The sequence below is a fragment of the Lactuca saligna genome, chromosome 2 (assembly GCF_052625555.1).
Source record: "Lactuca saligna cultivar CGN05327 chromosome 2, ASM5262555v1, whole genome shotgun sequence".
Classification (NCBI taxonomy): Eukaryota; Viridiplantae; Streptophyta; class Magnoliopsida; order Asterales; family Asteraceae; genus Lactuca; species Lactuca saligna.
The window spans coordinates 162,387,126-162,459,214 of NC_136418.1; the positions used below are offsets into that span (position 1 = coordinate 162,387,126).

Genomic DNA, 72,089 nt, shown 5'->3' on the forward strand with positions numbered 1-72,089 from the left:
CAAAAAAGAAAAAAAGAACTTAAAATCACATGCTACCTTCAACAATGATGTTTTATCCGCTTCAATCACTGAAATGCCCAAAACTAAAAGAATTCGAATTCTTAATCTAAATAATGCTAACAAATCCTACCATATTAGTACGTAATATATGAGGGCCATGGACGAAGCTTGTATAGGGCGAACCCTCTTTATATATATACTAGTTATTTTTTTAGGCCCGTGCTAAGCACGGTCCATGGAGGGTAATATGAGTATTTCCTTCACCGTTGTTTAAATTGTAAGTAGATTACTATTATGTGTAAAGAATTTTAAAAACATTTATATTATCTATTATCAGCAAAGAACAAAAATATTACTATTATTTGTAAACAGATGAAAGTACCAACCGGATAGTAAGATGATTTTCCTAATGTGATTTACAAATCGAAGCATCATAACCGATAAGAATAACCCTTTAGCAACAACTTTCCTCAATCTGTTACCCTGCTTGCAAATTTTGTCCTACTCAAGAATCTCAATGTCTGCTAAAAATTTTCTGAACACCACTCGTGCTACACAATCACAACCAATCTTCCTACTTCGACCTAACTTCAATCTAAACCACCGGAAAAATACCAACATGATAAAGTATTGTGTTATGGAATGTATAATTAATAATACTTACATTTCTTAAATTAACTTTAGCTATGAAGGAGCATTGCTCCAATACATTATTGCGAAAGTAACAAATCAGTTTGGTAAAATGTTTGACCAATCACTCACTTAGGATGAACATGAATTACCTCCTGAGTATCACTTGATATCTTTTCTGATTCCCATATTAGATAAAACAGAGCGTACAATGCTATTATTGGGTATATCTCATAAAGTAACGAGTACGTACGGCGTTGTAATAAAAAATAAATACAGGTACATCTCGAAGACTTGTGAAATCAGGCACTTAATGCTTATGCACGATCTTTCTAATTCTACTTGAGACACCAAGGGGCTACAATGTAATAGAATAATGCCTACAATTGACAAGCTTTGTTCGTTTGTTGTGGTTAAGTTACACAATTCTATGGGAAAATGAAAGTTTAACATGAAATATATACAACATTAAAGAAAGAAACACATAATTAATCTAATAAAAAGCTATAGAGGAAAACACAACCTGATCCAGTCAAAGGTTGTCCAAAACAAGTCTGATATGATCTGATCAAAGGCAACATGCCAAATTTATAGTGATTCTGGAATGCTAGAAACACCCGGTTGATTTGATCGGGTCTATTTGTTATGATATTTTTTAAAGTAAACAACGAACGAAATGTATAACAATTATAAAAAACAAGAACTTAAAAATGCATAGAATTACTAAAATATTTTTGAAAATGATAGAATTATAAAAATGAAAAGGAATGAATTATTAGTCCAATTCTGGTCCGATCGAAAAAAAAAAAAATCTGATTTAGTCAAAGCCCGACCAAATGTGTGAAGAGATTTAGGTCATATGGAAAAACACGGTTTCATTTGGTTTGGTGAGGATCTGTTTATTCTATTTTTTTAACTGGACATTATTAATTATATATACTGCATAGTTTGTAGATATTATTAATTCACTGTAATTTAGGACTTCTAAAAATCATAAAATACTAAGTATCAAAAATTCATCAATCAAAAACTTATAAAAAACAAACAAAAAGAGTCTAGAAAGGCCCAAAATAGCTTGCTTTTAATTTGCAAAAATATGGCACCTAGTCTTTAAATAAAGTCATAAGCATATGCAACTTAATAGAAAGAAATAGTCCAGACAACACAATCTGGATGCGTCCATTCACATTCATATTACTTAATCAACACTACGTCTACAAGTAAATGACAAAGACAAAGTAATGCCTTTGCGACTTCATTTCTTATGGAGTATAACAAGCATGACAGAATAAATTTTTTCATAAAAATTCATACTTTATATTAAGAGATTTTATATTAAGAATTTTTATTGATTCATAATATTTTCTTAACAAAAACTGTCAAATCCATGGGACTGCCACTATCTTCGTATCCATTGTATCTTTTTGGTTTCAAACACAAATTACAATCTAAGCTCCTACTTGTAAAATCAAGGACTAACAACCAAGAAATCAACAAGTTACCTACAAAAAACATGCACAGTTTCCTGAATCAAAGGATGAACCCAAGAAGAGAAAACTGCAAGAATCACAAACATAAATAAAAAGGGTTTCAATCTTTCAAATCCCAAAACAGAAACGGTCATAAAATTCCGAGTTTAAATTACATACCTTTGATGGACGACATGAGAGACTTCGACTTGACACAGGTTTTGGATGTTAAGGTTATTTCAATTTTTTTTTAGTTTGATAGAAAACTAATGTTTTGCAATCCCACCATTGAAAAATACATGCAGTTTGGAAAAATTATGGTCAATTCTAGTTTGGGACACAGATCCAAGAACGACAACAACCTTCATGAAGATTAGGTATTTGGATTTTGAAAAGGGCAGAACCAAACGATTGAATTTCTTCATGATTAATAGTTAATGGCATGATAATATGTGAGAGAATGTTGATTATGACTGATGGAAGATGAAAGGAAGATTTAGGCCATAAAACTGTTAGATGAAACATGAAATGGGCAAGAAAATCCTTCGATTGGATTACCTCTAAAGTAATTAAACACAAAATCAAATTAGGGTTCGTGATGATGTACATGTGGGGAAGAAAGCATGGCGGAAGATCGATTTGAGTTTTGTTCTGTATTTCCGATTTCAAAATTCTGGTTGTGAAGTAAGTTGTTGGTCGCCTAATTAAGGGATCTATGTCGGTGGGAAATATAATCGACTTCTTCTTGGAGAGGAGCCAAACGGGTTTGGAGGATGGAGATTTGGAGGATGAATGGGTTTATGGAATTTCCTTTAGAGGTGCAATGGATGCGACGATTAGGAAAGATTGAATCAACATTTTTTTGTAGAATGTGTCGTTCAGCAATGAGTTACGTGGCAGAAATTGAACCCTGTGAATTTGTTTTAAAAGCCATCAGAATAAAAGGGATTTTATATATAATAATAATGATATATATATATATATATATATATATATATATATATATATATATATATATATATATAGAGAGAGAGAGAGAGAGAGAGAGAGAGTCAAGATCAAATAAGAAGGAAATTTTTGGTAGGAAGGTAAGAAGTTTTTTTTCTACATATTTTTTTGACGAACAAAATAAATGAATCACTAGATGATTCATTTCTAAGATGATTCACAAGAAAAAATTCTTAAAAAAACATCTTTATGATTCATTTATACAATGATTTTGTTGTTATTCACTAAAATTATCATAAAAATGAATTTTTTCTTAATTTACTTAAAAATGAATCATAAAGATGTTTTTTTGAGAATTTTTTCTTGTGAATCATCTTAGAAATGAATCATCTAGTTATTCATTTATTTTGTTCGTCAAAAAAATATGTAGAAAAAAAACTTCTTACCTTCCTACCAAAAAAATTTTCTTACCGGATCTATATCCTATATATATATATATATATATATATATATATATATATATATATATATATATATATATATATATATATATATATATATATATATAGGTTCAGGTTCATTTGAGACCATTCTAATTTTGTGAGACCGTGAAACCAAATCTAAAATTAATTTTAAAATGCAAAATAAATGGAAAAATCCAAAAATTCTTTTTTAAAATATTATTTTCGGAACTTGAATTAACTAAAAAAAAATCCCATTTTTTTTTAAATACGTGAAATATTCTGAATAGAATATTACACTGACATATTCTAAAAAATAATTTTAAAATGCAAAATAAATGGAAAAATCTAAAAATTCTTTTTTTAAATATTATTTTCGGAACTTGAATTAACTAAAAAAATAAAAAAATAAAAAAAAAATCCTATTTTTTTTGAAAAATACGTGAAATATTCTAAATAGAATATTACACTGTACATATTCTAAAAATAATTTTAAAATGAAAAATAATGGAAAAATCAAAAAAGTCTTTTTTTAAATATTATTTTCGGAACTTAAATTAACTAAAAAAATAAAAATAAATAAAAAAATGCGTCTCACGGTCTCACAAAATTAGACCGTCTCACATGAACCTATATATATATATATATATATATATATATATATATATATATATATATATATATATATATATATATATATATATATATAGGATCAAATATAAATCATAAATATTGAATTACGACTATTAGATTAAAATGAATGTAGAGTTATGATGTTAACGTACATGTTAAAAACATGGGCTAGCGTTACTCGATAATTACATACAAATAATTATAAATGCATTTATAACAATTTATTATGAGAGATAAATTAACGTATCTATATTTTAGGCAACAAAGAGACATTAACTAAAAAAAATCAAAATTGAAAAATAACATTTATATTCTTTCATATTTTACGTCAAAAGACATGATACAAGTTTAATTATATCATTATTTTAAAAATATCAACATACTTAAATTATTCTATAACTTAAATTATTCTATAAGAATAGAAAAAATATCATTATTAAAAAATAACAATTAAACCGTAACATTCGTAAAAACAACAAATGTTCTTATATTATTTTGTGAGAATAGGAAAAATATAACTTTTAAAGAATAACTAACATTCTTAAAAATGTGAAACATTCTTATATTATTATGTGAGAATAGAAAAATAAAATTTTTAAAGAATAATATAAACATTCTTATATTATTATATGAGAATAAAAAAGATATCATTCTTAAAGAATAATAATTAGAAAAATTACAGACGATCTTACTCACGTCCTCACTCACTTTACTTAGCATCTCCTTTTACCACCCACCAACAATTATTGATGTCTTCATTGTTTTTTTTCTCTAGTTTATCAACACAAAAAAGAATTTAATATAATATATTTATAATAACTACATATCTTGAATTTTAGTAGAGTGTGGATCAATTTCAGCCTCAAATTGTTTTTTCCATCATTGAGGTTAGTCAGGCTATGGATGAACAAACAAAGACGAAAGAGAATGAAAAATCTGGTTATATAATTCCATAAAATGGGTTTTACTTTGAAATTTAAATTAAATTCCATAAATATCAGTATTTAATTTAGATAATGTTTAATTTAGTTACCAAAATTAGTATAATATCCATATATAAAAGGATTGGTCTACATTTAGTCATACGTTCACACAATAATTAACTGTTATATAAGATCCTAACTCTCTCTCTCTCTCTCTCTATATATATATATATATATATATATATATATATATATATATATAGAGAGAGAGAGAGAGAGAGAGAGAGAGATAGAGAGAGAGAGAGCAAAGTTCATTTGAGAACTCATAGTTTTCCGAAAACTGAAAGTGGAACGTTAGATGAAAAAAACAGATGACCAAGATCATTTGTGGTATTTTTGTAAATAAATAGAAACTTATTGGGGCGGGGGTATCTTAACTTAAAAGGAAAAGGGTATTATAGGAAACAAAAAAATAAAATAATATTATCCTAAATCACAAATCTGGAGAAAAATATCTCATTCTCTCTCCCTCTCCCTCTTACTCTTTCTCTCATGGTTTAGCCTCCAACGACCAATGTATCTCTATCGATGACCACCGCCTACAATGGCCTTCGAGATCGTGATTCATGACCACCGCCTACAACGGCCTTTAAGATAGTGATTCATGAAATATCCTCCATCGTTCCTTCCTTCCTCTCGTGGTCGCCTCGTCTACTGATTGTGTCGCATCATCACTCAAGCTCTTCATTATCCACAATCGATCCAACTTTTATCTCCGATAATCATCAATTGACATGATATCTAAAATCCTCCAACGATCGAAGCTTCTATATCACAACCCTTCCAACTTGTGTTGACAATGACCATGCACACAATAACGACTTCTCATGCTTTGCCAAGCGTGAAACTCTTAAAGTTGACAACCTCCACATTCAACCATAATTCTTCGGTGTAAGTTTTATATATGAATATCCTTATATACAAGCATGGATGCCACTCAATTGTGTGTATGTTGTGCATTTTATGTTATTACTTTCGCCTGATCAATTATGAAATGTTGTACTTCCTTTGAATCCTGATCGGTAATAAACTGAAATCAGATTAGTAAGGAAATTGAATCCTAAGTCTATTGGAGATCTACGAATTAATTCTCATATAACCTGTATATGTTTTATCTCTTACAGTTTTAGGTTGTTAGTATTTAAATTATTCTGAAATTTAGTCATGCCTTTATTAATCTAAGTTAGGCATCACTAATGTGTAAACAAGCTGTGGTTGGGTCATTAACTTCCTTGGCATTTCTATTTTGAAAACATTTTAGCTATTTTAAAAGTTCACACACTTGATGAAATTGCCTCATGTTTGTAATAATTAAACTAAAACATCCACCTACTTGATCTACTTGTAGTGTGTGTTTCCATAGAAAACATCAAGTTCCTTTCTGCAGCCATACATGCAAAGCATCTGGGAACTCCCATTCAACTGTCAACAACCTCTAGAAATTAAAATTGGATGACCTCATTAAGAACAAAGGTTTAGCTGAAAATAGCTTCTGTTTTGTAGGGTTATGCACACATCCTTTGAGTGAAATTGAATCTTATTCACATTTGGAGGAGGAAAAACTTTGAGTATTGCTTTTGAATCTTGGAGGCCCAAAGACACTTGTTGATGTTCAACCCTTTCTCTATAACCTCTTTGTAGATCTGGTATGTGTATTTGTACAAATAATTCCTTTTTGAAAGTCTAAAGAAAGATTCAATGCTAATTTAGTTCCAATATTTTTCATCATGCTAACAATTTTAGTGTTTGTGACAGGATATTATCCGTCTACCAAGGTTGTTCTGTTTCCTACAATGACCTTTAGCACAAATAATTTCTATATTAAGAGCAAGAAAAAGTAAAGACGATTATGCTATTCTTAAGACATGATATTGTTGATGTTTGAGTTTTCTAATTGACTTTCATCTGATTTTTATATTTCATTTCATTTCAGTATATATTTATGATTATAGTTGTTTTTTGTAGGCTGCTACTCTAAATTCAGAACTTGAAGCTAAGAAATTAGCTGCAAAGGTCTACATTGCAATGCGTTACTTGCATCCTTTCACTGAAGAAGTTGCCCAACAGGTAGTTAACTTATTATCATTTAATCATCATTTTTCATTGTAATTACTCATTTGAAGACACATTTCCCATTTTGTAACCAAACCACAATTGATTTTCCTTTATTCTTTACAATTTTGGAGAATAATTGGTTTACCATCAACAAGGCATTTCAATTCCAACACAAAGTAATAATAATAATAATAATAATAATAATAATAATAATAATAATAATAATAATAAATTAAAGATTACCATAAAGTGGTCATCAATTGAGATTGTTAATAATGAGGTTTTTTTTATCCATGACATATTAAGAGGAATAGGATCACGAGGCTTGTGGTGTTGCCTCTTTACCCTCAATTTTCTATTTCAACAACTAGGTTAAGTATACATGTACTTCAAAACATCTTTAGGTAAATCATAAATGCTTGATTTCATTTTCTGTCAGATTCTTGATTTTGAAACTAATTAATTTGAGTCACGTCACAATCACATGCAGGGAAGACAAAGTTTTGTCTAGCTTCATGTTGCTATTATCCAGTCTTGGTATCAACGATATGGTTATATCAAGTTAATGGCTGACTTTGATTGAAGAAAAGTTGCAAAGTTTTAATAAACCTCAAGAGGTAAGCTTCTTTGTTGATTGTTTTTAAATATTAAATACCCTAAAATCTCAAAGTAGAAGTGTAATAAAAAAAGTGTGAACCAAGAAATAGCAACCAATAGGTGAAATTTCTTTGAATGAAGAGAAAAGTGAAGAACCAAGTCAATATGCTATACTAGAAGACGATGAGAAGTTGGAACTGAAAGAACTACAAGCAACATCAAATCCATTAACATGTTATGCTCATTGTGCAACCAATAGGTTACATAATTGCTCCCTTTGCAAAGGTCAGGTTCATTTACTGGATACTTATTTCATTTTTTATTCTTGATTCACAATTAAATCACATATGATTCACAAGTAAATAACATGTGATTCACAAGTAAATCACATGCGATTCACATATGAATCACAAGTGAATCATACATGAATCACATTTGATTCACATATGAATCACATTTGATTCACATGTAAATTACATGCGATTCACAAATGAATCACATGTAATTCACGTGTGAAACACAAGTGAATCATATATGAATTGCATGTGATTCACATGTAAATCATATGTAATTCATATATGTATTTTTGTGAGTGTTTTTGCATCAATCAATTTCTTTTTAATTTTCTTGCAGATTTGAAAGAAATTATGGTGAATAATGAAGAACTGAAAAATGATAATTTGAAAAAAAAATATGGAAATATTGACACGAAGACATGAAAACGGTTTGAAATTTGTAGCATTTTTTTATTTTTTATATTTTATTTTGTATAGAATAAAAAACTTATTGTATTATGATTTATAGATTAGTAAATAAAATTAGCTTTCTTGTGATTTCATTACAAACATTATAGTATAAGAAATATGCATAGATGCATTTGAAAAAATATGCATATATGCACCTAAAATGTTGATTTTTTTGGTTAAAAAGTTATAGCTTTTTTTTTTTAATATTCTAGTTTTTTTATTTAACTTTACTGATTTTAAAAGGTTGGAGTTATATATATATATATATATATATATATATATATATATATATATATATATATATATATATATATATATATATATATATATATATATATGAGGTGAGTTCAATTGAGAAAATAAAAAAGGTTGAGAATTGGGGAATCATTCTCAGCCACTTATTTAATATAAGCATAAAAGACACGGTGTCAAACTTGTAAATATCGTAATAACCTTCAATATCAAATACGTAACTATAGAGAATTCGATAACTGTTCGTTCATCATCAAAAATTTTCCTCCAACCTTCAATAATCATCAGATTTCTTCAACTAAATCGGAATTTCTTCGCTGTTCATGAAATTGGAATCGGAGTTCTGGACTCGCAATCACAGTAGACATTGAGGGACTTAGAATCGGTACTCACAAGTTCCCAATCGGATTTTCGGAAATCAAAATCAAATTAAGAAATCGATCAGAGATAGGATGTCGCATCTGAAGTCGAAATCGGAAGTATGTGATGATTTGGAATTGATAACTTGATGTTTTTAACATTTTTAAAATAGTTAACTTGTTTGCACTCCAACTGTTTGATAAAATACATAAACTAAATTACCACGTTATATTCACATATGAATATGTTTTCTCACCTGAATCAGTATATGATTATTAAAAACACAAAACAAATATGCAAGTCTGTATGTTATTCATATGTGAATAACATATAAAAATTATATATATTTGTCAAGTGAATATACCTTGTAATATTCACAAGTGAATATACCTTGTAATATTCACATCTAATATTCACAAGTGAATATACTCTGTAATATTCACATGTGATATAACATGTAATACTATGTAATATTCACATATGAAATATCATTTAATACTCATAAGTGAATATACTATCTAATATTCACAAGTGAATATACTATGTTAATATTCACAAGTGAATTCATCGTCCAATATTAAAATATAAGTATACTATCTTTATTATATGGTATATTCATATATGAATGATACTTAAATTGTAAAAAAAAAAAAAAAAAAAAAAAAAAAAAAAAAAAAAACAATCATACTTTTTATTCATAAGTGAATAACGAATGTACTGTAATAAAATCTGATGCATTGTTATTCATTTATGAATAACGATAGCTGAAAATATAAAAAAAATAAATTTTTTTATTTTATCTTAAAACTATATCAATATAGATGCTTATTTGTAGAGAATAAAAAATCATGAATTTTGGTATATTTAAAATCATTTTTTGATAAAAATAGTTTATAAAAATTAAAAAAAAACGAAAAAAACTATGTTTTTTTATATATTAAGGTAATGATTAGCATGGTTTAAGGAAATATGTATGTTGGAAAACACATTTGCATTCGTTTCCCATTTTTGTGGCAAAAATAAATAATTAGTTGAGAATGATTCTCTCATTCTCAATCTTTTTTTTTTCTCAATTGAACTATATATATATATATATATATATATATATATATATATATATATATATATATATATATATATATATATATATATATATATTCTATTTTCAGCCCTCAAATCATAACTCCTAATAAACCAACGCTATATTCCTTCTCTTTATTTCTCACATGTTAGTCTCACTTAGTCTTCACACATTTCACATTGTTGTTCGTAATTATGTCCAATAAACTTCTTACATGCAACACGCATGGTTTTGTCACTTTGGATAATTACCCAAAAAAGAAAAGTTGTAATAGCACGTCAAATAGAGTTTCACTCGACTTTTTCTAGTTTTAGATTCGCTTTTATCAAAATGGAAAAAGTTGTAGCAAGCTTGTGTAAGTTCTTTTTCAACTTTCCTTGTTTAGAAATATTTAAACTAAAACGAAAAGTGTAAATCATTTTGAAAAAAGTTATACAGCAAATCTGTATAAGTTCTTTTTAACTTTCCTTGTTTAGAAATATTTTAACTAAAACAAAAAGTGTAAATCATTTTTGTTAAAGTATGGTTTGATTTTCCTAGTATAAATTATCTCTAAGTCACTTCTTATAATACTAAGCCCGATCAGAGAGGGTTTAGAGAGGGTAAAATGAACAGTTGCATAGGGTTCAATTTATTTTATTATATTTTTATTTAAAAATACAAAATTTTAATAAAGATAAATGTTATTTTTTTCTTGTTCGTCCTGAACCTTTAAGAATACTTCATTTTTCAGGACTGACCCTGAGCCCGACTGTAGCATATTTCATAAACCATATTTGTCACTGGAGTATAATGTTATTTCTCTCTATAAAAAAAAAAAAAAAAAAAAAAAAAAAAAAAAAAAAAAAAAAAAAACTAGGTGTAAGATCCATGTATTAAATGAATTTATTTTAAAGGAAAAAAAATATGAAATTTAAACATTTGTGAAGTTTGAATTTATAAAATATATATATATTGAATTATTAAAGTTAAATTGTTTGTTTTTTTATTCTTTTAAATTAAACAAATAATTTAGATAAATAAACAAAGAAAATTAATGAAATTTTAATTTAGAAATTTTGAAATCAGAAGGAAGTCAATTAATGAAATTGATATGCATTTATTATTACATTTATTGCAATTATTACATTTAAATATCATGTGGAAATTAATAAAAGGAAAAAAAAAAAAACACAAAATGTCATTTGGAAAAAAAAATTTATTGAAAATAATTACAAAATTATATGTGACCAAATCAATAATAGTATCACATGTGGAAAAAGTTCTTTATTTATTAGGGAGAATATTTTTGTAAAATTAATCTCGCATAATCAATAAATGCGTTAAATAACAAGAATATCAAGTTTATATTAATTAACTGGCGATTAAATAAGATCTATAGATACTACATAGGTATAAACCACCAAAATTAATATCTCCGAGAAAAATAATCCTTTTATTTATATCATTGATTATTATATTTTATTTATATAAGACTAATATATGCAATAGTATAATTTCAAATTTCATTTGGTTTATTGTATTTATATGTTTTGATGGAATTTTATTTACCGGTATATCAGATTTATTCGAATTAAAAAAAAAATCATAATAAAGGTAAAAATCACAATATCTTTTTTTAAAAGAGAAAATCTTAATAAAAGTAAAAAATCAATATATATATATATATATATATATATATATATATATATATATATATATATATATATATATATATATATATATATATATTTACTATCTTATAAAACAAATCCCACTATTTCTAAAAATAGATTGAATAAAATAATAATATTTTTCTAAGACGTCCAAATTATTAAGCTAATTGTACAACTAATCACTAATAAAATAATATTAAAATTTAAACAAACTCCTATAAATCTTCTCTTCCAAAGTTTTGACCAAATATTTTTTCATCCAAATAAATACTCAACACCCTATAATTTGGTCATTTCATGAATTTTCTTTATTTTTTATATGACATGTTTCCTAAAACAAACTAATGATTGAATTGAAAATAATCATTCTCCATTGAAAAGAAATTAATTGTCGGAACAAACTATTTGTCGTCCGCCGCTTTGCGCGGGTAAACGGCTAGTATATATATATATATATATATAGTCAAGATCAAATAAGAAGGAAATTTTTTGTAGGAAGGTAAGAAGTTTTTTTTCTACATATTTTTTTCGCGAACAAACAAAATGAATCATTAGATGATTCACAAGAAAAAATTCTCAAAAAAACATCTCGATGATTCATTTATACAATGATTTTGTCGTTATTCACTAAAATTGTCATAAAAAATAATTTTTTCTTAATTTATTTAAAAATGAATCATAAAGATGTTTTTTTTGGGAATTTTTTCTTGTGAATCATGTTACAAATGAATCATGTAGTGATTCATTTATTTTGTTCGTCAAAAAAATATTTAGAAAAAAAAACTTCTTACCTTTCTACTAAAAAAAATTTCTTACCGGATATATATATATATATATATATATATATATATATATATATATATATATATATATATATATATATATATATATATATAACTCAAAAACATAAATAAAAATATTATCTTCCATCTCAAAATAACTATAGATGTATAGATCGTGTTCGATAAAGAATATAATATTTTGATAGAATGAAGGAAATACTTTTTGTAAAAATTCACAATGTTTTTGTCTATTTTGCTTTACAAATGATTCCATGTGAATCACTTCTCGATCGTACAATTCCTGGACGACGATCCTTATTTTTGTGAAAGGAATGTAGCTCCTTATTAAGCTTTATCATAGATTTATATAAACTTTAAACCGGAAGACAAAACCATCTCCAATCTATTCAAATTTCCAAACTTTAATAAATTGTCATATAATAATATTTTGGGTAAATTACATGGATGGTCCCTGTGGTTTGGGGTAACCTGCGCGCCTAGTCCCTGAGCAAGATTTTTAACTCGGATGATCCCTAATGGTAAAATTCATAACCATCCTGGTCCCTCACTTAACATCCCGTCTAGTTGCTCCGTTAAAACACCCCACGTGCAAGGCACGCAGGGGTATTTTTGTCTTTTCATGTCACCCAGTCTTCTTTACACATGGTTTATTTGTCTTCTTCCCCCATTTCTTTCTCAATCGCAGTCTTCTCCTCCCACCTTTCTTCTCACAGCCGATCAAACATGGTGAAATGCAATTGTGGTGCGATAGGCGTTATACGTACTTCAACTACGAAAAGAAACCCAGGTAGGGCATTTTATGCTTGCCCATTAGAGGTACGATGCTGGAATTGTTTTGGGGGATTTTCTATTGTAACCCTAGTATGTGTATGTGCTAATCGAAGTTATTCACAGTACAGGGACCAAGGTCTGGCTTTATTAAGTGGGTAGATGAAGAAAAGCATGGTCATGAGGCGGAAATAAAAAATGAGGGGCTTGAAATCCAAATTCAAGAACTTGAGGTCCAAAATCGGAATCTGAAGGCATTGTTAATAATCAGTTGGTTTTTGTTTTTTGGGATAGTTGTTTACAAGTTGTAGTGTTAGTTTTAAGATCAACTGAAGTAGTTGCAGTTGTTTACAATGCCTTGTAATGAATCTTATTTGTATCAAGGGTACCCTTTTATCAATGAAAATGATATTTTGTTGAACTTGATTGTATTTTACAATTTGTGATGTATCTTGGGACATTGGTTAAACTACATTGCTAAAAGAAATCAAAAGATTACATTGACAAAATGTAGCACCTGGTTTCCGGTATGTGAATTTTATTTGAGCATTGCCCTATTTTAGCCTTGGACTCGGCGAGTCATAAGGTCCGACTCGCCGAGTAGGGACGAGACTCAGGACACGTTTAAGTGGGCGACTCGGCGAGTCCATATCCTGGACTCGGCGAGTCACCGCTGCTGGATGAAACCCTAAGTTTCAAGGGTTTGCACCCTATTTAAACCCTCATTCCGCCCCAACTCGTCCCCATTCACCCCCAGAACTCCCCCAACATCGTTTTCCCTTATTTCCTTGAGAGATTGAAGTGTTCTTGGTGTGTTCTTGAAGGTTTTGAGGAGAAAGAGGAGTAGATCAAGAAGAGGAGAAGGAGATCAGCCATCTTTGTGTCATTTCAACATTTTCCTTGAGGTATATCTCGTTTTTCCCCTGTTTCTATGCTTAAGATTCCATTTGAGACACTCTTGAGCAATTCTTCAAGCTTGTTTGTGCTTAATGTTTCGTAATAAGTGGATTAACCTTTAGATCTAGGCAAGATTGAGCTCCAGGAGCTCAGATCTGTTAGCTTTATGGCCCCATGTGGCTTGTTCATCCTAGATCTACCCTTTTGAGGCATTTTGCACCCTAAAATCCACATTAGTGAATATCCACACGTAAAGTTGGAAACTTTACGTGTGATTTGTGTCCTAGAAGTCCAGATCTATGAATGGCATGGACTGAAATCGAGTAAATCGGTGTATTTGGTGGATGCATGGCGGCGACTCGGCGAGTCGTATTGGCGACTCGACGAGTCTGGTCGCGAGTCACCGATTTGGTCCCTTCATGATGTATCGAGTTGAGCCGTGAGTCACAGGGGGTGACTCGGTGAGTTGGGAGCTGAACTCACCCATGTTAGGACTCGGCGAGTCAATGCCCTGACTCGGCGAGTCCAAGGCAATCTTCATAGATCAAGAATAGACTCGGCGAGTTGTTCATACAACTCGGCGAGTCTTAGCATAAAGTGTTCTTCGGATGAAGATGAACTCGACGAGTTGTTCATACAACTCGGCGAGTAGGATGAAGGAGTTGAATGACAGTTAGAAGATGAACTCGTCGAGTCATAGCCCAACTCGATGAGTAGAACCAGGGACCCAGGACAATAGTTTGCTAGGGACTCGGCGAGTGGAGATCCACTCGGCGAGTCGGGTCAACTGAAAGTTGACTCTAGCATTGGCTTAGAGCTAGACCGGGGGTAAAATGGTCATTTTACCTAAAGGACAGTTAGCAGTGTTTGATTGAGTATGTTGTGGGAATTACAGCCGGAGGACTCCCGGAGCAGCAGCAGTCAGTTAGTTCCCGATCAGTTCAGCAGCTACTTTGAGGTGAGTTACCTTCCAGTAGCGGTGGGTCTAAGGCCACAATGCCGGCCCACCAGTAGGAGACGTGAGATGATTGTCTTTGTGAAATCATCTAGGTTTGCTATTACCTGTTATGTTATATGCTATCATGATACGTGATATGCAATAGTAGTAGAATTCGGTTGTTAGGACCGCTGGGTAGTCAGACACCCCAGAATTATCTGACTGTATGTGATGGTATGCTTGTATGTCGGTCTGTTATGTTATGCGATAGAGGTAGCGGGAGGGGACCAGTCCCCGAGGATCGGTTGTTAGGACCGATGGGTAGTCAGCACCCCAGAATGGCTTGACATGGGTAGTCAGCACCCCAGAATGGCTCGACACGGGTAAGACGGCACCCCAGAATGGCCGCATGGGTAGGTCGGCACCCCAGAATGGCCGTACCGGGTAGTCAGGCACCCCATAATAGCCTGGCAGTACGTATGTTATGTGTTTGTGTGGTATGTGGTACGTTGGGGGAACTCGCTAAGCTTTGTGCTTACATTTACAGTTTTGTTTTCAGGTACCTCTGCACCGAAGGGGAAGGAGCCGGCGCGGTAGCGGTCGAAACAAGGATTTCGGAGATATAAAGAATGCCGAAATCCGAGTTATAACGAGGAAGTTATGACCTGTCGAAGTTTCGCGACAGAACCGGCACCGCTGATTAACGTAAAAAGTGAGATTTACGTTAGAGCGATATTTAGCCTTAGTGATCTAAACGAGAATCGAAGATCTCGTTGTTAGTATCAAAGCGATAAAAAGTTAGGCGAGAACGGACGTCAAACGAAGAAGTTATGAATTTATAACGAAATTTTCTGTCCCGGCCTATTAAAAATAAATAATAAAAATAAATTCAAAATTAGCCGATGGAGTCTAAACGAAAGTTGTAGATCGTAGTCTCACATTTCCGTGGATATAAAGAACGTCGAAAACGGAGTTCGTATGAAGAAGATATGAATTTCCGAAGTTTATTAATTAATTTATAATTATTTTTAATTCAAATTCGGAAGCATTATCCGAAGGCGAGTCACAGATCTTATCCGACTTACGCACCGCGTAAGTGAGTACGCCCCGCGTACTCCGAAAGTGTCGACATCGCAGCAAGTGGCTTCGGATGACGCAAGCGCTTACGTTTCTGAGGCAGTACGCCCCGCGTACTGGCGTACGCCCCGCGTACGAGAGGCTTCCAGCCTCCTATAAAAGGCATGCGAGGGCAGTCGGCCAATTTGCTAATTCTCTCTCGTTTTTGCGCCGAAGCTCTGCGTTTTTACCCCCGAAGCCATCCCGAAGCCCCGGTAATATTCCCGAGTCCCGAAGCGAGTCCCGAGATCCCGAAGATCCCGAGAAGTGCGGTTTCCGAGCCGAAGCTCTGCCCGCGAGAAGTTCGATTTTCGTAGAGATCTTCCAGATCTGCGGAGGATTACTACTTCTGCAAGCCGTAGTGCTGCCCGATCATCTTTTGATCAAGTGAGTGTGTAGTTATTTTCATTCCAACGCAATATTATGAAGTATTTCATATAAAATACGTGTTAGGTGTATATATTTGGTTGTTATACGTGTGAGTGTTTATTCACTCTCTTCTATCTTATAGATCTGATGTATTCTCTATGAAATACGTGTTATGTGTGTATGCCTCATCTGTTATGTGGAATATGTATTGCTTAAAGCATGTTATACAGGTTTTTAAACTATGTATAAAAACGTATATTTTTATCTACTAATATGTTGGGTAGAACATGGGTAGATAATTGGTGTGTAATAAACAGATGAGAGGCCTCGGTGTTATTGGTGTTATTCTAGTCATTCAGCAGAGTATGGATGACGACCACGGACTATTCTAGACTGTCCTGTGGAACACTAGCAGGCTCATTACCTGTAGGTGTTGTGAACGACGTGTTCACCGGTGTACTCTATCCCCCACATGGTTGCCTTTAGGACACTTATTGTTGAGGAAGCCCATCTGCAGTGATGTCCGTCCCGATGAAAAATCCTGAAATAGGTTCCTTATAATAGACGTTATTTTTAGGAACGTAAGGTGAGGATAACGGGAATGGGTAATCGGGTTTATTGTTGATTGTTGAAATTAAATATAATTATTGTGGGTTGAAAACCCTATATGCTCACCAGGCTCCCAAGCCTGACCCACTCAGTTGATTTATTTTACAGGAAGTGGCGCAAGAGCTTAAGATGGGCAAACATCAAGTTGTTTTTGTTTACAAGTCTGTATATGTATATATTTGTTGAACGACTTGTAATGCTATCGTTTATGCTTTATGATCTGTATCGGAACATGACATCCCGTCTTTTGATTATGAAATGAAATCATATTTCTTTATGAAATGTTTTGATAAATATCTATTTTATCATGTTTTGTTTTTGGGAACAAATTCCGCATCTCTTTTAAAATTAAAAGGATTTACTCTGAAAATTATTTTAAAAAGCATAAATGAAATCGGTCTTTTCTGGCCGAGATTTTGGGGATGTCACAGTTGGTATCAGAGCATTAGTTTAAGCGAACTAGGAATTTGTAGGATTTCTAAACTTAAACTTAGCATTCTAAGTGGAGATTGCGAGGTGTGTGTCTGTTGGATCTTAGACACAAGCACTAGTTTATTTTAGGAAAGTTGCCTAAAATGCTTTTATGTGCTAAATGTTATATGTTGCCATATATGATATTATTTGTTCAGATCTATGGTTTGTTGCCAACCGGATCTGAAGGTTTATGTGTTTAGGATTCTAAGCGTATGTATACGATATTAGAACTAGCATGTAATCGTTTGGAGTAATAAGGTGAAATTATTCGGTGTATAGATCAAAATGGTGAGAACAAGAAGCGGAGTTGGAAATGCTAATGAAAACAGGAATCAACCGCCTATAATCGAACAAGTACCTGTCGTAGCTGCTGCACCTGAGCCGATAACAATGACTGGTGTACAAATGATGATTCAAATGATGTTCGATCGTCAAATGGAAGAAACAAGACGCCTGCTTAGGCAGAATCGTGAAGAACCGTCAATTCAAGCGGAAGAGCCCGAGGAGAATGGAGGGTAGTCTGAAGGAGAAAACTTTAGTGGGATCATTGGTCAAGACGAACAACCAGTGGTTAGACGCAATAACCAGTATGGAGGAAATGATGGTCGTGGGTGCAAGTATAAGGATTTCATGGCATCCAAACCACCATGCCTATCCGGAAGCCCGACGCCGATACAAGTTATGGATTGGGTCTCTGAAATGGAGACTATGTTTGAAAGTTGCGAATGCAGCAACAGGCAGAAGACCGCTCTTGCGATCCCTCTGCTAAAATCTGGCGTGTTGAGTTGGTGGAAGCTGTTAGCTGACTCTATGCCCAAGGGAGAAGCAAGCAAAATGTCTTGGGAAGACTTTCTGGAACAACTAAAACTGCAATACTGCTCCGAGCAGGACCTTCTGGAAATCAGTAATGAGTTTCAGAATTTGAAGAAAGGGAAATTGAGCGTTACTGAATACGCTACAAGTTTCACGGAAAAGATGAAGTTTATCCCATATTTGGTGCCTACAGAACTCTATAAGGTCAACAAGTTTGCCCTTGGACTACCAGTGGACTATGGTCCAATGGTTAAGCAAGCAACCACATTGAAAGCCGCCATCTGGGCTGCTAGAAATGTTGAGACCCAGATCAGGGAAAAAGGTCTAGAAAGGTCAGAGGTTGGTGAGAAAAGGAAAATCGATGGATTTTCAGGGTCCAGCAAGAAAAGTAAATTCTCGAAGTCTAGTTCGAGAGGAAGTGGAGGAAAGGTAGGCGAAATGGTGCGACAAGTGCAAGAAGAAGCATCATGGGAAGTGCGGCGGGGAAACCACATGCTACAAATGTGGAAAGCCAGGGCATTATGCCAACGAATGCACCTTCACCAAGAATGTTTGTTATGGTTGCGGTGAGGAGGGGCACATCTCAAGGGATTGTCCGAAGAAGAAGGAGGCAGCAAGACCCAACATTCCGCCAAAGCCAAAGGCGAGAGCATTGCAGATGACACTGGAAGCTGCTAAAGATGAAGCTGATGTCGCTTCAGGTACCTTTCTCGTTAACAAATTGCCTGCCCAAATTTTATTTGATTCTGGAGCCAACTACTCCTTTATATCGCATGAATTTGGTAGAAAACTAGCTTTGCCTATTGTGAGACTAGATAATGCTTTATTAGTCGAAGTTGCCAGTGGCAAGATTGTACCTGTTAGCCATCGTATGAAAAACATTTTAATTGATTTGAATGGGAATAAGTTCCACGAGGAATTATTACCTATAGAACTTAATGGTTTCGACATCGTTTTGGGAATGGATTGGCTTAGTGCCAATGATGCCGAAATTTTATGCAAGAAGAAAATAGTGAAAGTGAATTCGCCTGGAAAGGAATCGTTTATGGTGTATGGAGATAAACGCAGAGTAAATTCTGGAATCATTTCCCTAATGAAAGCCAGAAAGTGTTTGACCAAGGGATGTACATCATATTTAGCATTCGTGATCGATGCTAAGAAGGAAAAGAAGGTGATGCAAAATATTCCCGTTGTGTGTGATTATCCGGAAGTATTTCCCGAAGATCTTCCTGGATTACCGCCCGATCGACAAGTAGAATTTCGTATTAACTTGTTGCCCGGAACAACGCCAATTGCAAAAGCACCTTATCGATTAGCACCAACGGAGATGAAGGAGCTAATGATGCAACTTCAGGAGTTATTGGACAAAGGTTTCATTAGACCTAGTTCATCACCCTGGGGAGCTCCGGTGTTATTCGTAAAGAAGAAAGATGGAAGCATGAGGATGTGCATTGATTACCGAGAGCTGAATAAGGCAACAATAAAGAATAGATATCCGTTGCCGAGGATTGATGACCTATTCGATCAGCTACAAGGTTCAAGTTATTTCTCAAAGATCGACTTGAGGTCAGGATATCATCAGCTAAAAGTAAGAGAGCAGGATATAGAGAAGACTGCATTCAGAACCCGATATGGACACTATGAGTTTTTGGTTATGTCGTTTGGACTAACCAATGCTCCCGCAGCATTCATGGATTTAATGAACAGGGTTTGTAATCCGTTCCTTGATAAATCTGTGATAGTGTTCATTGATGACATTCTGATTTATTCAAAAAGCCAAGAGGAGCATGGAAGACACTTACGAGAAGTTTTGGAAGTCTTGAAAAAGGAGAAGTTGTATGCGAAGTTCTCCAAATGTGATTTTTGGATTCGAGAAGTCCAATTCTTGGGTCACGTGGTCAACCAAGAAGGTATAATGGTTGATCCAGCAAAGATTGAAGCTGTAATGAAGTGGGAACAACCGAAAAGTCCCACGGAGATTCGAAGCTTTTTAGGATTAGCTGGATATTACCGAAGGTTTATCCAAGGCTTTTCTTCGATTGCTAGTCCATTAACAGCTTTGACCCACAAAGGAGCTACTTATGCTTGGAATGATAAGCATAAAGAAGCATTCGAGAAGCTAAAGAAGAAACTATGCGAGGCACCGATACTTTCTCTACCCGATGGAGTTGAAGACTTCGCTATTTATAGCGATGCGTCTGGTGTTGGATTGGGTTGTGTTTTGACCCAAAGAGATAAGGTGATCGCATATGCATCTCGACAGCTGAAAGAGCATGAAAAGAACTACCCGACTCATGATTTGGAGTTGGCAGCGGTAGTTTTCGCTCTGAAAATATGGAGGCATTACCTCTATGGCACGAAGTGCAAACTTTTCACTGATCATAAGAGTCTCCAATATCTCTTTAGTCAGAAAGAATTGAATATGAGGCAACGACGCTGGCTGGAACTACTTAAAGACTACGACTGTGAGATACTTTACCACCCCGGTAAGGCCAATGTTGTTGCTGATGCTCTCAGTCGGAAAGTCAATCTTGAAAAGAGAAGGCCAAGAGCGTTGAGAATTGAAGTTGTCTCAACCATTTTGGAAAGTATAAAGAAAGCTCAAGAGGAAGCTTCGGAGAAGAATGACCGAAAGGAGGAACGTTTGGGCAAAACGTTGGTGTTCGGTGTAAACAGTCACGGACTAAAGGTGTTCCAAGATCGGATTTGGATACCTAAGACAGGAGGAGTCAGAGATCTTCTGATGGAAGAAGCTCACAAGACCATGTACTCAATTCATCCCGGTAGCACTAAAATGTATAGGGACCTGAAACCCTATTATTGGTGGCCGACGATGAAGCTCGACATTGCGAAGTATGTGGCCGAGTGTGTGACTTGTGCAAGAGTCAAGACACAACATCAGAAACCGTACGAGAGTTTAGAACCATTGCCTGTGCCTATGTGTAAGTGGGAAGACATTACTATGGATTTTGTCACTAAACTGCCCAGAACAAAGAATGGTCACGACATGATTTGGGTGGTCGTCGATCGATTCACTAAGAGTGCGCATTTCATAGCAGCCAATGAGAAATGGTCTATGGAAAAGCTTGCGAATTCTTACGTGTAGGAAATTGTGAGACTTCACGGTGTTCCGTTAACGATTGCGTCGGATCGTGATAGCCGTTTCACCTCACGATTTTGGAAAAGTCTACAAGAGGAATTGGGTACCAAGTTGTGTTTAAGTACAGCTTACCATCCGCAGACTGATGGTCAGAGCGAACGGACGATACAAACACTTGAAGATATGTTGAGAGCGTGTACCTTGGAATTCCTAGGTAATTGGGATGAACATTTACCTTTGGTAGAATTTTCCTATAATAATAGTTTTCACTCGAGCATAAAGATGGCACCTTATCAAGCCTTGTATGGACAGAAGTGTCGTACGCCGTCTTGTTGGCTTGAGGCTGGGGAAAAGCAGTTTATGGGGCCGGAGATAGTCCATCAAACTGCTGAAAAGTTGAAAATAATTAGGGAGAGAATGTTAGCAGCTCAGGATCGTCAAAAGAGTTATGCTGACAAAAAGCGAAGACCGATGACTTTTGAAGTTGGAGATTCGGTTTTGCTTAAAGTCTCGCCGTGGAAGGGACTTATAAGATTTGGAAAAAGGGGAAAGTTAAGTCCAAGGTTTATTGGACCGTTTAAAGTTCTTCAGAGGATTGGGAACCAAGCTTACAAGCTCGAACTACCAGAAGAACTGAATGGAATTCATAACACTTTCCATGTATGTTATTTGAGGAAGTTCACGGGAGAAGTTCCCGATATAATTCCACTTTCAGAGTTGAGGATCGATGAGAACAAAAGGTTGATTGAGGAACCGGAGGCAATCGTTGACCGAAAGACTAAGAAATTGCGACGTAAGATGGTGGAGTTAGTGCTTGTCCGATGGAAACACACGAATGGGCCAAATCTCACCTGGGAGACGGAGAGTGACATGATGAGTCGCTATCCACATTTGTTTGCTGGTGTGTGATTCCGGGGACGGAATCATTCTAAGGTGGAGAGAATTGTAACGCCCGTGTTTCTGGGCTTGCCATTTTTAGCAATGTAACAGTCTAGGTTAACCTTTGTAACTCAACTTGAAATAATAAGAATGTATTATTTGTGAATTATTTGAATTATGTGATTTATGTGTGTATTTTCTTAATTTTTATAATTTAATGAATTAAGAATAAAATAAGCGTCAAAATTTAAAGTGTGAGATACGCCCGATATCTTTGCATAAAGTTGTAGTGGTCGAAACAAGGATTTCGGAGATATAAAGAATGCCGAAATCCGAGTTATAACGAGGAAGTTATGACCTGTCGAAGTTTCGCGACAGAACCAGCACCGCTGATTAACGTAAAAAGTGAGATTTACGTTAGAGCGATATTTAGCCTTAGTGATCTAAACGAGAATCGAAGATCTCGTTGTTAGTATCAAAGCGATAAAAAGTTAGGCGAGAACGGACGTCAAACGAAGAAGTTATGAATTTATAACGAAATTTTCTGTCCCGGCCTATTAAAAATAAATAATAAAAATAAATTCAAAATTAGCCGACGGAGTCTAAACGAAAGTTGTAGATCGTAGTCTCACATTTCCGTGGATATAAAGAACGTCGAAAACGGAGTTCGTATGAAGAAGATATGAATTTCCGAAGTTTATTAATTAATTTATAATTATTTTTAATTCAAATTCGGAAGCATTATCCGAAGGCGAGTCACAGATCTTATCCGACTTACGCGCCGCGTAAGTGAGTACGCCCCGCGTACTCCGAAAGTGTCGACATCGCAGCAAGTGGCTTCGGATGACGCAAGCGCTTACGTTTCTGAGGCAGTACGCCCCGCGTACTGGCGTACGCCCCGCGTACGAGAGGCTTCCAGCCTCCTATAAAAGGCATGTGAGGGCAGTCGGCCAATTTGCTAATTCTCTCTCGTTTTTGCGCCGAAGCTCTGTGTTTTTACCCCCGAAGCCATCCCGAATCCCCGGTAATATTCCCGAGTCCCGAAGCGAGTCCCGAGATCCCGAAGATCCCGAGAAGTGCGGTTTCCGAGCCGAAGCTCTGCCCGCGAGAAGTTCGATTTTCGTAGAGATCTTCCAGATCTGCGGAGGATTACTACTTCTGCAAGTCGTAGTGCTGCCCGATCATCTTTTGATCAAGTGAGTGTGTAGTTATTTTCATTCCAACGCAATATTATGAAGTATTTCATATAAAATACGTGTTAGGTGTATATATTTGGTTGTTATACGTGTGAGTGTATATTCACTCTCTTCTATCTTATAGATCTGATGTATTCTCTATGAAATACGTGTTATGTGTGTATGCCTCATCTGTTATGTGGAATATGTATTGCTTAAAGCATGTTATACAGGTTTTTAAACTATGTATAAAAACGTATATTTTTATCTACTAATATGTTGGGTTGAACATGGGTAGATAATTGGTGTGTAATAAACAGATGAGAGGCCTCGGTGTTATTGGTGTTATTCTAGTCATTCAGCAGAGTATGGATGACGACCACGGACTATTCTAGACTGTCCTGTGGAACACTAGCAGGCTCATTACCTGTAGGTGTTGTGAACGACGTGTTCACCGGTGTACTCTATCCCCCACATGGTTGCCTTTAGGACACTTATTGTTGAGGAAGCCCCTCTGCAGTGATGTCCGTCCCGATGAAAAATCCTGAAATAGGTTCCTTATAATAGACGTTATTTTTAGGAACGTAAGGTGAGGATAACGGGAATGGGTAATCGGGTTTATTGTTGATTGTTGAAATTAAATATAATTATTGTGGGTTGAAAACCCTATATGCTCACCAGGCTCCCAAGCCTGACCCACTCAGTTGATTTATTTTACAGGAAGTGGCGCAAGAGCTTAAGATGGGCAAACATCAAGTTGTTTTTGTTTACAAGTCTGTATATGTATATATTTGTTGAACGACTTGTAATGCTATCGTTTATGCTTTATGATCTGTATCGGAACATGACATCCCGTCTTTTGATTATGAAATGAAATCATATTTCTTTATGAAATGTTTTGATAAATATCTATTTTATCATGTTTTGTTTTTGGGAACAAATTCCGCATCTCTTTTAAAATTAAAAGGATTTACTCTGAAAATTATTTTAAAAAGCATAAATGAAATCGGTCTTTTCTGACCGAGATTTTGGGGATGTCACAGGTCGTTACACAAAAGCAGATGACCAAAATAAAAGCAAAACATATGACCAAAATAAAAGCAATGCCAAAAGCAGATGACCAAAATAAGCAAAACAGATGACCAAAATAAAAGCAATCAAAAGATTACATTGTTTGTCAAAGGCAAAGTACATTGCTAAAACTGGATACTATAATTACACCATTGTTTTTCAAAAGCAATTAACATAACCATCACAACACATAAATTAGTTCAAAAGAAGACAATGTTTGTAAACATCAACCAAAACAATACATAAGCACCTAAAAGCCACATTTATGGGACACCTTTCCCTTTTTTGCTAACACTTGCCCTCACTTTTGCACTTCCATCCTTCACTTTTGCACTTCCAGCACCACTAACATTCCTTGAAGTTTGTGATCCACCAGCCTTCACTTTTTCACTTCCAACCTTCACTTTTTCACTACCAGCATCACCAACAATCTTTAAAGTTTGTGATCCACCAACATTCCTTGAACTTTGAGAACCACCAGCCTTCTGTCCCTTGCAAGTCCTTGCATTATGCCCACTTTTGTTACACTTAGAACATGTCACTGATTTTTGTGCTCTTGACAATTGGTTACCTTTCACCAAATCCTCAACCTCCATGGCAGATCTCCTTCTCTTTTTCTTTGGTCTTCCAATGGGCACATGGTGTTTTGGAGGGAGTAAGGTTGTAGGGCATGTAGACTTCTCCCACATGTTCCTTCCATTGATTGGGTGAATTGTAAAAGAATATATATTCTTCCATGTTTCTAACCAATACGTTCGATGGACCCAATGTTCAGGTATCTTATCAATTTCTTTGTTCTTCAACATCTCCCACATACATGCTATTGCATGTGCACATGGTATCCCTATTAGTTCCCACCTTCTACATGAACATGTTTGTTGGCCCATATCTACCACAAACTGTTCCAAAAGATTTTTACTGACTTGATATTTCCCATTCCCACAAAAAACAGACCTTAATTGTGAAGCCTCTTTCTTTAGTTTTTCAACCCATATGGTAGCTGTAGGAGTCAAGGGACCTACAGCTTTATCAATTTCCTTTTGCACAGTTACAATTTTCTTCACTAAGTACTCTCTAATGTACTCCAAACATGTAATGATTGGTACATCACGACCTTCAACAATCTTGCTATTTAGAGATTCACACATATTGTTAAGCATAGCATATGTATGAGCTCTACCTAATAAATCATTAAAATATGTATGAGCTATTTAGAGTTTCACACATATTGCACAACTACAAACTAATGATCTAACATTAAAATCTACCTGTAAAGTGTGAACGAGACCAATGTTGAGGAGGAATGTTTTTAAGCCACTCATACGCATCATTATTAAGTTTTCTAAGTTCCTCCATTGATCGTTGAAACTGTTGAATAGTAGATGCTTTTGCACAATCCCATAGCAAGTCTTTGAATTGCTTTGCCCTCCAATTAGCTTTCATGTTTTCATGGATATGACGAAGACAATAACGATGCTCAGCGCATGGAAACAACTTTGCTATAGCAGGTAACACTCCCTATATAATGGAAAATTGTATTAAAAGTATATCATATATAATGTATTAATTTGATATTCGAATTAATACCTTTTGTCTGTCTGTCATAAACGTAAAATTTGAGTTTGTTCCTAAACCCAAATCATCCCCTAGACAAGTTAGAAACCAAGTCCATGAGTTGGTACTCTCAGATTCCACAACAGCATAAGCCAGTGGATATGTTCCATTATTACCATCAATTCCCTACATAAGTAAAAAATTTACAATTAAAGCACCATCAAAAACCTAAAATACAACTTTTTATAATATAAATGTAGTTCATATGAAAAAAGGTTACCACAGCTGAAAGTATTTGTCCTGGGTATGGACCCTTCATAAAAGCACCATCGAGACCAAGAAAGTCTCTTCTTCCAGCAGCAAATCCCTTTTTTAAAGGACCAAGACAGATGTATATACGCTTGAAAGTTCTACTTTCTGAATTTGGATTTGGTTCACTCTCTACATCAATCTTTACAGTCGTGTCTGGGTTATGTTTTTGAAGTTCTTGAACATAGTCTCTCAATAGAGCATACTGACCAACATAATCCCCTCGCACCTGCTTGAGAGCTTCAGTTCTAGCCCTAAACACTTTCATCTTGGAAAGTCCCACTTGGTAATCACGTTGCAGTTGTTCTTGTAAAGCACGAATTGGAATAGTTGGGTTAGATTCCACCTGAGTTGTAATCTTTTTGGCAAGAAACTTATAAGTACACGCTTTAACATTCCGAGTTTGGAGACAACGATGTTCTTTGTTGTAAGACTTGACCATCCAGTTTATATCATGTTTCCATTTACTAGCGTAGAGGCTCCACGGGCACTTCTCTTCATCTTCATTGTTGACTTCTTGTTGACCTTCCCCACTTTTGTCTAAGTTTCCCAGTTTTGGTATTGTCCCCCTACACACAACTCTTACCCTATTCTTGTCATTTTTTTCAAAACCAAGTTCCCTTCTTGTCTCAATAGCATGGACTTTAACTCTTTCTTTAAACTCTTGGGCTGTATTAAAGGTTTGAAGGATATAAAATGGTTCAGCAACATTTGCTTCATCATTCTCATGAGCTCGTTGGATAGCTTTGATGGTCTTCTTTCGTTGACCAACTGGACCTTCATCCGAAGATGATCCTGACAAAAGTACCTCGTTATTTAGTACTTCATTAAGCTCTCCAACTTCATTCTCTTCTTGTACCACATTGTCATTCATACCTCCAACCCACTCTGCATCCATATCAATGTTATCATTGAAATCATTCATGTCAACTTCTACATCATCTAAGATGTTGTCATTGTCAACATAAAAGTCTATATCATCGGACTCACTAGATTTATAACCACTATCATCGTCAAAGTTGTCCCCACTTCCAAATTCTTCTTCGTTTATGTCCTCAAACATGTCCCCACTTTCAAATTCAGACCATGGATCTTCTCCACCCTTGTTACCATCCCTAAATTCAACTTCATTCGTGTGCTCAAATTTGTCCCCAATTTCAACTTCAACGCATGGATTTCCTTTCTTGTTATTATCCCCATTATCAGTTATGTCCATATTGTCATCTCCAGTGACGTCCATTACATTAGCCTCTTTAGAAGCATCCCCAACAACATTTGTCTCCCCAGTATCATACCAATCTAAGAAAAACCTACGAGAACATGATGGAGGTTCAATAATTTCCTTTATTTGAACTTTTGCTTGATTTGGGGACATTGTGTACGTATGTAATTGGGTTTTTCCATGCTCAATATAGACTTCAATCAACTTATGCTTGGAAATGAAGGTACCCAGATGTCTCACATCCTGATCACTACCCAAAGCAAATAACCCGAAATCTAAATCTGAAAAAGGTCGTTTAAAGTGATAGTACAAAGGTATACCTTCATCAACATAGCCTAACTGTTCCATCATTTCATCAATGTCATGCACTGAGAAAGTATCCATGTCGAGTAAGTCTATATACGTTTGTTTTCCTTTGATGTACTTTCTTCCAGGAAATTTGGTGAACTCTCCACCATGGTATAACCTAATGGAAAAGATTGTCGGATGCCCCCCTGTGAAATAGCCCACTTCAGATAAGGTTTCAACAAAATCCAAGTTATAGAAGATTGAGAGTGAGAGAATACTTACAGTAACGACGTCCAACATCGATTTCCTCCATATTTGCACGTATACGCCACAACACCATTGCGTTTTAGAGGAGAAGATATCACGATTAGGGTTTTCTTATCGGAATGTTGAAATTTTTCTGGGTTTTCTGAATGAAAAGATGGAGTACAGAGCAAAATGATCGCCTCTTCGTATACAACATGGCGGTAACACTAGAATATTAAAAAGACAAAAATACCCCTGCGTGCAAGTGGGGTGTTTTAACACTAGAATATTAAAAAGACAAAAATACCCCTGCGTGCCTTGCACGTGGGGTGTTTTAACTGAGCAACTAGACGGGATGTTAAGTGAGGGACCAGGATGGTTATGAATTTTACCATTAGGGATCATCCGAGTTAAAAATCTTGCTCAGGGACTAGACGCGCAGGTTACCCCAAACCACAGGGACCATCCGTGTAATTTACCCTAATATTTTATTATTAATTTAACTTTGTTTTATAACCTCCAGATCATTAATTCTAGTAGAATTTAATGAATCATAATTTTTGAACAGTTATCATTTACTTATAATATTTATTATTAAATAAATTTCAAATATTACATAATGAAAAACTAAATTATAAATTATTACATAAATATAATACACAATAATTTAAATAGTATTATACCTAAAAGTTCAATAGTCTAAAGATACAAACAAAATACATTGAATACGCGATCTTTCTTTTTTCCGGTTAATTCTGTGATTGGAGCAGGTTATTCTGGGACATTATTACATTAACCATCGGTTCTTTCCTATATACTAAAAGCCACGACAACCGCCCAATTGAACCCTAATCTGGAAATTGACTCTTGGCCACAGATGGTGACGTGTCAAGATTAAACCATTAACCTGCAGGCGTTGCGTGGTCCGTGGAGGTCCATGCATGTTCTGCTGCACCGGACATCGGTCCTATTCTGACTTCTGAGGAATTTTTCTTGTTTTTATGCTCAACAAAACCCTTCAACTTTTCAGGACTTACGAAAAGGCGCTTCAACAAATATATTTCTTCAAAAAACTACCTTTTATCTTCATTACAATATTTCAAAACAATCCATATAGCCATGTAAAATGTTCCTACTTCCTAGCATACATACGCTCAAAAAAAATTCACTTTTATTTTTTTTAAACAATAAATAAATAATAAATACATGTATATTCTATTCTACTAATAAATTGTCAACCCAAAAGCAATAGCTGATAGACACTTCTGATCAAAACTACATTAATTTGAAATTCGGTTATATTTTTAATTCCTATAAATACACTTTTTTATTTTCTTTATCTTGTTGTTAGAACTTAGTAACGGCATATTTAATGTTTTTGTACTTCATTTAATGACCAAATTTCAATTAAACCAATAAAATATGTGTTAACATGAAAAAAGAGCAGGAAATGAACTGATGACATAAATATGTTGGGTTACATGAAATTAGATAGACACTCTGAAATTTCTTATAAATTTTAAAAATGATGAAGTTGTTGCTAGTTTATATAATTATTGTAGTCTTCATTTCAAAAAAAAAATTGTAGTCTTCGTTAGATGCATTTCATCTCCATTAAAGTATGTTACTATAATTTACGAATAAGTTCTAAACTAAAATTTGCTTATAAAATATCGATAAAAGTGATAATTTGACAATTTTCTCCCTGTAAGATACATTTTACTTATTTCATTGTTGATATGGACGCCTAATCATTAAATAAACTGATAAGACAAATATGATGAGTTATATAATGTTATGTTTACTATAGAACTTGATACATATCTCATCAACTCATTTAATGACTAGACGTCCGGATCAACATGAAACTGGTAAAATATATGCTACTAAGAAAAAAAATAGCGGAAAAAGACTGATGAGATTGATATGTTGTGTTACATAAAATTACATAGACAATCAAAAATTTCTTATAACCCTAAAAAATGACGAAGTTGTTATTAGTTTATATAATTATTATAGTATTTGTTTGATGCATTTCATATTCCAAAAACTATACAATGCAATAGGATATCAAGTTTTACGGTAGACGTTACATTATATAATCCAAGATACTATCTCATCAGCTCATTTATGATTAAACTTCCAAGTTATTAATGAAACAGATAAAATCTATGTTATAAGATGAAAATGAAAAAATCATCACTTTTACCAGTAATTCATGTTTTTCATAAACAAAATTTAGTTTGGAACTTATTCGTGGATTAAGGAAAATTAATGATATGTTAATGGAGATTTTCCCAATTCATTTAATGATTAGACGTCCACGTCAGCAATGAAACTGGTAAGCCGGAAAAAAAAAATGTCAAATTGCCACTTTCACCAGTTATTTATATTTTTTTGTAAACAAATTTTAGTTTGAAACTAATTTGTAAATTAATATAAAAATATAAGACTTTAATAAATATATCCTAATTTTTAATCTCATTAGACTATAATATATCTCCCTTATCTCTCATACTAAAAGTAAGGTGTTGTTTGTTTTTTTGAAGCGAAAATTAATGAAGTCTGCAGACCACCTTTGCAATCCTCTGTAGCAGAAGAGGTGGAACAAACGGCTGCAGCCTATAATAAGAAGCATGATTGTTTTTTAACATCTGCAGTAAACTAAAATTTAAATAAACTAATTTTATAAACTGAAAATAATTCTCAACATTGAAATTTAATAGTTCTAGTCTTAAAACTTTGAAATAATAATAACAAGAACATGTAAAAAACAAAATATAAAACTTTTTAAAAAAACATTAAAAAAATGTAAAAGAAGCTAACAGTTTTATTCTAGAAAAAAAAACTTATTTAAAAAAAAAACATTAAAAAAGAAAATAATAAAAAAAAATTAAAAAAGCATTGCAAACGTTGTCTACAAAGTTAGTAAAAAATTGCACACGTTAAAAAAATATAACTGAAATTGAAAATATTATTAATAAAACGGTAAAAAAATTAAAAAAAACAAATTAAAAAAATCATGGAAATTATAAAAATAAATTGTATCACATCCGTAAATAAAAATTTAAGAAAATCAAAGTTTTTTAACAAAAATTTTAAAAAAAAAGTTATACAAAAATTCTTAAAAAAACACTTAGAAAAAATGAAAGTTGAATAGGTTAGAAGAGGCAAATCAAGTGCTGCGCCACGCAGCACACGCGCAGAGGTTTTGTAGTCTGAAGTCTTCCAAAAAACAAACTGCTGCGAGAGGGAAAGTGTTACGCGTGTGCTGCGCCGCGCAGCAATAAGTGGTTTTGAAGAGGTTTTTATAGAAAAACAAACACCACTTAACTCTACGCAATTAACCATTACCTTAGTTAAGAAGGAGCGAGTCATTTTCTTCTAACTCACTCAGCTTACTATCACATCATCTCCACATCGGAGTCTCTCTCTCCTTTATTTTTCATATTTTCCAACTCAAAACACATGAAAACTTTATCTTTTCCAACTCATTCAACCTAGTAAATTAATATATATATATATATATATATATATATATATATATATATATATATATATATATATATATATATATATAACAACAAAAATACAAGTCTTAAAAAAATATGGTACAATATAAAAAGAAAAAGAGAAGGGGGATAAAACGGATTAGTGAAACCATATAAACAAACCACGGCTCTTAACCCATTGAGGGGGAAGTGGTGTCTTAGAGATACCAAGGATATCTCTATTTCGTTTGGCCATGATTCCGTCCCTTTTTAATGGTTGCCACAATTTCTTTAGGATTTTAGTTATATTTTTATAAATAAAATTGATTTCTTCTTTATATGAGTTTTCAACATCTTTCTACCAATGAAAATATAATGTTAATAACATAATTATTATTTATTGAAACGTTATAATAACAATCATACACACCCATTAACACAAACAATAAATAAATAGTTGATGTTAATAAATTCATCAATCTAATTTTTAGTTATCAAAAATGAAATCTATGTTAAGCATGTTAAATCTAAACAAATAATAAAGTGCATATGAAAGTAGGATTGAATTTATAGGTACAAGTTAATTTTATTATTATTATTATTATTATTATTATTATTATTATTATTATTATTATTATTATTATTATTTTGTATATGACACATATTAGTCAAAACAGAAAAATAAAATGAAGTTTAATTATTAAAATAAAACTAAAAATAAAGTTTATTGTAAATAAAAGTGCATAAAAGTAAACTTAAGAAAAAATCAATAACAAAAAATGTTGCAGTTATGATTCTTCATGATTCTTCTAATTATGTAAATAATCAAGATACTATTATTTAATAAATGTTATATCTAAGTTGGTACTAAAAAGTGTTAACAAGCTCTAACAATTATTTTTTATCAAGTTATTTAACCAAAACAATCTTTTTAATTTAAACATATTTGTTTATTAACTTGATCAAATAAACTCTTAATCAAATCAATTACATTATGACTTGTGTAAAATTCTCAGCAATATTCATAATTCTCAAAAGCTCGGTAGCATAAAAATATTTGATTTTCATTTTATACCAGAATTAAATCCTAACATAAAACCAACATAATATTTGTTACTTATTAAAACAATTACAGATTTTAACAACTAATTAACTAGATTGACTTAATACTAAGTCATGTGATTGGTCTCAATCAAACTAAAATCAAACATTGATGAAACATAAAACTGAAACCATTAGATAGAAACACGAATTGAAAACCAAATCTAATGTTTAATCACATAAAAAGTCCAAGACTTTGTAGAACAGAAAACTGTGGTATTTACCTAAACATGACTATAAAAACCAAAATTTTAAATTTTAAAGACTAAAAACTAAAACTTACTCAACTAAATATATTGTTTGCATCATGTTCTTGAGCTCTTCATAAAGTGCCAGAAAGCGTAAAAATCATCGGGAAATTATGAAAGTTGTCTAGAACATGTATGGCTTGATCTGGAAGACATGAGGGGCATTTAGGGGCAGCATGCAACATCAAATTAGGATTCAGAGTTTTAAATGATCGCATAATTAGAAAACACTATCATGTAAATACAAAATATTTGTCTGGATAACAACGGAGGACACATGATTTCATAGTAGGGTGGCACGTGAAATTTCAGTAGCAGCACAATAATATCAACAAATCAAAAAATTTTGCATTGCGTACGGAAAAACCAGGCATTGCAGGAGCCACTATGGGCACCATAGTAAATCCGCTACTGTTGGATCATATGTAATGAAGTATAATGTTATTCCGGACAACAGGAAAGTTACACAATCATGTAACTTGGAAAACAAGATCGTGTAATGTGCAATATGATCATGTAATGCAGTCGAGGCTCTCCATTTTAAGGCTCAAAAAAATTAAAGGGTTTGCAATCATATAAGTCATTATACGATCATGTAACTTGCATGTGGATTTTTCGGCATCAAAATTTGGGTCCAAAATGTTTTGGGAAGGTTACACGATCATGCTTGGTAAAAAAACATGATCGTGTAATTGTAAAAACATTCAACTTAGACTTAATTTCTTCGGTTTTAGTTGCTTCATTCCCGCTTCCAGCTTCCTCGGGTGTATCAGCTCCAGTTAACCTCCGAATAGGTTCCAAGTTGCATCCAAATGCATCTACAATACTACTCCAATTCAAATTACCTAAAATAGACATCAAGATGAGAGAAATACGAGCATTTTGGTGAAAAAAAATAAGTTGTCCGATAATTACACTAAAACAAACACAAATACATAAAATATGATGCAAAATGACACTAAAAACTAAGAGAAATGATGCATAAAATGACATCAAACGATCTACTTTCATGAAGAAAAAAATCTTCATCATTACTATCTCTATGAAAACTAAACAGTTAAGAATAGTTACAATATTAACAAGTAAGAAAAAACAACAAAAAATCAGACATCTCTTATTGCCTTTTTCTTCTCCCAACTCATGTTTTTGTCTATGAAAGTTTATGTAAAATTAATACTCTCTTTTAACCATTTTACCCAATGGTGTGAAAGTTAAATTCTATATGTGAAAAGTTGTATATGATTAATAAGTTGATTTAAAGCCATATATATACTTGAACAAAGTGGTAAATGGACTTACATTTACAATCCATGTGTGAGTGAGCAAATTCTTATTGAAAAAATATTAACAAATGGAGGTAATAAATGTTATTGTATTAGTTGTATGTGTATTTGTATTATTGTTTATAGTCTAGCCCATATGTTCGGTCCTTTTCTGATTATTCATGCACCTTGTATATATTATGGGTATCTAATGAAAGATGGGAATCATGGGAAAATATAGACGATCACATGGTATCAGAGCTTCCTGTTTTCTATGATCGTTCTAAAAACCCTAGTCGACAGCTCCATTCTTTTCGATCATCTTCTCTCTTATCATTTTTCTTCTCCTTTTCTTCTATTTGATATTTCAGTCTCCATCCCGATACCCACATAATGTTGGAATCATATCAGACAAATAACCGTAAAACATGTTGTCTCATATGTGTTATATCTGGAACAGATAAACTATGACATACGGCAAGAACTTTTTGAGATTCATTGTATCAGATATGGTGTTGATCACCATCTCAAACCCCCCACTTAATCACCTCGAGTTGATAAGGACAAAGAAAAGGATTTTTCCGAATCTGCTGATGCCATGTTTAAATGGTTGCGTACAGACTCAGGTGTTCAATCATCGTTATACGATACGCCTCCACCCCTCTTCTCAACATGATATTCAAGAAACAAACTACTGCTTTTGAAGTTTGTGAGAACCTTGGGAAAGTTTTGTTGGGTTTTGAGCATAACATCATTCCTATGGTGTACATGCAACCCTAATTGCTTTGGATCTAGGTTTTTTCTAATTTGAACATACAACTATGAATACCAAAGCAATAACCCTATGACTAGCATACATATATCAAAAATTACATATGATTAAGGTTAGAAACTTTACCTCTCTTGTTATGTAGCAATAACAAGTTTAATCCTTCTTGATCTTGACTTCGGAAAGCCTAGTACCCCAAGTGTTGCACCTCTAATGGATTCACAAACACCCAATGCAAGGAGGATGACTTTAGAGAGAAGGATTTCGGCTTGGGTTTCTTTCTTGAATACTTAGGCCGAGAATCCTCTTGTTTGGGGTCCTACATATAGTTGTGGCTACTAGGGTTTTCAGGTGGTAACCCTAATACCTAACTTAGGCAACAAGCAGTCTATGAACTCCTTCCTTAGAGCCCATGGACAAAAATGTGACATCCCCAATTTCTCGGCCAGAAAATACCGATTTGTTTATGCTTTGTTTTATAAATCAGAGTATTCATTTAAAGAAAAAGGTTGTGGAATTTGTTCCCAAAACAAGATATGATAAAAACTTATCAAAACATTTCTCAAAAAGAATGTATTTTCATTAAATAATAAAACCTCAGGATGTCTTGTTCCGATACAGACACATAAGCATAAACAGAACATACATTCATTTACTCTGGTGATTTACATCTCCTTTAATCTCTCAGTGCAAAGCAGCTTCGTATCGATACATGTGATACAAATAAACTGAGTAGGTTAGGCTTGGGAGTCTGGAGAGCATATAGGGTTTTCAACCCACAATAATACATTTGTTATATTCAATTATCAAACAATCAAACCAAATACTCATTCCCATTATCTCCTTTATTTCTTAAGGATTTACTCTAAGAATCAACTATCCTTTATCCATTTATTCCTAAGTATTGACCTAAGGAATTGACACAAAGTCCACCACTGCCAAGGTCCACAAATTACGACTGGTAAACACTTAGTTCAACATACTTAACAAACACCTAGTTGTAATACTCCTAGTGAACAACTAATTCAAAACATCTGGTGAATACTTAGTTCTAAAACACTTAGTGAGCACACTCAGTTCAACAACACCAAATGAACACATCTAGTTCAAAAATACTTAATGAACACATTGAGTTCAAACATTAAGTGAGCACATAGAATTCTAAAATACCTAATGAACACATTGAGTCCAAAAATACCAAGTGAACACATAGAGTTCTAAAATACCTAATGAACACATTGAGTCCAAAAATACCAAGTGAACACATAGAGTTCTAAAATACCTAATGAACACATTGAATCCAAAAATACCAAGTGAACACATAAAGTTCGAAAATACCTAATGAACACATTGAGTTCAAACACCAAGTGAACACATAGAGTTCTAAAATACCTAATGAACACATTGAGTCCAAAAATACCAAGTGAACACATAGAGTTCTAAAATACCTAATGAACTCATTGAGTTCAAACACTAAGTGAACACATAGAGTTCAAAAATACCCTATGAACACATAGAGTTCAAACACTAAGTGAACACATAGAGTTCAAAAATACTTATTATTTCGTCTCACATCAACTATTTCATCTACCCATGTTCTACCCAACCTATTTGTAGATGCAAACACATATACAGTTTAAATCTTTTAAAACATGTATAAAACATGATTTCAACATCCATCTCAAGTAAACAAACAATGTATAAACACCTAACACGTACTTCATAGCAAATACTTCATATCTATGCGGTAGAAGAAAGTGAATATACATTCACACATATAACAACAAAATATACACATAACACGTATTTCGTATAAAATACTTTGTATTTATGCGTTAGAAGAAAGTTACCACACACTCACTTGATCAGAAGATGATCGGACAACACTACGACTTGTAGAAGTATTATTCTTCAGTGAAACCGGGATCACTTCACACCTAGTTTCTCGCGGGCAGAGCTTCGGCTCGGAAACTCTTTTCTTCTCGGATTTCCATGAAATAAGGATTTCCATGAAAATATGTTTAAATTATGAATATTTAGTGTCTTTTATATTAAAATATGATTTTTGGAGAAAATCTCGCGTTAAAATCACGAAAAACGGGCTCAAAATGTGAAAAATATTGAAAATGGGCCAAAAATGTCAAAAATCCGAAGTTCTGGCCGGAGGTTCGGTCCTCTGATGCTTGGAACCGAGAGGAGAACAGAAAGACCGAGAGAGGGAAGGGAACCAAGAGTAGAGAAGGAAGGACCGAGAGAGGAAGCAGGGACCGAGAGGAGACAGAAGACCGAGAGGAGAAGAGATGACTGAGAGGAGAAAAGAACCGAGAGTAAGGGAAGGAAGACCGAGACTCGGTCTCTGTTCTTGGCGGGTTCGGCTCTCAGGTTCGGTTCCAGGTCTCGGTTCTTAGGTTTCAGGTACAGGTCTCGGTTTCGGCTGGGCAGCGAGGTTCGGTCTCGACTGCTGGTCTCGGTTCTTTGCTGCTTTCGGTCCAAGGAGTTCGGCCCTAAGAGGCTTCGGCTCCTTGAGAGGGGTTTCGGCTCCTTAAGTCCGTTTTTCTCGTTTTTACCCCGTTTTAAGCCGTTTTTTACCCGGTTAAGGGTCGGGATGGCCCAAAAGACTATAAAAATTTTAAGGAACTTTTGAGAGAGGTTTGAGAGAGATTTGGGAGAGATTTCACATTCTTGGAGAGATTTCTCATACAAAGAGAGATTTGGGAGAGATTTCACATTTTTGGAAAGATTTCTCATACAAAGAGAATTTTGGGAGAGATTTCACATACTTAGAGAGATTTGGGAGAGATTTCACATTCTTGGAGAGATTTCTCATATAAAGAGAGATTTGGGAGAGATTTCACATTCTTGGAGAGATTTCTCATACAAAGAGAGCTTTGGGAGAGATTTCACATTCTTGGAGAGATTTCTCATACAAAGAGAGTTTTGGGAGAGATTTCACATACTTAGAGAGATTTGGGAGAGATTTCACATTCTTGGAGAGATTTCTCATACAAAGAGAGATTTGGGAGAGATTTCACATTCTTGGAGAGATTTCACATTATTAGAGAGATTTGGGAGAGATTTGACATACGTAGAGAGATTTGGGAGAGATTATAAATAGAGAGAGATAGAATGAATACAGTTGAGAGAGGTTTCGTGTGTGGCATTTGTGAGTGTCCGGCTTCGCCACGCAAGGTCCGTAAACCCTGTTAAGCCTTGTCTAAGGATCTTACACACTCCCGATGAGTATGCAACATTGTTTTATCGGTTTGGCTCGCCACGTACCACAGTTTTAGGTTAAGGAGATCTAGATGTTTGCACTTTTTGATTTATGATATCTCATTAGAATAGCGAGTTGTTTAGTATTACATAACGTATACTCTAGTACCCACGGGCAATTTGAGTCGAATGGTTTGATTTGTTGACTTCAGTTGACTTTGACTTGACCGGAAATTGACGGTTGTAACATTTATATGTACGAAATCTTTGTAACATATAATACAACTTAGTTAAGATTAATCCTTCTAAATAATCTTCCATCAAAAGTCATTTTTGATGCTTATCGTCTCTAAATTGACTAGCCCGGATCTACGGGCGTTACAAAAAACTTATAGGCTTCCCCATAAATTCCGTCCACTCCACTCTATGGAGTCCATCAGCCTAATTATGCAATTATCAATGATTTGCATAATAGTCCCCTAATTATGTAATCAGTCTCTTTTGATCATCAAATTAAATCCAAATTAATTTCTGATCAATACTAATTAAATAATTTCCAAATAATATATTAATCTTGTAATATATTAATAAATCATTTTGAGTACCAATTTATTATACACATAATAAATCCTACTCTCACTCCTCTTGTCATCCTATCAAGTTGCATGAGTGAAGGCAACCCAAAAGGACCATGTTTATAATCAAATCAAATACATAACAAAAATAGCTATGGGCTTAGACACCCAATCCAACAGTCTCCCACTTGGATAAGTCTAATAACTATTATTGCAAGTACGACTTCATAATCTGATTAGCAATCAAAGCTTCCAAAAGTCGTTGTCGAACTTTGATCTTATCAGCAATGCATCCTTTAGATAAGGGATCATATATTCCTCCATTCTCAATATATCATATAAACTGAGACATGGATTATAATCATTCTCTCTGTTCATGTGTTGTTTCCGATTTCTGGTTTATGATGACTGACAACAGACTACAACTGAACACATCAACTTAGTCTAGGCTTGGCCAAGCGCTTTGGGTGTCATCACTAAATCATCGAGGGGCCTACATATATCGCTTTTATCCCACTTTGAATAAAAGGAACAGATAAACTTCGACTCATATGCTTGCAATATTTACTCATCAAATCACACACAACAATACGTTTTATAACATCAAGTTATTGATGCGTTTACGCATTATAGATGTGCAACCGACTCACAAACAACAACTCATATCTCTTTGTTTCAATAATATAAGTTATTATCGTCTCACAATCACTCGTGATAAAATCCATGAAGTGATTTATGTGAGCTTGGGTTTAATCCAATATTCAAATCTTATTTCATGAGCACTCATAAACATTGCAGCAAACTTTTGCTATGTCTAAACGCTTTAGACAATCTATTAATCAATTCATTACAGTCTTGCCTCAATACTTACTTCCAACGTATGATCACCTGTGGATGTTTGAATAATCTTATTATTCGTGAAGTCAAAACATGCGAAGTGAAACACAAAAATAATCGAATCCAATATGGCCTCACCACTTTGATTATAAATAAAACACATTTTAGGTAATCACCATATTTATTACACATTATTCATTGTAGAATGTTTCGAGTAATCAACTTAATACTTGAAGAAACCCTAATATCCTTCCTCCATTATTGATGCCCTTTGTGTGTTCTTAAAATTCTTTTGAAGGAAGAAGGAAGAAGAAGAGACCAAGATTTAGAAAGAAATTTTGCATTCTCATTCTAGCACTCTTTCGGACCTTTGTAAGTGTCTAAGACTCGATTTTTATTATGATAGATTTCTAGATCTTGATTTTTCTCCCTTAATCTTCATATTATAATTAGTTGGAGTGGTAAGATCTCATAATTTTGGAACTTTATGAATCTTTGGATCATTTGGTTTGATTATAGTTTTGGATCTGAAGTATAGTTGAGTTTTTGAGCCATTCATGTGATTTTTATCAAGAACCCTTATTTTGACTCATTATGGCTTCAAGACATGCATGTCTGTAAAGCACCAACTTTTATGATGGTTTTGGTATTAGAAACCCTATTGGAGTAAATTAACTAAGGACTTTTTGGAATAAGTGCTTAATAGGAGAATCCATGTCTTATTTAGCCTCTTTGAAACCTAGGGTTTGAGATTTTGATCAAATACATGTATGGTATTTTGGGGTTTACTTACTGGCTTTGGCTGATCGTACACCCTGCATCCTCCTTTACTTATTTTGGAAAACCATTTGAAAATTTATTTTGAAAATTTATTTTGAAAACCAAGGCTCCGATACCAACCTGTAACACCCATAAAATTTAGACCAATTTAAAACATTTCAAAACATTTAAAACCAATAGTTATTACAAATTTGTTTCCAAAATATTCTATATCATAGTTTTTCCCATAAATGGTAATAAAACATGAGGTGTTGTATGATCACGCCATCGCCTTGCCGCGATCCCCTGATGTACCTGAAAAAATAAACTAAAACTGTAAGCCCGAAGCTTAGTGAGTTCCCCTAAAATACCCATACTCACAGTAATACACATATAATCATAAACATCATACTATCGGTCCAGTCAACCATCCGGTTGGAATACCTCAGGCCCACAACCAACAGGTTGGAATGCCAACATACTATGGGTCTAATCATCCTCGGGATGGAATACCCCAGGCCCAGAACCAACAGGTTGTAATGCCCACATATTATGAGTCCAATCATCCTCAGGATAGAATACTCACGGCCCACAACCAACAGGTAGGAATGCCCGAGTTTATTGGCATTCGCACAAAGCAGAGAAGCCCCAACCGCCAAACAAACATGTGCACACATATAACAGATAATCACATAATAGTCTATAGAAAACAATTGATCTAACCGATCATACCACATAGCACATAATACCATCCTATCTACCAGGATAGCGATCTAACAGATCATACTACATACCACATAATATTACCCTACTCTCTAGGATACTGATCTAACAGATTATACCACATACCGCATAATATTATCCTACTCTCTAGGATACCGATCTAACATAGCATTCTACCATAACATAACCAGATAACAATCCAAAGGACCGGCCTTGGTGCCTTAGACCCTTGAGTATAGTGAGGATAACTCACCTTGCAACTGTCAACTCGTAAGATAAGCTCAAGCTCTCGGATTACCGTCCCAAACTCCACCACATATATTCGTTGCAAAACCATACTTGTAAATTTCCAATCTCCCAAAATGTCCCCAGATGTCAACTGGTCAACTGTTGGTCAAAGTCAAAGTAACTGTCAAGGTCAACAGTCCATGTCGACCTCAACTCGTCGAGTACCCTCAGCTACTCGCCAAGTTCCTAAGGATTGTTGTCGTAAACTTCCTTGGCCGAATCGTCGAGTTTCCCTTGCAAATCGCCAAGTTCATATATGTCCAACAGTTAGGAAAACCACATCTGACTCGCCGAGTCACTCATCCGACTCGCCGAGCCCACAGCAATCTTCATCGGACTCATCAAGTCGACCATGCCACTCACCGAGTCCCTTCAGTCCTTCATCCATACAAATGATTTTTAAACCATGCAAAGGCTCCATATTGCAGATCCAACTTCTCAATGCATGCTTATCACGTAAAGTTGCAAACTTCACGTGCATGCAAAGCTCTAAAGCCTTAAAAATGACAAAAATAACCTTACAAAGAAGTCTTGCACTTAAGGGAAGGCTCATACTTTCCAAAGCTGATAACTTTATGGATCTAGAGACCAAGGGGAGTCCAAATCCGAAGTTGCAACTTCAGATCTTGACTCAAGTACAAGAAAGGTTTCCTAGAATCCATCCAAAAGAGATTAAAGATGAAATGAGCCGAGGAGACAGCCTAATACCTTCAAGGGAGTGTCAACTGAAGCAGATCTTTGCTTCCCACGAGTTCCTAGCTTCAATTTACTTGTTTTCCACAAGTGTTTCCTCACCAAGATCCCTCTTCCAAGCTTTAACAAACCAAAGAAACACACACACACACACACGATTTAGGGTTTAAGGGTGCCAAGGAGCTATAAAGGGGAGGCTAAGGGAGGCCAATGATCCTTTAAATAGGGTGCAATACCCTAAAATTTAGGGTTTCATCTGCCAGCTCCTACTCGTCGAGTCCCTTCTTGGACTCGACGAGTAGGTCACTAAAACACGTGGACCAACCCACTACTACTTGACAAGTAGCGCAACCAACTCGTCGAGTAGACCTTGAAATCAAGAAAATTCTTATATAAAATCAATACATGAGAATCGGGGTGTTACACCAACAAGGGCCCAAAACCCCAAGGCCTAAGGCGCCCTGAACCTAAAAGCCCAAAACTCCCCTAGTGAGTACGCTAAAAGTACCATCGGTACGCCCGACGTACTCGAGTGCTTCACATGATCGGGACCATGGGGTGCGTAAGCTCAGCGTACACCTACATATGCACCGCGTACACCCTAGTTGGTCAAACTCATATTTTTAGGTCTTAATACGTTAAGACTTAATGTCCAGCTTCAGATCTTGCCTCCTAGGGACGTCCTTTACAATAAAGTTGGCAACTTTATCTATTTGCATGCCTTCATGAGACCTAATTCATAGATTTAGAATTCCACTTCCATTAAGAGGTCACTAACTCATGCATGGTTGAACTTAAAATTCCAAGATCCTATTTTTATGACTCCATGCACTCCTAAGTGTTCAAAAGGATGGCTCAAATGGTATGGAGTAGTCCATACTCCATATGACCAATGTCATGGGACCAAAAGCTCCTAAATCTACCCACAATGAGATATTATCAAGGAACCATCAATATAAGAACTTTTTACCTCCAGAAACTTGCAATAAAGAAGATAGCTCTGGATCTTGAAGCTCTAACTCTAACAATGCATCACCACTAAGTCTCTTCTTATTCAAAAGCACAAAAGAACACCAAAACTCTCAATAAAAGCTCAAGAACACACTAAAGATGGCTAGGGATTTGAGGTGTAGCTCACAAGAGGCAATGGAGGCGGATAAGGTGAAAACTTTGGGACTTAATGTGTTTAAAAAGGGTGAAAACCCTAAAAATTAGGGTTTGCTCTTGACTGACATACGTCTAGCGTACGCATGGGTACGCCTAACGTACTAAGGTGATACCTTGTCTCATGCATGCTTTGGAGTACGCCCGACGTACCATATTTCCGCCCAGCATACTCGAGTCTAATTGTCCAAACGAAAGGAAATTAATTAATCAACACTTGCCTGACATATCGGGTGTTACAAAATGAGTGAGTTGTCTTCGCGGCATGAAATTGTTGGATAAGGAGCTCATTGTATCCAGTTGTTTCTTTCAGGATCATCGATGTTTAGGTCATGGGGCGTTTGGATTGCTTAGGTTAAGTGTCGATTGTTGAGGGATTTGTTACTTGTTGTGTGTATATATATATATATATATATATATATATATATATATATATATATATATATATATATAGTCTAGGGTGATCAGTTAATGAGTTTTCAATCAACTTTATTTATATACAGACATGGTTCTCATACGGCATACATATTACTATATGCAGATGACCTTTTCCTCACTGGCTCTTCATCTGAGTTACTGACTAGTATTATCTCTCTATTAAGCATAGAGTTTACTATGTCATACCTTGGGGGTCTTCACTACTTTTTGGGTATTACAGCTACCCAATCGGATGATGGGTTATTCCTATCTCAACAAAATTATGCATTTGAGATTCTTGATCGTGATTTATCTACCAAGTTTTATGGATCCAGTCCCCTTGGTGATGATCCCACTTCATATCGCAGTTTAGCCAACATATTACAATACCTTACATTCACATGACCTGACATCACGTATACTATACAAAAAATATGCCTATACTTGCATGATCCTGGAGAACCTCATTTCACTGCTCTCAAACATATTTTACGCTATGTTCAAGGTACTACTGCTCATGGACTTCAGTTATATTCTTCACCCGGTCGCTCTCTCATTGCATACTCTGATGCTGACTGGGGTGAGTATCCGGTGAATCATCGCTCTACATCTAGCTATTGTGTCTTTTTAGGTCACAATCTCCTTTCCTGGTCCTCCAAACGTCAGAACACGACATCTCGATCTAGTGTTGAAGTCGAATATAAGGGGTTGCTAATGCAGTTGCTGAAACATGTTGGATTTGCAACTTACTTCTTGAGCTTCATTATATGTTTGCAGGCTACCATCGGTTACTCTGATAATGTTAGTGTTTTTTACATGTCATCTAATCTGGTTCATCATCAACGCATCAAACATATCGAGATTGATCCACATTTTGTTCGAGACAAAGTTGCCATTGGTCATGTTCGTGTTCTTCATCTTCCGTCTTCTTCTCAATATGTATATATTTTTAGAAAGAACATGTCGTCACCTCTTTTCCTTAATTTTTGGTCCAACTTTAATGTTTGTGAATCTTCTCCTATTCAAATTGCAAATTGCAGTGGTTGTTAGTGTATTATTTGTATGTGTATTTGTATTATTGTTTATAGTATGGCCCATGTATTTGGCCATTTTCTGATTATTCTTGTACCTTGTATATACTATGGGTATCTAATGAAATATAGGATTCATGGGAAAGTATAGTCGACTACAATAAAGTATGTGGTGTAGCTATTGCAGCTACTTCCCTTGCTCTTTTATCTACATTAATAAGTTTTGCTTGTAGCTTTTCGGCTTCACGAGACATAGACATCATATTTTTATCATTGCTTGGCTTTGTTCATGTTAGATGTATGAACATTTTTTCATACTCGAATATAGACAATTACAATAAAATACTTGGTGTAGCTATTGCAGTTGCTTCCATTGCTCTTTTATCTACATTAATAAGTTTTGCTTGGAGCTTTTCGGCTTCATGAGACATAGACATCATATTTTTACCATTGCTTGGTTTTGTTCATGTTACATGTATGAACATTTTTTCATACTCAAATGTTTGCATAAAGGTGATCAATATGTTGATTGTTAATAAAAAGGGCAATCTAAGTTCGTATAGAAAATACGTAAAGAGATTAAGTAATTAGGTTACCCAAGAAAAATTATGAAATTATGAAATTATGGTATGCCAATTGAGTCATCCATTTACAAAATTATGAAATAATAAAAATATGAAGATAAAACTTCAAAAATGGTCCCTGTGGTTTTTAAAAATATCAAGTTTAGTCCCTAAGTTCAAAAAACCTCACAAATAGTCCCTGAGGTTTCAAAACTTTTAACAAATGGTCATTTTCGTTAACTCCGTTAGCTTTTGGCCGTTAAGTGGAGGGTATTTATGTCATTTCACTGCTACAGGGACCATTTATGAAGATTTTCCATATTTATATATATATATATATATATATATATAATTATTTAATTTTAAAGCCCCCCCCCCCCCCACTCTCTCTCTCTCTCTCTCTCTCTCATCTTCTTCCTAACCCTTTTGAATAATACAGTCAAATGAACAAATTTACTCCCTTCTTCTTCACTTTAATCTCCTCCACCAAATTTACTCCCTCCTTCTTCACTTTAATCGGTCACAAAACAGTAATCTTCATTCCTCCATAAAGAAATTGAACCCAGTCATGTTCACCACCAAAGTACTTGAAAAGAACACATAGACTCCATCTAAACCAAGCAACGAAAATAGTGAAATCTCTGGCACCATTTTTGTTTAGTCTCCACTTGCCTTAGGAGTTATGAATAGAAAATCAGTTATGGGTCAATCATGAGATCACCAAAGAAGAACCATTTTTTGTGCTAACCAGCTCAAAAGCTGATGATTTTGATACATATCACTCAAGCCCATAGAGACCATACAATAGGAGCGATGACTCCTTTGCCATTTTTTCAGGCTCTAAATTTTAGTTGTTGTTCCTGAATCTATGTCTACAACAGAGATTCCTGATAAACCTAAACAAAATAGAATATCAATCAAATTCATTTAGAAACTTCAAAGATGATCAATTTTCTATGCCAAACTGTTCAGAATGTTCCATTGATGATACTCAGGTAGAAAACTTGAGTCCTTGGAAAACAAGGAAGGAAGATGGTGAAATCTTTAGCACAGTTTCTATTTAGGCCCAAATTATTGCATATGAAACAGAGATCATTGATAGCATAAACAAACCAAAAGATCTTTTTGTGGCTCTTTTTGATGCTATTGAAACCCGTGAAGAAGATGCTTTACATCAAGAAATAGCAAAAGGCAATGAGATTGATAAATGCATCGATAGAGTGGGATCTAAAATTGAGCAAATAAATCAGACGAAAATAAGAGATGAATCAGATTCTGTTTTCGACATCGATGAATCGCAGCTTACCAGTAGAACAACATCAACCCATTAAAGGGAATCATGATGTGCGTGAGTTTGATATCTCATGGGAAAACAGGTTGGACAACCCCATCGTCGCAGACCTATTTTCGCCCCTTTTAAACCATTTATGGCCATGCATTTGCAAGACGAACCCCACCTTCTAGACCGAGACCCACCATGGTCGTTCATTGATGGAAGATCGTTGGAAAAGAACTGATGTAAGCCAAAATCTTATAGAGAGGGGAGAAAGAATTAGACTGTAGCAATTGGTTTATGGGTTTAGAAGTTGAGAGAGAGAGAGAGAGAGGTGGGACCCTTTAATATTAAATAATTTTTTAAAATAAGGCAAATCTTCATAAATGGTCCCTGTGGCAGTGAAATGACAAAAATACCCTTCACTTAACGGCTAAAAGCTAACGGAGTTAGCGAAAATGGTCATTTGTTAAAAGTTTTGAAACCACAGGGATCATCTGTGGGGTTTTTTGAACTTAGTGACTAAACTTGATATTTTCGAAAACCATAGGAACCATTTTTGAGGTTTTGTCAAATATGAAATTACCTTGGTGCCAAGTAGATAGAACATGCATAGTTTACCAATTGATTCTCCATTACAAACTGCAATGATATGTGATAAAAAAGAAACTCATCTTCATATTTAATAGACAAGGTTCATTTTTGAAAATTTGAAGATTAGTTATTAGAATAATTTATGAAAAGAATTTAATATTTTAAAAGAAAATGACCAAAAGACTATTATATACAAGATCAGAGCTATTTAGTAGCTAATTTAATATAAACATAAATAATTAGACCTTGTGTATATGAAAGATTGATGGTAGATTAAAGATGTTGCAAAAGACAAAGTTAACTGCATGTCCTTATATTAGTTTTTTTTTTTTAACAACAAATGATTAAACGGAAGCCTACTCGCATATTTTAACGAATACCCCGAGTTCGAGCTCCTTTATAGGGTAAACCTAGCCCTCATAGGGGTTTAAGGGAGAATTTTCCCACATGTGCCACAAGTTTAAGAGGCACCCAAATTGGGTTTTGCAGGGATTGAATTCCGACCTCTATCCCCACGTGGGTATTAAACTCAGTACCTCTTTCCAGCTAGGCTCGAAGTTATTGGTTGTTATTAGCTATTTAAGATGAGATTTTCTGCTTCTTTCAAAAAAAAATTACAAAATTTGATCTTTTTATACTCTTAAAAGCATAAAACTTAGTGAAAACTTCATTACAAGTACAACGATTTGACATATTTTCCGAGACAGACATAAATCTTAACAAATCTTTGCATTGATATCGGAATATGATCATCAATATGATAGTCATAAACAAGTGCATCTATGATTCAATCTCCAATGAAACATAACTTCTCGTATCATTATCAAATCAAACATTATTTAAAACATTCACACTAAGCAAATTATCACAATAACAAAATTTGAGTTTCATGTTTGTTATAATCATAACCAACGATGATGCTATTAAGTGCAAAGTCATATGATCGGTTTTTTCTGTCATCTATTCGCCTGAGAAAAGTCATCATTACCATCAATTTGAATTGATTAGAAAGCTGCTAAATCTGAAATCACATTATTGAAAAAAAAAAATCATTCCTAGTTTTTCCGAAAGCCAAGCAAATGTGAAATTTGCCGTTTATAAACAATATACGTGTTTGTTGGACCAATGTTCATTTATCAAGGCTCTTTCGTCAAGCTGATAAAACCTCAAGGGTGTCTTCTGAAACGTTTCTTTTATTTAAACCACCTATCACCTATGCATTCTGAAGGGGATTGAAGAAACAGTCCATCGCACGCAAGGAGATTGAGAGAGTAAACGCTTGTTTCAAGTGAAAAGCCTAGGGCTGTTTAACCCGATCGATTCAGGTCTATAATCTATATCTTTCTCCTTTTGATCCAATCAATGCATGTGCGTATGGATTATGTTTCGATTATTGTCCTCGAAAAAAATAATGATTATCGCGGTTTCATTTTGATTTTCGATATAGCTGCATTATAGAATGATGTATAGATCTGTGGATTACATTCTTCTGCGCTTTCAATTCGGTTCATTTTATTCGATTTTTCCTTTGAATTTGAGCATTTATCTATGTTGCATGTAATTTTTTTTTTTTCACTTATTGAATGAAAATCCAAAATTTTGGCTGTTGCTTGGATTCGAGTTCTTAATTCTATTAAGCACTGAGGATGGAATCTAATGTATGATTGTGTTCTTACCTTGCTCATAATTTTTGCGATTAATGCTTTGGGAGAACTTTTTAGATTTTCTCTGCTTTTCTTAATATAGTCACAGACGGATGATAACTGTTGAAATAGTTTTTCGGCAGTGATGTTATTAAATACCTACTGTTACATCTGCTTGGATGTAGTTTCAATAGGATATTTTCCAGTAAAACGATGAATTGTTTATTTCAATCGACGAATAGATCTGTGAATTACAGTCCTAAGCTTTCAATTCGTTTATTTCATATTTTGTTGTCGAGGTTCTTAAGCTTACATAATCATTGATATCATCGACAAATGGCAATTGCTCAAAGATATAAACACCTGTATATTGCTTTCAAGTTTCGATAAGTAATTTCAATAATTGATGCTTCATATTAAACATCTTGCAGGTTGAAGGATCCGGTGAAGAGGTAAAATGGGAGCAGGAGGATGTATGTCTGTTTCTGAAACAAAACCCGAAGAAAAGAAGAATCCTTTGAAGCGAGTCCCTTGTGCAAAACCTCCTTTCACAATCAGCGATATCAAAAAAGCCATCCCTCCCCACTGTTTCAACCGCTCCCTCACCCGTTCCTTCTCCTACGTCATTTACGACCTTATTATCAGCTTCCTCCTCTACCACATCGCCACCACCTACTTCCACCGCCTCCCAACGCCTCTCTCCTCCCTCGCATGGTTAGCTTACTGGGTTGTTCAAGGCTGTGTTCTCACCGGCGTTTGGGTCTTAGCCCACGAATGCGGTCACCACGCATTTAGCGATTACCAATGGGTTGACGACACCGTGGGCTTTCTCCTCCACTCCGCCCTCCTCGTCCCTTACTTCTCATGGAAATACAGCCACCGTCGCCACCACTCCAACACCGGGTCACTCGAACGCGACGAAGTGTTCGTCCCAAAGCCCAGATCCAAAATCCCATGGTACTCAAAATACCTAAACAACCCACCGGGCCGAATCATGAGCCTGTTCGCCACCCTCACTCTAGGCTGGCCGTTATACCTAGCTTTCAACGTCTCCGGCAGACCCTACGACCGTTTCGCCTGCCACTACTCCCCCAACAGCCCAATCTACAACGACCGCGAACGCCTCCAGATCTGGCTCTCCGACGTCGGAATCATCACCATGTCTTTGTTCCTCTACCGTGTTGCTGTATTGAAAGGCGTGAGTTGGGTTATTTGTGTCTACGGGATTCCGTTGCTGATTGTGAATGGCTTCCTGGTTTTGATTACTTACCTTCAACACACACACCCGTCGTTGCCGCATTATGACGGGTCGGAATGGGATTGGCTGAGGGGGGCGTTGGCGACGGTGGATAGAGATTACGGTGTGTTGAATAAGGTGTTTCATAATATTACAGATACACATGTAGTGCACCATTTGTTTTCAACGATGCCTCATTATAATGCGATGGAGGCGACGAAAGCTGTGATACCGGTGCTTGGGGAGTATTATCAGTTGGATGAGACGCCGTTTTATGTTGCCATGTGGAGGGAGGCGAAGGAGTGTTTGTTTGTGGAAGCGGAGGGAGAGGGAGGAGGAGTGTTTTGGTATAAGAATAAGATGTGAATTAAGTAATTAAAGATTAAAGATTAAAGATTAATGATTAAGGAATTAAGGTTAGGTTGTGTTTTTGTTTTTGTGGTTGTGGTTTAAATGTAGTGTTTGAGTGTTTGGTATTTTGTTAGTTTAATGAACATGGAGTAGTTCCTTCTTTTAAGACAAGTGTGAAACAACCACCAAAGAACTTTAGGTCCATCATTGAAAAGGTCTCTCAACCAAACCCGTATTATCCATGAATTCGTGTGGGATGCAATTACATTCCGTAATTGTACAGATAGTATTTAGATGGTGCCATTTTGTCACATAGCGATAATGATATGTTGTTGATGTTAATGGTACCTTGTACTTGCTTAAAAGTTACGAATTTATATTTTCAAAACGAAAAGATTTATCAATAAAGTCATCATATTAAAATTGGCTTCTAGTAAAATTATATTTTCCTAGTGTTTGTTGCTCACATTAATTACGTGTGGTTGTCAGTTAATTTGATTTAAAACCTATATAATTAGAACAAATCTCAAACTTCTGTGGCTACTTAATTTATTATTTTACTAGGAAGAAAACAAAGGTCGCACGCAACTTAAAAAATGTACACATAAAAGAGTAATGGTAGAGTAGAAACAAGATGAATCCAGTCAAAAAAAAAAAAGAAAGGGAGAGAGCGTAGCAGCTTAGCTATATACACATTTACAGATTAAAATCAGCAAAAAAAAATATGGATGGCTGTAGCCTGTAGATAGAGGTATGATCTCAAGCAGAAAATTAGAAAGGTCAAGTGCATAAACCAGATCTATCTTCCTGACTGAGAGTGAGAGATCAAGGCATACAATTGTTTTGCAGTAAAGCTTGCTTCTGAAAGGTTTCTGAGAGGAGCTGCAATCTCATCGCCAATTGTCATCAATACCTCCATGCAATCTGCAACTCATTTGTCAGTCTGTCTATTCATTACACTTTACAAACTGGTAGGGATTCATTCTTGTCACAAATAGCATGGTTAATATTGATATACTTTAAGTTGAGAAGAAAACACTAACCTGGGATTTTGCTAAAATTTAGCAGAGACGCTGCAGCAAGAACCTTGTGCTCTACCCATTCACTATTTTCAATGGTTTCTTTCAGTTTTGTGATAAGAACCGAAAAGGTAGACGATTTTGCTTCAGAATCAAGTAAAAATGAAGCAAGTGAAGAACTTAACCACACCACCGTTGTCAACCCCACCTTCATCATCTCCCTATGTCCACAACTCAAACCCTGAGAAAGCGATTCCAAAAACAACTTCTTTCCATCACCAATTAGAGATTCCGACAATTTCATTAACCAGTCTTCAACAGCCTCTTCCTCCTCAGTATCCTACATTCATAACCAATTTCACACTCGTCCCAAAACATATACTGTAATACTTGCAGAAAGAGAGATCAAATTACCATCAATACATTGTCTTTGATTGTGATTTTATCGTCTGAATCAGGTCTATCAAAGAAACCAGCTTTCTTTAAGATCCAATCCTCTGTCATGACCTTCCCAGAGAAAGAGATTCGCCCTCCCAAGATAAGGAGTGCCTTGCAACAAGCTTCTCGCACCTTTTCATTACAAAGGCTGGCATCCATAGCAGATGAAATGGTATCAACAGCTTCCTCTCTGTATATACTGTACTTCTCTTGTTGATCCACCTGTTAGTTTGCACGTATGTTTATAACTAATTTTAGTATCCTCTCAACAGAAGCAAACAGGTTAAACAACAAACAAAGCATACCATTAGGTCCAGGTGTAAAAGGAGCACAGCAACCACGGGTTTTTGCTCTGGTGAACAGCTCTGAAGAAAGAGTAGCAAAATGTGCATCGAGCTCACTATACCTTCCTTGTGCAAGCCATTTAAGAAAAACTGGACATCTTTTCTCCTTGAGTTCACAAACATGGACAAATGTTATTAATTTAACAGAAAGAAGAACACAGAGGTTTGAAAGTTGAAACTGAAATACCTGTTCAGACAAATGAGATCAAACAGCAGAAACACAGCATTTGCTCTTGCTTTTACTACCTTACAGTGAAGCAACTCAAGCAGACACTGCTTCTCAATGTGTCTAGCCACATGATTCCTGCAACTAGGGTCTACTTTAATACAGTGGGACAGCAATGCAGCTACACGTGTCTTCTCATCCAAATTTCCATACTCAAATCTTTGAATGAGAAACTGTAAACCCCCGAGAGCAAGTAACTGTTTGGCATTTGCTGTATTTTCCTCTGTGCCAAAATCAGTAAGAAGCTGCTCTAATATGAAAACAGTTGCTTCAGCTTTATACTTCTGTTCCCCATGGCTTCCTGTGGGCTGAGAAGCAGATTCTAATATCTCCCTACAGTGCTTTGATTTCCAGCCATCGATCACTCGCTTCAAGATAAAGTTTGTGAATGGAACAAAATGGGATTCAAGAGTTTTCCCAGTTACAGGACATGTTGTGTTGCCTTTATTAAACCATTGTACAATAGCTTCACGCTCATAGGTTTGACCAGTCTCTATAGTCACAGGATCTTCAAAAAGAAGTCCAGTTAAAGGGCATACATAATCCTCAGGGGTATTCAAGTAAAAGCACCCTCCTCCATCACCATATGGCCTTGTTTTCATTGGCTTCATAAAAAAATTAGAGAAATATACTTTTAGGGTGAATAAAAACAAAGGGCATAAACCATAAAGTTTTGCACTTAGGACCAATGTTTGTTTCAATATAATTACCGAAAAATCAGGATATTTTGCATCATCTAAATCAACAGATTTCTCGGATTGTTGCAGTGCGAAAACATATGTTGCTAGCCTCTTGAGAGTAAGTTCATTGACTTTTGCAACTGGAAGTGATTCCAACATTTTAGTACTCTCCAAAGCTTCTTCTTTTGCTATTATTACATCCTGCTACAATGGAGAATATTAAAGTGAAACGACTAATGACATGCTGAATCAAAATCTAGGACTAAACTTACCTGATAAGGTACCACATCCCCTTTAACATCTAAATCTTTGTATATATCTTCTTCCAGAGGGTATGCCAATGTCCTTTTATCTTCCACTACAGACTCATCAAAGCTACATATATCATCATCTGATCTTTGTGAATATTGATAGTCTTCCACTTCAGCAGTTACTGGCTTATTCATCTGCCCAAATACAGAATCATATAACTTCTTGCTGACCATAGACTGTGATGAAAATGGTGGGCTATCCTCATGCTGAATCCCCTGAACAGAAACAGATGGAGCATGGATGGAAGGAATTGAGGGAGCATCAACACCATCTGTGAGCCAATCTTTATAGTACAATGCAAATTGGTAAGTACCCGTATCCAAAATCTCATTATACACTTTCTTAAGTTGCTTTAGCTTCCTTGTATTCTGTGGGTCATCAGATAAAGATTCAACTTCTTGGTTATACCACTCTTCTAGATGTGATAAATGAGGGTGAAATACAGTTTCCCATAACTCAGGTACCAATATGGATCGAGCTGCAGATGGTGAATCACAGAAAATCTGCAAAAGATGCTTAGCTGCTATCCGTTCTTTCTTTTGTAACTGATATACCACACTTAAGTACAAGTGGCCACAAGCTGAAAGAATGGAATTAGGAATTCCGGAGGTAATTCCATCCTTTAGATCATTTGCATTTAGACCTGTGATCACACTAAGCTGTAAAGAAGCTTTTTTGAGCTCTTTTGTAGTGGCGCGATTATCTGCAGCTTTTTCAACTGTTTCTATGGCTTGATCAAGATTCGATATAACTTTGCTTTCAGCAACTATTTCTTCTTCTAGCTTAGAAAAATTAATAGCAGCAAAGCAGTTGTGGTACATTGATGTCCTGAAATCTTGATCTTTGAGAAAACTTTTAATGTAACCACTCAAAATAGATGTCATTGCTTTGATTGCAATGTCATCAAGAGCTACTTCGTGTACAGATTCAATATCAACTGGTCTTCGAACCTTAGTGTCCTTGTTTTGTGTGCTTCTGTTTGATCTGGTAGATGATGAACCAGGTTGATTCACATCTTTCTGATGATTAACATAGCCATTATCAATCTGAACATCTTTCCCTGAGATGTCCATGTTATCATACTTCTCTTCTTTCTTGCTCATTGGAGGGCTAAACACTCCATTTAGATAAATATCTTTGTACTTTCCTTTATCTGGTCTTCTGTCATTGACTTTCTGCTTGCCTTCTTTGACCTCAACTATCTCATCGAGAGAAAATGGTTGTGATGAATCGATACTGTATCGAGGAACATCACGTGTGTCTTGAGAACCTCTTCTAATATGTCTTTCCCTAGTTTCATTCCTTGAACCTCTATCTAGTTTTTCCCTTTTCAGAACATCTACTGATCTCCTGCTCTTGAGTTTATCAGTTAAGGGAGATTCAACACGCATATCATATCTACGGGTATCTGAATATGCCCTCTCTGTCTTTCTCAAACGGGTTGAAGGACCACGAAGCGGGTGGGTTGGAATTGATGTTACGGGTCCGGAGGAAGCTCTAGTCATTCTCTTTGAGCTACTGCTTTTGAAACCCTCCTCTGTAAGAAGATCCTCCAGTGACATTGCCATTTAGAAAGGTTGAAGCTTTTTGGTATGAAATCCTGTTTGAACCAAGAAGACTCGTTTCATTAAACCAATTGATAAAGTCCACTAATATACATCTCATTCATATATGCAATTCAATAGACGCAGGACTTCTTGTGTATATGATAGACAAAGATAATATAATATAAAAGCTTGAGGAACTACAAAATGTTCAAAGGGGGGCTAGATAATTGGTTATACAATCCACTTTCGTGACCATGTTGCCATAAAATATTAAGTGAAAGGTTGTATAGTTTGTATTACAATACTCATGATCTCTTACAGAAGTGCTAGCATCAAAATTTAGGTGTAAAACTACTAAAACTAATCAAAACAAATGAGGCCCTATAACCTTTAAAACCAGTTTAGTCATTTATGCATTTTCTCAAACACATGATGTGCACTTTATAACTTGTACAAAAAAATTGAATACTCGTACGGTTAACTTTGATCTTCTCGGTACATATAAACACGAACTGAACATACCACAGGAACATAAAACGGTTTCCAGCAAAGCACTTCCGATGATCGGAGAGGAAACTGCAAAATTGAGAAAAGGGTAACAAGAAAAATGTAATATTGGCGAAAATTTTGAAGAAACGAGTGAGTAAAGGCGATTGGCTATCAGATATAAGAAACGGTGGCATGATTAAGACAAATGGAGATGCAGACAGGGAGGCAATAGAGAGTGAGACAAATGGAAGACGACAGAGCAAGTGTGGTGAAAGTATTAAGAATGAGGTTATGTTGCCGGCCGAATCAATGGCATGTTTGAAGTTTTCCTAAGTTTCGAGAAAGCCGACCTCATCTCGGTCGTTGTCGCATTGTTCTTCAAGTGTGACCAGTTCGGCAGTTGAATTAAGCGGACTCATTTCACTTTATATGTAACCTCCCTCTGTTATTTCTCTTGTCATTTTTTGTTCTTTTTATGTGTTTTTTAGTTCATAAATTATTTTTAATTTGAGTATATTTTACTTTTTTATTTTTTTATTCTCTACTATCTATTATTTTTTGGTTATTTTTAATTTTTTATTATCATTATCGCTATTATAGTTTTCATTAACTATTTATTATTGTTTTTAAAATGTTTATATTTTATAAAGCCTTTTTCCATATATTCATATTTAAACTTTTAAGAATGAACATACACTAACATCGTCTGATAAGTTTATTTACAAACGATATATATGTTTGTGAAGGAGTATACACACGAATGAAATGATTGATCAAATAAAATCAGGTATCAAAAAAATTAATAAAAAACTAATTAATATTTTTTTCTTGGTTAATTTTACATTATATAAAAATCTAAACAATCACTTCTAACTTAGAATCTCTCTCTATCCAAATGTGGCAAAACATTCGGTTGAGATATTGCGTAAGAAGATTTGAAAAATATGAAAATGAATTTTTTCATTAATCAACAGTTACATCTTTACTTTTTTTTATACAAAGAAGAAACTAAGAACGAAGCTACAACCAAACAATTTGTTATAACAATTCTTACTACTTATTGTGTATTACAGTAATTACTAACTGTATTCACAACTTTGACCAGTTGAACTTTTAACCCAAAATATAAATATTGTTCCAATATCCCCTTTCAAGATGGACTTTTAAAAATGTTTTTTAAAAGTCATCTTGGATATGATAGGCTGCAACTTAGAAAAATGTAGAAGCTTTGTAAAAATATCTGCTAGTTGATTGGAGGTATGGATATGCATGAGTTTAACAGTTTTGTCCAATATTGTGTCCCTTATAAAATAACAATTCACTTCAATGTGTTTTGTCCTTTCATGAAAAATGGGATTATTAGCTAATTGAATCACAAAGTCATTGTCATAGAAAATAAAGTAGGAGTAGAACATGGAAAGCCAAAATCTCGTAACAGATGTCTTAACCAAATAAATTCTGAAGTAATAGAACCCAAAGCCCGATATTCGTCTTCTGTTGAGCTTTTGGAAACAATACATTGCTTTTTAGACCTCTATGATATTAAAGAATCTCCAAGGAAAACACAAAACCCTGTTATAAACCTTCTAGTATCCAGACATCCAGCCCATTTTAAATCACTAAAGGCTTTTAATTGTAAAGAGGATTTAGCTGGTAAAAATAATCCATGTCCTGGATTATTTCTTAGAAATCTAAGCAGGTGATGAGCAGCTTAACAATGATATTTTCTTGGTTATGACATCCCTTGACTCAATCTATGAACAACATAAGATATAGCGGGTCATGTAATTGTAAGATATAACAATCCTCCAATAAGTCTTCTATACTGTGTGTAACAACGTAAATTTTCAAAACAATTTTTCATTTTTCAAATAACATAAATCTTATTCAATATTCTCAAATCTCAAATTTAACAAATGTCATCATGATAAAACATATCCCAATATCATAAAATAAATCTTTTGCCAGTGTGTACGGATCATGTCGGTGCCTTCCCGCAATCATCGCTAGTACCTGAAACACATAACACATAACACTGTAAGCATAAATTCTTAGTGAGTTCCCTAAAATACCTCATACAACACATACACCACTCAAGGCCATAACTCTATGGGATCTTCCGATCCATATGTCTCAGGGGACTTCCGTCCCAACTTTGGTAGACCTTCTGGCCCTACCCGTGTGACCTTCCGGTCCTCATCATCTTGACCTTCCGGCCCGTACACTGTTAACCTTCCGGTCCATATCATGGTACTCTTAACATAGCATAACACATACATATCATTTAGCAACATATATCACATACTACGCATAGCATATAAGACCTTCCGGTCACACATAGTTACCACTCTAGGTAAAGTATAGTGAGAAGACTCACCTCTCATGATGTCTGGTAAACCTTCTGGCTTGATAACATCGATCGAGCCTCCGCCTAACACATAAGGCAAACATCTCTAATTAATACTTTCTCTTGACCTCATCCCTATAGAATGGGTAGAAGACCATTCTACCCCTCCCTGACCTCTCTTGAATTAGTATAACCAAAACCCTAAGGTCAACTGAAGTCAACTCTAGTTAACGGTCAAACTTTGGCCAGACTCGTCGAGTGCACTCAGGTGACTCAGCGAGTCCATGCTTGTCCTCTGAATCCTCCTAAGGTCTCACCCGACTCGTCGAGTTAACCTTTCACTCGACAGGTTACCACTGGTCACGAATCGCGAGACAACCCATCTCGACTCGGCAAATTTCCTCCATGGCCACACTCAAATGACTTTCTGAGGTCAAATATGTTTCCACAACATATAGATCTGACCTTCTAACACCCAATGGTCACGTAAAGGTCCAAACTTTATACACATGCAACACACATATATCTCTATATGGTGAAATAGCTCTAAAAATGGCATCCCAGATTCATAACTCCAATGGAACTGCATAAAGCTGGAACATTTGCGACTCTCTGGACCTCTTAAGGTCCAGATCTAATACTTATTCTACATTGGGACCTCATATGCATCATATACTGTCCAAGAAAGGGTAAAGAAAACCCTAGATTCAAGAATTTTTCACAATATGGAAGAAAGGGTCGAATTACTACCTCATAATGGAGATCCTTGCTTGAATGTCTCAGAATGGCATCCTCCTTTGGTCCTTCTAACTGAATCCCTTCTCTTCCTTTGCAAAATCACACCAAAACACTTGATTTCATCTTAAGAACTCTCCCTTGGCTCCAATGGCGGTTTAGGGTTTCTCACAAGAGATATGAGGCGCATCCAAGGTCATAAGTTCCTTTAAATAGGCTCCAACCCTGGAACTTAGGGTTTTCTCTGCCCAACACCTACTCGGCGAGTCCATACTTAGACTCGTCGAGTCCTCTCATTAAATACCCGCAATCAACTCGACGTGACTCGGCGAGTCAGACTCTCAACTCATCGAGTCCCTCCTAAATCCTCAAATTTTGAAACACAACCTAACATACTCGAAATCCCAAATGTTACATTGTGAAGGATCTTTCAAAATTTCTCCTTCAAAATCTGAAAATTTATGTCTAGGATCCATTGGGTAAGAAATTGGTTTTGCAGCTAACATTCTTATATCTTGTAATACATTAAGGACATATTGTCTTTGTGAAATAACATTTTGTAACGTCCTGTTTTTAGTTTATTATTATAAATAAATAAATAAAGGCAAGTGCTTATGCTAAACATATTTATAAAATTATCATAAGTTATATATAAATATATAGTAGCAAATTTGGTGTTACAAATAATCAAAAATATGTATAAAAGATTTGAATGGTTATATGGTTTAAATAGTTATAACTAAATTTAAATATAAAAGTAAAAATATATTCATTTTTAGAAAAACGTTATGTAAATAAAAGTTGTACTAATCAGAAATACCTACGAGTGGAAAAAAAGAATGTTGAAAACGGAACTCGTATGAAGAAGTTACAAACGTTTGAAGATGAAACATAAAACCTCGAAGTAAAATCTGGCAGCTGACCATTAGCGAGTGGCGGTGTGTGGTAGGTGTCGTTGGAAATATGAATCGACTTCCTCTAAGGTCAAGTTAGTTTCAGTGCCCGTAAGTGCAGTATTTGGTGCCAGATTTATGTCAAACACGTAGGAAATCACTAAAATGTTAATGGAGAAGTTAGGCCAAGAATATTTTAATCACAAGTTTTTACCTATAAATAAGAGGATAGCTACCTTCACCTCAAGAATTACAACAAATATTGTTCTAGTTTGGATATAATTTAGAAGCAAAAACCCGAGAGGCTATCAAGAGAATAAGCTCGAGAAACATACAAGTATCAATGGTTCATGTTCTTGTTCTGCGATTAAGGTGAGTTTTACTTTTCTATATGTGATACTCATGTACGTAGTTATCATAAGGCAAGTTCATGTTGAGATACGATGATAAATATTATTTACCATTATTTACTATTATTTACTATAGTAATTATGTGTAAACATGTTATATGTGTAATTTTTACTGGTTGGCGATAAAAATGTTGTGTTATATATTATGTATTAGTAAATGTCATTACTATGTTTATTATATGACATGCAAGATGAACTACTATACTTAAACAATAAATTTTCTAGGATTATTGTAGTTAAACAGTAAATATTTCAAAATTACTGTAGTAAAACAGTAATTATTTTTATAATGATTATTATGCACGTGGTATATATATATATATATATATATATTGTAAACTCACTAAGCGCTGGCTTATTAGATATTATTAACATTTTTACAAGACCTTATGGGGTATACAAGGGGAAGAATCCAGCTTGACTCTCGTGGCAACCACATTACTCTTGAAAATTATGTTTAAAAGTCTTCCCTGTTTATTTCAATAAATCATGTTTTATGTAATAAAGACAAAACTAGAATTATGTGTGATTGTTTAAATATTTAACATGTAAAGTATTTTATAAATGAATTTTATTTATATTCAAATGGGACCAATTCATATATTTTATTACCCTAGTAAATATTTATTTACTGTAGTAAAAATTTCAAAATTTTTATAAAAATGATTTAGAATGTTACAAGTTGGTATCAAATCTTTAGTTTAAGGGATTCTAATATATATCATTGTATATTGGAACTTAAATCGAAGCTTAATATTTTCAAGAAAAATAAAATTTTGGAAAAGTGTCAAAGTTATAAAAGAGAAAAGTAATGTGAGACGAGCAGTCAGTCAGAGTTCTTCAAAGGTATAAAACAGTATATTTTTATAATATGTATTACATCCAAGGAAATTTGATATATATATATATATATATATATATATATATATATATATTACACATGCTAGAAATGAATAGGATATAGATAAATATCCATATGATTATGTGTTTAATTGATATTAGCAATTAGTCACTAAATGCTTTTACACTAATATATAATTAGGATTACATAGACCTAGAATTGTGACTAAAACCTTAATGCATGTTCTTGTTTGATTGTTGTTTTAGGGTAAAAGGTTAATTATTCAAATGACTATCTAATTCAATATTATATGTAGCCTTGTATTTATAATACTCTTTGATAATATTAATTTGTTAAAAAGAGTAAAAATCAGTAAACTCTTTAGATAGTATAATTTCATATTATATTAAACATAAGGGAAATGAAGTATATATGTTTATGTAACGACCCAATTTTAAAAAGAAAATTTTCATTTTAGATTAACCAAATTACTACCTACAAACCATGAGTCTCAAATATAACTGTTTTCAAAATCCATATTATGTACAAATTTATTTCAAATCATCAGAGTGTCACATAAGAAAACGCCTGAGAGAGGGTACGTCGCGCCATCATGTCTTGCCTTTGCCCTTAGGCTCAGATGTACCTAAAACAAATCCACAAACTGTAAGGTAATGCATAGTGAGTTCCCCAGAGCAGACCGCACACATAATCCACATAAACAAATCGTATCAGCTATAAAAGCTACATATACCACATAAGTTATGCATACCAATATATAAGGAAGCCCTGGAAACCTTCCAGTGTCTTACTCCGGGTTCCATGGGAACCCCCACATGGTCTTAGCCCAATGCCTCGGGCGGGAACCCCCGAGGTTTTGACCTAGGATGCCAGGGAAACCCTCCAAGGTCTTACACCTAAGTGTCACGAAAACTAATAGTTTGTTTTATTTACTTTTTTTATAGTTTATTTTAGCACATTTCATTTACATTTTAGTTAATTTCCATGTATATTTTCCCTTTTGTTGTTTTTATAACCATTTCGGGTACTATCTATTTTCTTGAGCATTATTGCAAATTTTATTGGAGACTAGCGGAGCGGGAATCTTGGGAGGCGATTGGGCTTTAATGGAAATGGGGATTTCATGCTTGATGGCTATGTAGGTGATTCATGGAATGGACTTGTCATTTGTTTGAAGGCTTGGAAGAATTGAGCTTTAAATTTGAAAGATGCGAGAGAATTCTTGAGTGTGCAGGATCGATGTTTGGGAGTTTGCGGAAGCTTTGAGTGATTTTGAGAGGCAAATTGGGATCAAATTGAAGAAGTGTTGAAGAAAAATGGGCTAGAAGCTGATTGGACTCAAACTGGGCCAATGTATTAGTTGTGGGGGCCCAAGACTTAAAGAAGCCCAAAAATCCGTTGCAGTCACACGGTCCGCGTAAGAATCCCCGCGGCCCGCGTGGATTCCTGATAAGGGTAAATTTGGGATTTTGTCTATAGCTTTATATTGGGAAGGTTGGTGTGCCTCTTCAACGTTATCTTGGATATCCGATTTTGACACTTTCTCTCTGGAGTTTTGGAGCACTTTGAAGGCAAAGAACCCTCAAGAACTTCACAATTTCACCTCTTAATTCTTGCTAAATGTTTGGTACGATCTTCTCTAATTTTTTTTCTTTGAGTTTAGTCATGCTTGGCTAAACTAATCTTGGTTGACTTTTGTGAAATCCTTTGACTATTTGTTGAATGTTGAAGATTCCATGAACTTATGTTTGAATCTTTATGAAAATATTTTGTGTTTTAACATCTATTTGCTACTTGTATGTTTTATTCATAAGTTTAAATGTGTTTGTTGTGATTAGCTGGCTAATTTCTTGATTAAGTAAAGGATCCTCAAATTAGCAAGCAACAAATTATTTTTGTGTTGTTTTTGCTTCACACAATCATAAAAACATTTTTTCCAACATGGTAGTGAAAGCATTTGACTCCTCTTGGATTTGGTGATTTTTTTATTCTTAATGCTAGTTGACTTTCACTAACTACATGCTTAATGGAAATTGTGACTTTGACTAATGAATTTGTTATGAGCTTCTCTAACCATTTTAACAACTAAGAAAAGTCTAGGTAACATCAAGCTTTTTGGATTGCTATAGCAAAATTAAGGGTTTAAAACAAGTATTGTACAATTCGATTCTAATGATATATATTCATCAAAAAGTCAAAGTGAGGAAACCTCAAGTCAACCATCCTTCTCTTATTGATTTTACATCAAACTCTTATTTTTGTTGAAATTGTGTATTTAAATCATAGTTTAATTCTAGTTTGTTTCAAGTATTTCAAAACACCAAGACCCCCATTTTTTTTTATTGTCATTTTCCAAGTATTTTTACAAAGAGATTTTTCATAGAGTTATTAAATTGAACCAATCTCCGTGGATTTGATCCCTTTACCACTATACACTATTTTAGTGTAAAAGATTTAGGGTTATTGATTTTGTTGGCCTCAACAACCACCAGAAACCCCCCGATGTCTTTGCCTAGGATTCTGTGGAAACCCTCCACGGTCTTATACCTAAGTGCATCGGGAACCCTCCACGGTCTTATACCTAAGTGCATCGGGAACCTCCACGGTCTTGGTGCCTTTGACCCATTGGTATGGTGAGGAGACTCACGTCTCACGAATGTTGTGCTGATAGGATAAGATCCAATAAGTTCCAACACGCAGCTCCAACTCAACTTCCTATAAGCATCATAAGATTAACTTGTCATAATCCCATAAAAACCCTCAAAGTCAACTCTGATCATCTCTGTTCAAAGTCAAGGTCAACAATTCATGTTGACCCCAACTCGTGAGTGCATCTAGCAACTCGTCGAGTTCATACGGAGTCCAGAAAACCTGAACAAACCCTAGCCAACTCACCGAGTTGTTTCATCAACTCGACGAGTTTCACTTGATATCCAATAGACGGGGAAATCCATTTCGACTCGTCGAGTTGCAAGGGCAACTCATCGAGTACCCCTCCCTGTTTGCTTATTATGATGATTCACCGAGTATAAGGACTCTAGGGCTTAGATCTGAAACCCTAAGGTGTCCAGAGGGATAAGGTTTCCAACTTTACCCTCTAGAACCACTCCGAGTGCTCTAAGGCCCTTATCAAACATTGGAAAGCTCAGAAGTCTTGTCATACATTCCAAAACTTTAGGGATCTGGAATCCTTCCTTTCTAGAGGAGTTTCTAGTCCTCAAAACGTTCCAAAGATGGAGGCTTTATGGACATACATGTCCAATGCATGTCTTTAAGTTAAAATGGCCAAAAAGGGGAAATATACTCTAAAAACCCTTGCATGGCATCCTTGCTAGACCAAAAGCTAGATCTAGCCCACCTTGGGGCTATGTTGCCCTGGAGATCCATAAAGTTGCAAAATTTATGAACCCTATGCATGCAATCAACATGAATGATAGGAAATGAAGAGTAAAATCAAGATCTAACGATATTCTAAGATAAAAAATCGAAACCTGAAGACTTACCACAGTCCACAAGATGGTCAAGCTTAAGAGTAAGGGCTTGGTTTGCTGGATCTTCTTCTTCTCCTCACTATCTCCTTCTTTTTAAGCTTCACAAGTCACTCTAGCTCACAAAATGAAAGAGAATGGGGATTAAGGTTTAGCACAGACGTTCTTAGGGTTTGGAGGCTGATGGAAGGTCAGCCTCAAGGTTCTTAAGGAGATTATATAGGGTGCAAACCCTAAAATTAGGGTTTTTCCTTTACAGTACCTACTTGTCGAGTTGCCTTCCAACTTTTCGAGCAAGGCCTAGATCCCGCGTCCTCGAAATGCTCCCTACTTAACGAGCCAGGGCTCCCAACTCGTCGAGTCCCAGCATTAAATCCCTAAAACTTAGAAAATTAAATAATACCTGAGATGGGTGTTACAAATCTCCCACACTTGAACTAGACTTCGACCTCGAATTCTGTCGACCTAAATAAGTCCGGGTAGTGGTCTCGCATCTCATCCTCTGTCTCCCATTTCCATTCGGAGCCCCTTCGGTGTTGCCATTGCACCTTTACCAGCTTCACTTCCTTATTCCAAAGAGCCTTGGTATTCCTATCTAGAATCACAACATGCCTCTCAATGTAGTTCAAGCTCTCATATACCTGAATTTCATCTAGGGAAACGATTGCAGACTCATCAGTGACACACTTCTGAAGTTGTGAAACATGGAAGGTGTTGTGAATCTGGCTATGCTCCTCCGACAAATCCAAGCGATATGCCACTTTGCCCACCCGAGCCGAAATCCTGAACGAGCCTATATATCGGGGTCCTAGTTTGCCCCTCTTTCGAAATCTGATAACCCCCTTCCATGGTGAAACTTTCAGTAGTACAAAGTCCCCCATCTGGAACTCGAGATACGTTTGCTGCCGGTCAGCATAACTTTTCTGACGACTTTATGTGACTTGCAGTCGGTTGCGCACATGTTGAATCAATCTGGTTGTCTTGAGAACTACACCAGTGCTCCCCATGACCCGGTGTCCAACCTCACCCCAACAGATCTTGGTTTTGCACCTCCGTCCATACAACATATCGAATGGGGCCCAATCGATACTAACATGTTAACTGTTGTTGTATGAAAACTCTGTCAGTAGGATATATGTATCCCAACTCCCTCCAAAATCCAACACACAAGCTCACAACATATCATCCAGTGTCTGGATCATCCTCTCGCTCTAGCTATCTATCTAGGGGTGGTATGTCATGCTAAAATGCAACTGAGTGCCCAGTTCCTCATGGAATTTCTTCCAGAACCTAGATGTAAACTGAACATCCCTATCAGAGACTACCGACACTAGCACCCTGTGCCTCGCCACCACCTCCCGTACATAAATATCCACCAATTTCTCAACGGATATGCTCTCAGAGATTGGGATAAAATGGGCACTCTTCGTCAATCTATCAACAATCACCCACATTCCATCCACACTCCCCGCTGTCCTCAGTAACTTCGTGATGAAGTCCATAGTGATCTCCTCCTACTTCCACATCGGAATGGGTAGCGGCTGAACTTTTTCATGAGGCTATTGATGTTGTTCCTTGACCTTCCTGCAGGTTAAACATCGCTCCACGAACCAAGTGATCTCCCCCCTCATGTAGGGCCACCAGTAACTCAACCTCAATTCTATATACATCTTTGTATCTCCTGGATGTATTGAGAACTTGGACTTATGTGCTTCCTCCAATAATTTATGTCTCATATCCCCAGATGTCGGGACCCACATACAACCACACTAGGTCAAGAGGCCCTGACCATTCCGAACAAACAAATGAATTTTCCCCCGAATCCGCTCCAACTTTTAATTTCCTTTCTTCAAACCCGCCACTTGAGCCTCATTGATCATATCCAAAAATGGAGAGATCATGTTCATCCTTAAACAAACGTTCCTAATCGGAGAACCTGCTACCTTGCAGCTCAAAGTATCAGCCACCACGTTGGGCTTCACGAGATGGTATAGGATCTCACAATCATAGTCCTTCAGTATGTCCATCCACCTCCTCTGTCGCATGTTGAGTTTCTGTTGATCCATCAAATACTTTAAACTTTTTGTGATCAATATAGATGGTACACCGCACTCCATACAAGTACTGCCTCCAAATCTCGAGGGCAAACACCACTGTCCCCAGTTACAGGTCATGAGTGGGGTAATTCTCCTCATGAGGCTTCAACTACCTCGAGGCGTACGCTATCACATGCCTCCTCTGTATCAGTACCGCACCTAACCCTGAAATCCATGCCTCACAGTACACCACCAAATCATCTAACCCCTCGGGTAGTACCAGAATCGGAGCCTCGCATAACATTCATGTCAGGGTCTCAAAAGCCAACTGTTGATCTGTTCCCCATTGAAATGTCACATTATTCTTGGTTAAGTGGGTCAAGGGCACAACAATCTTGGAGAAATCCTTGATGAATCTACGATAATAGCCCGCTAGACCCACGAATCTACGGATCTCGGAAGCATTCTTCGGTACTTCCCACTGCATCACTGCCTCAACCTTGGCTGGATTGTAACGACCCAATTTTCATGTCCAAAAATTTCATTTTAAAATATTACTTTTAGAAAACATTAATAAATAAAAACATTGTTTGATCACTCCATAACACATCGCAAACCATGTTTTAATAATCAAACCATACAACCCATCAAATATCAGAGTACAATCCCAGTGAATCTCGTAAATGCGGAAACCGAAGAGTGTGTGTGTGACATGTTGCTACCGTGCCGGCTCCTTTCCCCTAGCTGAGGAGGTACCTGAAACCAAAACTGAAACCGTAAGCACAAAGCTTAGTGAGCTCCCCCATAATACCCCATACCATACAACATATAACAAATAACATGCAATTAGGAGATACGGGCCCCGCTCACACTCGTGAAGCTACGGGCCCCGCCCACACCTCACTTTCTGAGAGATACAGGCCCCGCCCACACTCGTGAAGATACGGGCCCCGCCCACACTTCGCTACCTGGGAGATACGGGCCTAGCCCACACTCCATTCTCGGAGGGATACGGGCCTCGCCCACACCCAACCGTCAACACATATCATACAAGTATCACGCAGACAACAAGTATAAACAGTTCTATCATACTGGTATATATCACAATCAACTCGACTAATAGATACGGGCTCGGCCCACACTATAATACTATCGTCTCATCTGTACGGGCCGGCCTTGGTGCCTTAGACCCGTTACTACTGAAAGGAAACTCACCTCGAAATAGCTGCTGGTCTGTGTGAGAATTGATCACCTACTACTGCTACTGCTGCTCCGGAAACTCCCCGGCTGTAATTCCCATAATATACTTAATCATACACTGCTAACTGTCCTTTGGGTAAAAAGACCATTTTACCCCTGGTCTAGCCCTAAGTCAAATCGAAGTCAACTTTTAGTTTACCCGACTCGCCGAGTGGATCTCCACTCGCCGAGTCCCTAGCAAACTATTGTCCTGGGTCCCTGATTCTACTCGTCGAGTTGGGCTATGACTCGCCGAGTTCATCTTCTAAACTGTCATTCAACTCCTTCATCCTACTCGCCGAGTTGTATGAATAACTCGTCGAGTTCATCTTCATCCGAAGAACACATATGCTAAGACTCGCCGAGTTGTATGAATAACTCGCCGAGTCTGTTCTTGATCTATGAAGATTGCCTTGGACTCACCGAGTCAGGCATTGACTCGCCGAGTCCTATCATGAGTGAGTCCAGCTTTCAACTCACCGAGTCACCCTCTGTGACTCACGGCTAAACTCGATACGTCTAAAAGGGACCAATTCGGTGACTCGCGAGCCAACTCGCCGAGTCACATGAACGACTCGCCGAGTCGTCGCCATGCATCCACTAGATACACCGATTTGTTTGATTTCAGTCCATGTCATTCATAGATCTGGGCTTCTAAGACACGAATCATACGTAAAGTTTCCAACTTTACGTGTGGATCTTCACTAATATGGATTTTAGGGTCCAAAATGCCTCAAAAGGGTAGATCTAGGATGAACAAGCCACATGGGTCCATAAAGCTAACAGATCTGAGCTCTTGGAGCTCAATCTTGCCTAGATCTAAAGGCCAACCCACTTATTACGAAACATTAAGCACAAACAAGTTTGGGGAATGGCTCAAGAGTGCCTTAGATGAAATCTTAAGCATAGAAACAGGGGGAAAACGAGATATACCTCAATGAAACCTGCTGAAAACACAATGATGCTTGGATGGCTCTCCTTCCTCTTGATCTCTTTCCCCTTCTTGCCTCAAAACCTTCAAGAATCCACACAAGAGCCTCAAATTCACAAGAAACAAGCTTAGGACGAGTTAGGACGAGGGTTGGGAGCTCTGGGGGTGAATGGGGGGTGGCAAGAGGCAGATATGAGGTTTAAATAGGGTGCAAACCCCTGAAACTTAGGGTTTCATCCAACAGCGGTGACTCGCCGAGTCCAGGATATGGACTCGCCGAGTCGCCAACTTAAACGTGTCCTGGGTCTCGTCCCTACTCGGTGAGTCGGACCTTGTGACTCGCCGAGTCCAAGGCTAAAATAGGGCAATACTCAAATAAAATTCACATACCGGAAACCAGGTGCTACATGGATCAACTGAAATACCCTCCTGATTGATGATGTGCCCCAAAAACTGAACCTCTTATAGCCAGAAATCACACCTGGAGAAATTTGCATAAAGCTTCTCTACCCTTAGAGTCTTCAATAGCTCCCTCAGATGTTGCTCATGCTGCTTCTATTGGATTAGTGTGTAAGTCCATAACTATTTTGGTATGTACTTGACCCGATGATGCATAGTCCTTTTGGGTTGCCTTCACCAAAGCAACTTGATAGGATGAATTATGAAGAGAAAGGATTAATTGTGATTTATTAATATATTATGAGAATAATATATTAAAGGAGAAATCATATTGTTTAATTAATATTAGTCAAGAATTAATAAGAATTAAGTTTGTGGCTAAAAGACATTAATTAAACTTAAGGGACTAGAACTGTCAATTGTGTGATAGTTGAATATTGGGCTAATGGACTCCATATTAGATGGGTGGACGAATTCTACGGGGAAACTCATTAGAAATCGTCCTAAGCCTCTAAGGAGGGAGTCCATGGGTTGCTTAGGGCCTAAGCATCCAAATTAGGGTTTCCTTGTTAGATAACCCTAATAGCCTCACTATTTAAAGGACCCTTGAGACTAAAAAATGTGGTGAACTTATTCCTTAGGGTTTCTACACGTTTTGGGCAACCTCCTCTCTCTTTGTTCTTCATCATCTTGTTCTTGGTGTTTGTGAACCATTAGAGGAGTGACAATTGTGACTCTAAGCTTTCCAAAATCATTACAAGGAGGATTTGAGATTGTTATTGCTACATAACAATCAAGGTAAGATCTAAAAACCCTTTCACATGTTAATATGATTAAGTGTATGCTAGATCTAGGGTTTAAAGTCTTGGATGAATTGCATGTACAATAGAGAAACCTAGATCCAAGCATTAGGGTTTGCATGAGCACATAGGATGTTCTTATGGCTAAAACCCATCAGCTTCATGGTCTTAGAATAGACCAAAATATCGTCAATAAAAACGATCACCAACCAATCTATAATCGGTATGCATACTCTATTCATGAGATCCATAAATGTTGCTGGGGCATTGGTAAGCCCGAATGGCATCACCACAAACTCATAGTATCCATACCGAGTCTTGAAGGCTATCTTCGGTATATCCTCATCTGATGGTACTAGGGATGAGTTATAAAACCGAAAACCCGGACCAGAACCGGAATCGGAACCGGTATAACCGGAAAATGTTTAAACGGTCCGGGTATTGGGATCCAAATTTAGTCTTATCCGGGTTACGGGTATTTTGGGTACGGATCCAACGGGTCTGGGTATTCCGGGTAAAAAAATCGGAACCGTATATGTAAAAAAACCGGAATCGGGTTTAATGGACCGGAACCAATTTTTGTACGTTTTATAAATTTTTTATATAGGAAATATAAATAAATATGTAAAAAAAGCTTATAATTTGATGAGTATTTTATCATAATCTATATAAGTTTTAAAAAATGAATATACTAGGAATATATTTTTGATATAGAAATTTGTATAAAAATAGTGTCGGTTAAAGATGAAATATTATTTATACATTTTTTATCTAGAGAAAATGGATATAGGATTGGAGATGATTGTTTATCATAATTTCAATTTGCATATAAGCTCTCATAATACTAATAATAATAAAGAGAGAAAACATTGAAGTAATGGAAAACTCACATATATGAAGTATGACATTCATCTAAAAAAATCTCACCCTATCTCCCATTCCTCTCTCTGGTGAACTTTATTTGTATGAACCATAATTTATATGTAATATTAATATTAGAAAAATGGTTATAAGTTTGGTTTTATATGTTAAAGAATGGTTTAATTAAAAAGGGTGATTTCGTCATTTGTAGGAAATTTTGAAAAATTAGCTTATGCAATCGTTTAAATACATTATACTGTAATAAGTTACGGTGTTTGATTTGAGAGAATTTGACTATATAATAGTGTATTTGATAAAAAAGAGTGAAATCGAAAGTTGTATTATTTTTAGTATCAACTTGTTTTGTTGACTTAATGGGTTAAAGTTCTATAAGCTTTTAGCATATTTACAATTAACTCATCCCTATGAACGTACAATATATATTACAAAAGGTTATATATTCATTTTGTTATTTAAATATTCAAACTATTTTTTTAAATAGAACCTCTAATCATATTACAATTAACTCATCCCTATGAACGTACAATATATATTACAATCACATAACTAAAAGCTCATATTTTACAATAATATTAAATCAACTTGTTATATCACATTACTTTTTAAAAAAAAAAATCAATGTCCTCAATAACCTAAATGTAATTTTTTGTTTATTAATTTTTTTATAACGGTTGAAAGGTTATGCGATTGAGGTAATTACAAAATAATAATAATAATAATAATAATAATAATAATAATAATAATAATATCCGGGTTTCCGTTTCTAAACCTATTTTACCCGGTTCCACCTTACTCACTTTCTATTTCCGGGTTTTTCGGTTCTAGACCCATTTTACCCGGAACCGGTTCATGTATACCGGTTCGGTTTCCGGTTCGAAAAAAATTCGTTAAACGGTTCCGGGTTTTCCGGGTCCGGGTCCATCCGGTCCGGGTTTGGACCCACTTTCATCCCTAGATGGTACCTCGACTGAAGATCAATCTTGGAAAACCAAGATGCATGTTGTAGTTGATCGATCCTTAGGAGCGGATAACAGTTTTTCACCGGTAGTTTGTTCAGCTCTCGATTATCGATAAACATCGTATGTGACTCATCCTTCTTTTTGACAAACAAGATCGGTGCTCCCCACGAGGAACTACTCGGACGAATGAACCCTCGGTCCAGTAGTTCCTGAAGCTGCATAGATAACTCTCGCACTTCATGTGGAGCTAGTGGTATGGTGTCTTGGCTATCGGAGCGGCACCCGACACCAAATCGAGGCGAAACTCCACCTACCTCTCTG

General features: G+C 35.4%; 2 protein-coding genes, 1 long non-coding RNA gene and 1 pseudogene across 11 annotated transcripts; 3 read left to right on the forward strand and 1 right to left on the reverse strand.

The window, feature by feature from the left end:
* Positions 1-5,929: 5,929 nt before the first annotated feature.
* Positions 5,930-8,415, forward strand: LOC145030319 (ferrochelatase-2, chloroplastic-like; annotated as a pseudogene).
* A 40,294-nt stretch (positions 8,416-48,709) lies between these two features.
* On the forward strand, positions 48,710-50,801 carry LOC145032469 (acyl-lipid (9+3)-(E)-desaturase-like). Its single transcript, XM_078981287.1, has 2 exons — positions 48,710-48,826; positions 49,576-50,801. The coding sequence occupies exon 2, from the start codon at positions 49,602-49,604 to the stop codon at positions 50,745-50,747; it is 1,146 nt and encodes a 381-aa protein (XP_078837413.1). The 5' UTR covers positions 48,710-48,826; positions 49,576-49,601; the 3' UTR covers positions 50,748-50,801.
* A 730-nt stretch (positions 50,802-51,531) lies between these two features.
* LOC145032470 (putative E3 ubiquitin-protein ligase LIN) lies at positions 51,532-55,319 on the reverse strand. Of its 3 annotated transcripts, XM_078981290.1 has the most exons (7): positions 53,712-55,319; positions 53,470-53,643; positions 52,721-53,364; positions 52,495-52,639; positions 52,166-52,411; positions 51,776-52,091; positions 51,532-51,656 (listed from the first exon to the last, which is right to left on the reverse strand). In XM_078981290.1, exons 1-7 carry the CDS (start codon positions 55,317-55,319, stop codon positions 51,532-51,534), a joined length of 3,258 nt encoding a protein of 1,085 aa, XP_078837416.1. The 3 variants fall into 3 exon arrangements, with proteins under 3 accessions (XP_078837416.1, XP_078837415.1, XP_078837414.1); XM_078981289.1 differs by having other exon boundaries at positions 52,721-53,640; XM_078981288.1 differs by having other exon boundaries at positions 52,721-53,643.
* Positions 51,590-56,329, forward strand: LOC145032471 (uncharacterized). Of its 7 annotated transcripts, none has more exons than XR_013677144.1 (4): positions 51,590-51,703; positions 51,798-52,361; positions 52,462-55,341; positions 55,826-56,329. It is a non-coding gene; the product is annotated as an uncharacterized LOC145032471 (long non-coding RNA). The 7 variants fall into 7 exon arrangements; XR_013677145.1 differs by having other exon boundaries at positions 52,462-54,360; positions 54,443-56,329; XR_013677143.1 differs by having other exon boundaries at positions 52,462-54,056; positions 54,134-56,329.
* The last annotated feature ends 15,760 nt before the right edge of the window (positions 56,330-72,089 follow it).

Excerpts from the sequence above, each read along its gene's own strand:
- LOC145032469 (XM_078981287.1), top strand. The coding sequence starts at position 49,602 with ATGGGAGCAGGAGGATGTATGTCTGTTTCTGAAACAAAACCCGAAGAA.
- LOC145032470 (XM_078981288.1), bottom strand. The coding sequence starts at position 55,319 with ATGGCAATGTCACTGGAGGATCTTCTTACAGAGGAGGGTTTCAAAAGC. Across the intron at positions 52,640-52,720 it reads GATCTCATTTGTCTGAACAG|GAGAAAAGATGTCCAGTTTT; the intron begins GTATTTCAGTTT and ends TGTGAACTCAAG. Across the intron at positions 52,092-52,165 it reads TCAAAGACAATGTATTGATG|GATACTGAGGAGGAAGAGGC; the intron begins GTAATTTGATCT and ends TTATGAATGTAG.